The following is a 60,948-nucleotide window of genomic DNA, read 5'->3' on the forward strand; positions in this document are numbered from 1 at the left end:
AGTAAAATATCAACTAATGATATAAAGGCATGAATTCATAATGCAGATTTAAATAAGTGACATATTCAAACATTTTCTTTACAGACTTGATACCATTCTTTAGTATTTATAAAATATTGAACGTGTATAGAAACTAGAAGTCACATTGAGTCCCATTAATCATTTAAAGTTCTTCATTAGTAATATAAAACTACCTAATATATAACACATCAAGAAAAATATAAATTATCAGTAGTATGTATTTTAACATAAACTGATTTATTTAATTAGATGCAATTAATACAAGTTTAGGATTTTTAAATCTAGTCATAGTTGCTACTCAAAACTACTGTATAACTTTATTAAAATTTTCTTTCGGCAGTCTAAACAGAGACAGGCTGTAGTTCAGAGGTTAGACTTTCTTTAAAACTTTAGTGTTAATCATCTATGATGAAGAAATGCCTTTAAAATTTGCAGGAATTTTAGTTTATTTCAATTTAACTGCAAACCACTCAATAAATCATTGTTTCCCTTTTAACTTTCAATAAGCTCTAAAAACACTTAAATTCCAGTGTAAAAGCTTATATTTTCTTTATTTCGTTGTATGTATACTGCTCAAAATTAAGACTGACTGGTAAGAGGTGGAGTGGTGCAATGGCCCCGTGGCGTCTTTAGAAATTTGGGTAAGTAAAGTCCTGTTTGAGTGCCAGGTTTTGTAATATGCTCCAGAAGGTGTCTGAAGTTAGGAGACTACTTTGTCTCCTAAGTCTCCTAATGAATTGTACCTACTTTTTTGTTTGGTTTTAAGAACTCAATTGTGACAGGATCTGAACAGGATTTGGGAGTAACATGAAATAATTTTAATGAATTTTCCATGGTAAGTGGAAAGGTGTTTAAACACTCGTGGTGCACTCCAGGACAAGACATGGCAGCCAGGAAATTGCATTCTCACCATGCATCAACCAGCTATCCCTAGCAAGTCTCTGCAACAACTCTAGCCCCTAAGTGTAATCCATCTTTACACCTGCCCACATTTTCAGTGTGTTTTTCATGGTTCAGACTTGCCCCTTTGAAGATAATATTAAAACCATTCTGTACCACAGGCTGTTCCAGGTTCATCAAAATTAGCACTTCTACTAGCCAAATAACTCAATAGCTAGGCTACTTTGTTTTTCTAAGGTCAAATAAAAAGCAGGCAGAAAGAAGGGGTGAATTAAGGCCTTTTCCAACGGAATATGAAAGAATGGAAAAATACTACATGCCCATCAGAAAATACACCTGCATGAAGCACTTTCTATCAGCTGTGATTAGCTTCAAATATCCACAAAAGCAGCACACTAGCTATTGGATTTGCAGTACACTTGATGCCAGCACTTTCATCTGATCTAGGAGCAAGGTGTGAGTACAGTCTGTCAGAGAAACTTGACAAACCAAACTCTGCACTGAGCTCATTGCTATATTGACAGCTTGCCCCAGGTAAGAAGAGAAGTTTGATTAGACACTTTCATCCTTTTGCAGAGATATATAAATGCAAAAAAAAAAAAAAAAGGCCGGAAATGCTCTTGCTGAAGGCTAAGGAACACTTGGTCTGAATACAGAGAAGTGTCAGTGGGGAAATGGATTGGGAATGGATGGAAATTGCTCTTTCTGTGGCACAGAGGAGAGAGTAATGAGATGGCATAGAACTGATTGGTGCTGCAGTGGAATGCCACTGAGATGGGCAATTTTCATTTAGAATTTTAAGGTCTGAGGATATAAGCAAAGCAACCTCTTGGGTTAAATAAGGGATAAACATACTTTCTACCTAATGCAGACAAGGAATGTAAGAAAAAATCATCATGAGCTAGGGAGATTTAATGTTAATCACTATTGCCTTTACTAGTGGACATTTCTAAGATATCTCTGAAACCTAATGACAAGCTGTAATTTCACAACTGCTTTACAATGACAAAAAGCAGGCACAGCTGTCAAAAAACCCAGTCTATCTCCAGCCTGCAAGTGCTCACCCTCTGCCTCTATCGCCCCATATTGCTACTGGTACAACTTACATTCAGGGAGCTATATCCTGAAGCTCACAGAGAATCTGATTAAGGATATGCTGGTTTAAGGTGGCCATGAAACTCCCACTACAGTTTTGGCTGGGAGAGGACCTGGAAAGCAAATACTAAAATGAAAAGTATATGTGTCTGTAGAAAGTTCCTGCCCTTTCCGTGAGAAACCTGTAGCTGAGGCAGATGAAATTTTATGAGTGGTTTAATTAGAGAGATCCATCAAAAGAACATGATAGTTCACCTCTGAGCTCAAAATGTATTCCACTATAATTAGCATTAGCTTTTTAAACTGTACACAATAACAAATATTCTATTCAATCAAAACCGTATTATCTAACAATACTGTATCTAATAACAAATGCACCATTTCAGTCATTATTAAAATGCTGGTACCTTCCTTCTTCCTATAAATTACTGTAAATTGATATTAACAGTTTGGTAGTAAACAAAGTTGCTCATTTCCTTTCAAGAACCTGTCATTCTCACACAATAGAATAATGAAGAATGTTTGGTCGTAATAGCATCCTGGCAAGGAAAGAGAGAGAACAAGGAGCTCTGTCAAAACAAGAAAGTTTCAAATACCAAGACTTCAATATCAACAGTTTGGGAATGTACCAGATTCTCGTGTTTTTTTCACTAAGTTGATTTAAAAACTTGACATATCTGGCTAGAATTTTCTGTTATTTATTTTTATTTTTAAATTAGATCTGTAATGGTGCTTTTTTTCTTCTCCTACATGTTAACTGTCATGTTGCAAGGCAGTATCTGTAATCCTGGAGAGAGGCATGCAAACAGGCAATGCAAAAAAAGCACAGTATGCAAGTCACTTATTTAATTGAGGATGCAACATTTTGTCCCTTCATAGGTTGCCCACACAGCATTTGAAGTCACTTGGATTAGCATTAACATTAATCAAATATAAAATAACACAATCTTAGGTCATCCCAGGCATTACTTATGCAATTTATGGAAGACTTAATTATCACATAATTTAGATTTTTTTATGAATTGCCACAGCAAAGTTTCAATAATTTTAATGTGCAAACCATTAGAGCTTTAGCCACTGTTTTGCTTTGTTTTCTTTATTAGTTAAGTTACCATTGTCATTGGTAAAATTTGCAAAGAATTTTATTGCTGTGAGTTTTTGTGTTTTGAAGAGGCAATATTTCTGGTTTTTGCTTTCTATTAAGGCACTCCCTGGATGTGTGACTCTCATCCTTTACCTCTGGGCACCACTCAATCCCTCAGCACCATAGTTTGACCCCTGTTAGATGTGAATATACTACTGCAAATGTGTTGGAGTACACAATATGGAGTTGGTATGAGCTTGTATTTTTGTGTGTCTTTTACAGTTTGCAGAATGTTATCCAGCACAAACCTTTCTGGCAACAAGTTAAGTCAGCTTTTTCTGAAGCAGAGCTGAAAAATGTGTTCATGACATATCAGTGATTTGTACTCTGAGGCTGTGGACTTTATGATTTTGGGATTTTGAGCCTAGCAACAGATTTGGTCATTAGATATCTCATCAGCTGGCCCCATTTATATTTATTTTTTACAACATTCCAAATAGCTCATTCCAATTGCAACCAAAATTCCCAAGATAAAAAATATATATGTAGAGCAATAGAAACTCAAATCACTGCTGTTAAACAAGCACATTTGTAAATGTGTTTTTACATGATGTGTAGGTCATCATTGCAGATTAATATAATACATTATGAAACCAAAATTCTTATTCTTATCTGCACCAGAGTAGAAAAGGTAGCTACTTAGCAATCTACTGGCTCTTTAGAGTTCTAGCTCTATTAATAATCTTATGATTTTCCACCCAGATTGATAAAATATGAATGATTTATAATGCTGTCACATTAACCTTATTTAACGTTTATTGCTTCCTATGCTCCTGCTAAGAAACAAACAAAAACCTTGCAAAGATGATTAGGCAAATACTTTCTTCAGAACCATGCCCTTAGGCTGATCTACTGGGTAATTCTTAGTCTGGTATGTTGTGCAAAAACAGGCATAATTTTACAGTGTCCCTATATTTATGTGCTACGTGGAAAATACTACCTTATATGATATAGCACATTTTATTTGTCTATTACATGCTACATCTGGGAAATATTTTTGTCTTATGTATTCAAATCCCTAAAAAATATTTCTCAGCTCCTAGTAAACAATGAATATTTGGAAATTTTACATGGAATAAATGCACAATAATGTCTGTCTGAATACACTGGACTTACCTGCTCTGTCATCACTGCATGGGGTTTATATGGCATCCCTCCAGTTTTCCAGTCAGCTCTGTATCATTAGCACAAGTTAATTTCAGGCTCCACCTTCTGGTTAAAGTGTTGATGAGTTTGTGAATGAAAAAGCTGATTATCTATCTCAGGCTCCCCAGAGCATCCAGAGTCCTGCCTCTCCCTGCCCAAGCCTGGGGGCTGTCCTTATCTGCCCATAGCCCAGGACCCCATCTCATCCCCCCAGGGCTGTCAGCCCCTGCCCCAGGGATGCTGCACCAGGGCCAGTCTCCACCTGCCCACAGCCTGATCCTGCCTGGCCATGGACCCTGAGCCAGGATCAGCCAGACTCAGCTTGGCCCCGTCCCTACAGCCCTGCCTGGCCATGACTGATGCCAGAGCTGCTGCACAAGAGGGGTCTGCTCCTGGCAGGTAGCACCAAACAGGTCTCCTCGGGTTTCTCACACTTCTATCGTGTTTCTACTAACCCGAGGACCTTGGAGGAGCAGCACTTGCCACCATGGGAGAAATAAGGTGCCTTTGCAGGTGACCCAGGGAATGGCTTCAACAGAGGTCTTGTTTAAAGGAAAAAGTGAAAAAAGACAGACATTTTGAGATACATCTGACCCCAGTATTGTTTGGAACTGCTCTAATATTTATTTTCCATGGTTAACAGGCTATTATTTTAATCGTCTTCTCTGATTTTAGAGCTACTATAATTCGGGTCATAGGAGCCTTTGTATGCTTGCATTTGGCAGAGGAAAGGAAGAGTGAATTAAGATTAAACATACGATATTTGGGAAAGCAAAAATACATGTCAATTAGATTCAGGAAGGAATGGGTCTATTTAATTTAACTGTTAAGGGTTTCACAGAAATTATCAGAAAATAAATTTTTGGCATACAGGATTGTTAGAAATCCATGGATACATTTTCCTTAGCTCATATTTTCACCACAAAGATACTGTATTCTTCAAGTATTCTTTTCTCTACCCTAACCTAATAAATCCTGATCTCATTTTGTGTTTTCTCTTTACAAGTCCCCAGAATATTTCCCTCCAAAACATATTTTTAGGCATCTGACCCTCTAACTTGGTTGCTAAGCTCATAAACATTAGCAGCTAGCCTAGTAAGCCAATAAATAACTTTGCATTTGTTGAAAATACCAAATGACTTGTGGATGTATGAAATAACAGTTGTATTGCTAATCCTTTCCATTATTTCTTACCCAACATTCTTGAGTTTGATGGCCCTGATTTAAGAAGTGTATGGGAGAACACGTTGTTTCGCTCTGTAAGGACAGCATTAAGGACTCTGGAAACCTGCTTTTGGATTTCAGGAGCACCACTCCAGTAAAATTAACAAAATGTATTAGGAACACTGTTTAGGATGTGCTATGAGCTAAACTTGCACAGAAGAAAAAAAATCAAGGTATGTCAAAAATAATGGGACTGGCTTGCATCAGGTAATTGTAATCAGTCACTCACAGAAGTCCCCCTAAGCTGCTGCACCACAAGACACCATTCCAGCACCAGGCAGGTGAGATTGTGCAGGATCTCAATGACAGCTGGTACTGTCAGAGCTCTGTCTGCAGGAGCCTGGGAAGAAGGCAAGACACTCCTCATGAGTCTCTCAGAGGACAGCAGCCCCACGTCCCAATTACAAGTGTTGGATGATGTCAGGGAATGTCATATCCAACGGCGTGCAGGTCCTGGTCCAGTGGTGCTGGTCCATTACATTACTTACACCAACCATTTCCTTGTTGTTATTAATCCTATTGAAAGCAATCCAGAATGGTTTAAATCCTATTGAAAGCAATTACAGAATGGTTTGGGATGGAAGGGAGCTTTAGGGGTTATCTAGGTTGGACATCCCTGCAACGAGCATCTTCCACTTGATCAGGTTGCACAAAAGACCCGCCCAGCCCAAACTTGAATGTTTCCAGGGATGGAACACCCACCATTAGAAAGAATACTGTCCTTAACATCAACAAGAGCAAATTTTGACAAACAATGAACAGCTAAAATACAAAACAATAACAAAAGAAAAACCTCTGAGAAATCTATACCAAAATAAGATTTCAGAATGCAGCAGGCACTCACTTTCAGTGATTTAACCAAAGCAGACTTGCAGCTGCAGTCACAGAGCTCTTAGAGGCAAAACCTTGTAATACAATTAACTTCACGAAAAACCTCATTAGAAGCAGTGAGGGTTAGGCATGACCAAGCACAGTAAACAGATGCACAGAGCTACATCATGTTTTAGACACCTAGTCCAGCCTGCCTGCTCCTGCTTTAATGGAACAGAGTATCTCAGAGCTCCTAATGGGATGATAACGCTTGCACAATGAGATGTTCTGGCAACATCTGTTTGATGTCTCTGTAGAAACTTTATTTGCCTTAGGCTGGTCACTTAAATTTGGGTAAACTGGTCGTGTCTCTTGCTTACACAGTACTAGAGGTCATGACCACTTCAACAGAATTTAGGGGCAGGTGCAAGAAATTGTGGCTATTGCTAATAATGCATATAAGAGTATGCTTCTAATACAAAATAATTCTATCAGGCCTGTAAATGACTAGTTCTGTAGAATTGTGATTTTGATTTTTTAAATAAATTATGATTCATAGGGAAAGCAAAGTATGAAGAAGATACAAAGTAAATCTGAAGCAATACTAAGATAAAATACAGAAAACAGAAAATGAGAACATATGTCTTCTACTTTCTGCAGCTAGACCAAAAGTCTGATTAATATGTGTTGGCTGCCACTCTAAGGGGCTTTTTTATAATTCCTTAACTGAATGGCTTATGGCAACATCAAAGGGTGGGGTTTTTTGAGAAATCATTTTATCTGTTTTTTTTTTAATTTACTATTCTATATGCAGTGTATATTAAACAATGATATATAATGCTTATGAATCATCTAGATATTTCTGAATTGTTCCCCAAACCAGTGGCACATAAAAAAAGAGATTTTTATTTTCCTTTTTCTTTCTGCAGCAGAAGGGGTTCCATGGAGTTTCCAGGGATGAGCTTAAGCCCTCGATTTTGTATTATTTAAGAAATAGCAAATGGGGTCAAGTCACCCTGATAGACATTGCAGCTTTCCTGACATAAAGGTCAGATTTCATGACATTAAAGGCTTATCAGGAGACTCTCTTCTTCCTTAGAGAATACTTCATTTTCTGTCTTCACAAGAACACTGTGCTGTAGCATGGAGAAAGACTGCAGAAACAGCAATTTGAACACTATCTTGTAGTGGGAGAAAGTCAGATTTGATTTCCACCTGAATAATAACTTCCTGGGAAGTTAGATCAGATTAAAAAATAAAACCAAAATAAATTACAGATCATAAGAGAACTATGGCTGGTGGGAAGGCTAACTGACCTGCTAAATCATGTAGTGATCCATCCCCAAAATTTGCATGCTGGAGAACTTTCCAAATGCCCAATGGCAGCTGTCATCCCCAGTCTCCCAATTATTTCTTTCAAGATCTTTTACTGTTACATATTCATGGTTTTAGCTTTTGCTTTCCTTCAGTGAAGTCCAGCAGGTTAATTTAGCAGTCACGTTGTTTTTGCTCAAGTGGAGTACATGGAGAGTTACAATACAAGGAGAACGAAAACAGAAGAGACTTTGGGCAGTAGGAAGAGTTTCCATTGTTTCTCCTTTCTGCACAAAGGATGTACTCGACTCCCATCATCTACATAAAAATGGAGCAGTTATATATCAGTTTCACCCTTATTTGCACTTCCCTAACTTACCCTTTTGCCTCTTAAGACAATGTGTAATGAAGTTCTTGGCTTTAGAAATACAGTCTTACAAATATTCTCTCTCTTTCTCTCTCAAGCACTAATTATCACAAGGATAAAAGTAATTTAAAAGCAGTATATTTTTCAGTAACAGTGAGGGGTTTCTACAGATAAGAAATGCAGGACATGAATAGGCATTCAGTGCCATGAGCTTTAATTTGATTAGTACACACACTTTTTTAGAAATTTGAGTCACCAAGCAGATAACATGATTTGTTTCAATAATTTTAGTTAGACAGAATGAAATACAGCAAATAACATTCATACATAGGAAAAGGATTCCAATTACAAGGTCTAAGTCAAATTTTATAAACAAATCAAAGTACTAAACATATTTCCTCCTATAATTTCTTGTTTTATCAGCCATGAAGCAGCTATTTTATGACCAAGTTATTTTGCACCAATGGAAGAGATTACAAATTACAAGAAAATGAGTATTCACCAATGAAAAGTAGGAAAAGTCTCCAAATAATATATTTAGGAGTGGGAAATATGACAAGACACAGAGTAGAAGTAGGAAAGACTGTTTATTTCCATTTGTACCCAACTAACCCATTGATAATAGTGCTGTCTTGTATAAACTGGAAGAAACTCTTGCCCTCATAAATTAACTAAATTGACTGAAAAAATAATTTAAATACAAGGTTTTCATTTAATTAACACTATAGAAAGCTTGTGGATGTGGCAAAATTAGCAAAACACCAGAACCTCCACATTTTAATGAGGTGTCTGTGATTAAAAAGATCCTAAATATTCACCTATCATTTCATCCATAGCAAAATGATCATGAGCCCTTTTTATGAACAGTATTTTAATCCTTGATCATGGTGCAGTTCTGCATTACTTTTACACAAATAATTTTTCCAGCATGGGATCATAATGTAAGTATTCTTTGCAATCATGTTTCACACATTATTATCAGCTGTAATACTGCAGTGAAAATTAAGTCCATATTTGAACGTCCTTGCTGTGTCTCATTTTGTCCTGAGAATGATTTCAGCTGCCACTAGGCTATTTCTCTGGATATTTAGTAGTGATTTATACATAAATCGTGCCTTTTGGCCAGGTGTCTGCAGAACTGGAGGTAAAATAAACCCTTTTCTCATCATAGGAGTTAAAAAGAATATTTAAATCTTCATCCATATGAATGCAAGGAAATCTGAAAACACATCTCAGGGTAACACTGTAGAGCAACCAGGGACAACATAATAGAAATATGATCCTACAAGATTTATTACAGGCATGCAAAGATATTTATCTTTGTACATGAAAAACGTACATGAAAAAAAATTACATTACTCAAGCCCAGAGGATTCTGTGGTCCTTATAATAACAAACTGCCTACAAACTACTAAGCATTGCCTAGGTAGAGGTTGAAAGCTGGGACCATAAATAATTCCATTCATACACATGACTGTCTTCAACATTTACTCCCTCTCCTCCCGCCCTTCCTTCTTCACTGATGTCAATAATTAGACACCATTTCTCAATTAGTGCATCAGGCCATCCTTAAATCAGGATATCCTTAAATCCATAGCAACTCATTTTGTCTCCACAGATAAAGAGCTGTGGGAGTAGTTTATTTGTATAACTAGAACAAGATTAATTTCACTTAAGGTGGCAAATGACAGAAGATAAGGAGAAGGAAGCAAAGGTGTTTCCTGTGGCCGCTGTGATATGGCACTATCACAGATTTCAGGGTTGAAAGTACAGAAGAGGCTTTCTTTCAGTTCATGATCCAGTTAGGCTTACTTATGAAGGACAAACAAGTCTCTGCTCCTCATTTGAAGCACTGCTCTGTGTATATTTAGCAAGGAGAAGCAGAGCTCCGGAAAACAGCAAGGCCCACATTCACAACAGTCTTCCTACGTACAACTCTGTTGGAAGCCTGGCATGTAGGCAAGCTGGGAAGCAGCCATAAGTGGGATGAGGTGCTGGTCTGACCATGTAGCATCTTCCACAAAGGTTGACTGCTGACAGCAGGTTACGGAGCCACCCCTCTAAAGGGACAGGATGCCATGATCAGTGTTGTACAACTATTGCAAGTGAGCGGAATTCATGACAGCAGCAATTTTATAACTATTATTCCTAAAACTCACATAGGACACCCATAATTAGACAGGCTTATCTATCACACAACTTGTACAAATCTGCCCAAAATGTTGACTGCTTTATCAGAAACACCATGGCAAATTATATTTGTTCAATAAATATTAGCTTTTATAATGTTTCATATAAGCAAGGGGGAATTGAAGACTTTACTGTCAGAGGCTTTAGCTTGCAAAGATTTTACAATACTTTCACAACAGGTTGGTAAAAAACCTTGACACCAATTTATGAAGGGAAATGCAGGTGTTTGTAATGGGCTGGCAACCGTCAGCTCATAGTTCCCATGGAAACAATAAATTGCTATGCATGAGTGATGGAGAGTGATTACATTTAGAGTAATTATGGCAAAAAGTAATTAAGCAAGATGAGAAGAACATACAGCAACATTTGCCTTTTTCCTCTACCAATGGCAATCCACATGCCAGTTTTCAATCACATTTCTTAATCACCATAAGACCTTTCGAGGCTTTAGCCCACTTGTGGGGTCATTCTTTATGCATCTTTAGATGATCACTAATTGACTGAATAATAGCTGAGTTTTGTTGTGTTTTTGTCCCTCGTATCTGCATAGCTCTAATACTGTTAATTACAGGAATATGAGTGCAAACTGACTAAGGCCAGAAGGGCCACTGTGATCATAACTCTGTTACGTAAGATGCATTTTCTTCCTCACAGCAGTGCTATCACCTAGTCCGTATTTTGAAACTGAAATGCATTAAATCTTTCAAGAAATAGGTGTGATTTGAAGCAAGATGAATATATTACACTTGCTCATTAAGCATTCTAAGGTTGTTTGTACCCATGGCTTAATGTTAAGACTTTCTCTTAATTAAGATTCAACCGCTATAGCCTAATTTCCAATATGTGACCTTGTGAACTCACCCACTAGTTTCGGAGATGCAGAGCATCAGGCGTTTCTCTGTCTCTGTACAGAGCAATGCAAAGTCATCAGGGCACTTCTTAACAAGAGCCCCCTGCGCTGAGTTTCCGTCACTTGGCTTTGGTATCGGGGCAGCTGCAGGGGTGGCTGCAGGGAGAAGGTGCCAGAAGCTGTGTGACAGAGCCAGTGCCAGCCAGCTCCATGGAGGCCCTGCTGCTGGCCAGGGCCACGCGCACCAGTGACGATGGTACTGCCTCTGGCACAACACAGGTAAGGGGGCATGGGGTATGGAAACTGCACTGGGAGAAGGAAGTGAGGATATGTGAGAGAAACAGCCCTGAAGACACCAAGGTCAGTGCAGAATAAGGGGGAGCAGGTGCTCCAGATGCTGGAGCAGAGATTCCCCTGCAGCCTGTGGCGCAGACCGTGGAGAGGCAGCTGTGCCCCTGCAGCCCGTGGGAATCCATGGTGGAGCAGAGATCCACCTGCAGCCTCCAGAGAACCCAAGCTGCAGCAGGTGGGATCCTGAAGGAGTCTGGGAACCCATGGGAAGCCCATGCTGGAGCAGACTCCTGGCAGGATCTGTGGCCATGTTGAGAGAGGAACCCACATTGGAGCAGGTTTGCTGGAAGGACTTGTGACCCCATGGGAGCACCCATGCTGGAGCAGCCTGTTCCTGAGGGACTGCACCCCATGGGAGTGACTGACACTGGAGCAGTTTGTGAAGAACTGCAGCCTGTGGGAAGGACTCATACTTGAGAGGTTCATGGAGGATTCTCACTGGTGGGAGGGACTCCACACTGGAATAAGGGAAGAGTGTGAGGAGTCTACCCCCTGAGGAGGAAGGAGTGGCAGAGTGTGATGAACTGACTGCAGCCCCCATTCCCTGAGCCTCTGTGCTGGTCAGGGTGCAGAGGCAAAGAAAATAGGAGTAAAGTTGAGCCCAGGAAGAAGGGAAGGGTGGGGAGAGGATATTTTTGAAATTTGGGGTTATTTCTCATTATCCTATTCTGATTTGATTGGTAATGAATTAAACTAATTTCCCCAAGCTGAATCTCTTTTGTCCATGACAGTAACTGGGGAGTGATCTCTCCCTGTCCTTCCCTTGATCAATGAGCCTTTCCTTATATTTTCTCTACTGTGTCCGGTTAGGAGGGTGTGCTGAACTGCCTGCAGAGTTCAGCTGGGGTATTTTGGTATTTTTAAGGAGTTCTAGGAAATGTCTTTGTGAAAGCCTTTCCCTTGCAGTGGTGCTTCCCATGGCTCAACTCCAGTGCCAATATCCTCTGAATTCAGGATTCCAGGGGCTATGCAGGTCATTTCAGTTACACAGAGTTGACGCTCATGTTTAGTTTACTGGCAATATCATCATTTTCCAGTACAATAATCAATTCTTAAAGTTTGCCTCATGTTCTTAATTCCTAAATGTACAACTTCTCATTTTACTGTTTTAAAACTATCTGTTTGCTAGAGCTAAATTGTGAAATTTAGTGTAAAGGAACTGTCACACCTACAAGACATTAGCAGTAATTTTGTATTTTCTTTCAAAATCTTAATATTAAACTTTAACAAGTTGACAAATTCTTGACAGGTATTGCTATAAATGTCTATATGTCTCATATGATATATTATTAGAGGAGAGGTTTTATTTTTGTCAGCAAATTTGAGATGTGGCTAGATGTTTACAGAGGAATGGAAAGACCATGCAAAGGAAAATGTACAAAGTTTTCCAAGAAGAGAATGCTGCCATTAGGGAAATACTTCTAGAAAATGAGACCTCAGCCTTCATCCAGTAAATGTATCTGGCCAAGGTGCACCAGCATTTCTACAAATGTCATACACAAAGGATTCTTGAGTACTGCACAGTAAAATTGATAAAGTGCACAAAATTTTAAATCCATGTTGTAGCATTTACTTTTGGCTTAAAAGGTTTTCATTAGGTATAAAACTGATTATATTTTGGTTTCATGCTCAACCAGATATTTTTACTGTATTGAAATAGCCTTTGATCAATGTTAAAGCAAGTATACAGACAAATATGCACACACGTGACTGCTTTCTCTTTCAAAAGTGAGCCACACACTGGCTTTCATAAAATAGTTTTGGACTTCACATCATTGAAGTGCTCATAGTTTTTTCTCAAATTCAAATATATGAAACTGGCTCTATTTGTCTGTCTCTTAAACTATACATAAATTACAGAGATTTAAACTACACTTGATTAAGAAATATCAATATATTCCATAAATTTCAATAGACTTCTTACCAGCCTGAATGGAGGACCATGCCTCCTCCATGTAAGTACTTGAAAATCAAAGTATCAGTTAAATTTTCAACACCTAGTGACATCTAGCCATCATACTCTATTCAGTTTTATGTTTACACTGTTTTTTTCTGGACGTTTTCCCAAAGTTTTCCTGCTTATTTTTAATTATTATGTAAACATTTTTTTAAGGAAAGCAGTTTGTATCTCATATGACAGAGCCAAGTAGAGATGCTACAGACCTACTGGAACTATCCTTTGAAAATTCATGCAAAGTACAATATATCTCAGAACAAATGCACGCTACTTTACATGCACTATACATTGAAACAAACACAATTTTTAAATTTGTTGGTCTTTGACATTTGCCCATGTACTGAACACAACACCAACACAAGCTCTGTAAGATACAAGCTGTTCTTTCCTCTGCTGTTCTTTTCTCTGCTGTCCTTGTTTCTCAAAATACCACAAATATCATTAGTTTCAATGTGTCACATCACACTGGGAAGCAACCATGAAGATAACATAATAAAATAATGTATTCATAGAATTATTTTATAAAGAGATCCCTCTCCTTCCCTACAATGTGGGATTTAAAGCAAAACTTATTTCACTGCAACATTAAATATATAAAGCTTAATGTTTATCTCTTGGATATAGTGACGTTGTTTTTTGAAAATGGAGATCTAATAAATTATGAAAATAATAAAGTTAAGGTTTGAAGGAAGAGATGATGCATGCACTCAAAATAAAAGGCAATTCAAAGCTCAAAGGACCATAACTTAAACATTGTCATTTAAATGCCATATCTTGCCAAAAATTAAATTGTTTTAAAAATACTGTTTTTTCAATATTTAAATTTAGAAAAAAATATTTTAAAAGAATTTTTAAGTATTCACAGATCCAACTAATTTCATCATCCAAAATATTGAAAGAATATTAGGATTGCAGATGGGAACACTCAACTGCAAAATTTAAGTTTGCTCCTTATACAGTCACAATTTTTTTACATATAATTTCAGCCAGTTTAGGCATATTTTTGTAATCTATTACAGCATGAAATTTTGTTACCAACCCTAGACATACAAAAATTTGGAAGAAATTCTACATTTTTTGATACAAGAATTTTAGGCAATTATGAATGATTGCATTAATACATATGTTCAGTACACTCTGTGACTGAGAACAGTGTAGACTCAAAAGCAGCAATTAAGTGTCAGCTTCACTTGCAAATAATAAGATTCCTTTCTTCAAAATGAGTTAAGTGGGCAACACAATTACCTGTGAAGTAGTACAGCTGAACATAAAGTTACACCAGTTCCTTCATTTTACTGCATGTTTGCACATATTCAACAGTATGTTGGCCAAGTGCCATTTAATTGGGGTTTTTTGGCTATGGCTCCTAAATCTGATTTATATATAGCAGTGCACAGTGTGCATCTGGGTCCACACATGTCTTGGAATTGTATTTTAGTTTTTATTAGAGGAAGAAAAGCACTGCTGTAATCTTTTGTATTGTACCTCAAACACACTACTCACAATCTGGCAGGGCAAACATAGCACTAAGAACCCTAGTGGAATAATTTCTTTACCTCTTTTAATGAGATTTCTGTATCTTTTTAAGGCAAAAGTGGTGCAAAACAGAAAATGTAATGTATAAAACGCAAACTTTGTTAGAAACCTGCTGCAGTGCCTTAGTTTGAGAGGAATCTGAGTAAACACACCTGTTACTTATTTTGTTTTCTACAGCATAACATTTTCAAATTCCCAAAACAGGATGGAACTCAGTGAGATTTCCTCAGGCCTAGCCAGAGAAATACCTTTTTTTTTTCTTTCCTTTACTTCATGTACATTGAAATCAACCTTTCTGGTGAGAAAAAAAGTAATAAAAAAGCATACTAAGCCAGTCAATGATGTCAAACTTATGCTTTGCTTTCCACCAGAAACCTCAATCCCTGACAATAACCTCAGAACCTGGAAGCAAACAATCAGTTGCAGGGAATCTTAGCACCCATTTCCTGATTTTCTACCCAAATCAGCCATTTCTGTGGCAGGGTACCTTGCTGACCAAGGGTCCAGGTGCTCAGGGTTGGACACAGTTCACAGCACACATTAACACTGCTGCTACATTCGGAACCTTCGTGTCACTGCTGAGTATGATGAAGCCACACCAGAGACACAGACCAGCAAAGGCACCTTCCAGGCAGGAAAGTGAGCCTTAGAGTGTCAGCTGCCTCTTAAGGTTTGCCTGAAAAGTCAGGTGGAAGTTTTACTGAAACTCACCAGGAACAAGGTGGGACCTTTCTAACTAGTTGCTAAAGAAGTCCCTATCCTCCCACTCCCTCATCCTAAAAATTTCAGACAGATGTAGCTCCATTACTATCAAGCACCAAGGTTTAAAATTACATACAATGAAGGAAAAAATTCTTCTCCAGATGAAACAATAAAATCAGCTGGTTATTATATTTTTTATACAATTATATGTTCACATTCCAATTTTTATTCAAAATCATATAATAGCAATTTTTTAAAATTAAAAATATGATTTTCAAAACAGTGGAATTTCCTAAAATGTTGTAAATTCAGCTGAAGTTTGATAATGTTTTAATAATTTGAGTGTTTGAAGTGATGAGTATCTCAAAACTCAAGGGAACTTTTTTCTGGGCTGTTTCCAAACCTCAACCCCAGCCCAGGAAATGGTTTCCTGCATAGATAAACCCTTCTTTTCCAATTGAGGGTTTTTTAAAAGATATATTTGTATATACTTATATTTTTTGTTCCTAGAAATATCATCAGTCTCTTCACATGAAAGAATGGACACAAACACCATGCATGCAATAGCATGTCTTTGATATTATTTTACTGATTCCAAGCAGACAGTACTGACACATAAACATAGCTATTTTTATGTGAGCTAACTCTCCATAGTTGATGTTCCACCACTCAGAATTTTTTTTTTTTAAAGCAAGTCTGTAGAGAAAAAGGAATCTGAAAGAGCATCTGGCCAACACCACTTGGCATCTTTCAAGACCAGGAGAAGGTTTCAGGACTCTCTCAGCAATTTTGCACACAATACTGGACCTGGGAGAGTGGTGGGTATTCTGGAGAGCAGGCATAATCTTCAAAGGGCCCTTGGTAAGCTGGAAACATGGAAGAAACAGCTATCAAATGCATGAAGATCAAGAAAGCCCAAAGCCAAGTCCTGCACTTGGACTGGGACTCAATGCAAATCTGCAGAAAAGGACTCGAGGGCTTGTAGTTAAATTTAAGTCAGCAGTGTATCCTTGCAGCCATAAATTATGATAATATTGGGCTGTATTAGCAAGAACCATCCCAACGAGTCAAGAGAAGCAATTAGCCTGCTTGGTGCTTGTGAGGCCACATCTGGAACACACTCCTCAGTTTTGAACAGCTCAGGTCATGAGAGGGATGGATACACTGGAGGAAGGGCAGTGGAAGGCCAGTGACCCAGCCAGGCATCTGAGGACAGGCTGAGAGCAGCACATACTTCCAGTGGGGCAATTCAATGGCCGTCTTAAAATCACACATTAGTCAGTTAGAGAAAAGACTTCAGTGCACAGTGAAAGGGAAGAAAGCAATGGTCACAAGATACATCAGGGGAAATCCCAGCTGTGGATAAGGAAAAATATTTTAGTGAGGGTGATTAGGCACTAGCGCAGGTTGCTCCAAATATATTGTTGAATTGCCATCCTTAGAAATTTTCAGATTTTGCCTAGTCAAGGAAGTGACATAACTGAGGGTATCCCTGCCTTGAGAGGATGTCCAGAGGTTCTTTAATTTGATTTGCTCTATGAATCTGTGGGTCATTAATAAAAAAAGGTAAAATCATGTCTTACTCCATCTAAAAGAATGTTTTTAAAGGAGTAAGTGTTTTCCCATGGTTTCTTTAGCAATTTACCACCTAAAGATGTTATAAGTAAAGTTATAAAATTGTGGAAACAACTAATTTTATCTAAGAATTTCCAGAATTGTACAATTTGCCTTATGCAGTTTGCATTAATATAAATGCAACCTTCTTTATATTTCCAGTTTAAAACTACATGATATCAAGGTCCACCTACAACTTTTAAAGGAATGCTACCTTAAAATCCTTAAGCATTGCCTAGAGCTTCTTTATGAAACATAATAATTTAAAACTTATGTATACATTGCACTTTTAAAACCGGATCTCCATCTCAAAGCCTATGAAATTAAGAAAACACACATACACATGCTCATGCAGCACATGAAGGAAAGCTTCCCTCAGTTAGACACAAATCCTCATTTTGGTACAATTACACACAGGCCATAAAAAAACCCCTATATAGTGTACACAAAAGTTCTGTATATACAGTAAGGCAGCCATATGAAGTGGAAAACCAATCCATCCTTGCTCAGTAAGACATATTAAAACCAGCTAAACAGATAGAAATAGCATTTCCTCTCTAAAGCAATTGCCTCAAGGTGTACACAACTTATTCCAACTCCAAATCAGAGCCCAAATTTACTTTAAAAATAAAAAGGGCATTGTTAAAACAATCCAGAGAGAGAACAAAAGCTTTCGTCTTTGAAATCACAGTAGTCCACATTTATTAGCTGTAGGACAGGAAATGTATCCATTTTTCACTTTCATGGAGTAAGATGTCAGAAAGTTACCTGACCACATCAACATCTTCTTCTTGTACCTTTGCATGCTCAGTGAGTAAGAATACAGACATATCACCTCAACATTTTTTTCTCAAATATCTATGAAAGTCCAAGAGCTTATTTGACAAAGCTACCTAAAATGTAAAGGATCAGGTTACTTTCCTATGAGTTTCACAAACTTTGGTTACAAATGAAACTTTAGTACATTAAATACCAATTAGCTTTATCAAGATAAACCCAGGATAAAGCTCATTGTGCTTTTTCTTTTTCTTGGTGTTTAGTTTACATAAACTAAAGGAAGAGCTGACATACAGGGCTTCTCAACATTCACACGTGGGTACAATTGGTAGAGGGTGGTGTATCTATCCGACTTTTATTTTCCTTAGCATCATTCAGAAGTGACTCATTACCAATCTGGCATTTGAAGACTTGTTTGTAGGCCTTCCTAAAATTTTCAGATAGAAATGCATATATGATTGGGTTCACAGAAGAATTGCTGTAAGCCAGGCAGTGTGCAGTTACCCTGAAGAGAAAGGAGGCTTGAGTCAGTGGGAAAACTCCAAATTCAGCCCAGAGATGGATCACGTGATGAGGCAGCCAGGAGATGCCAAAAACCACTACCACCACCAACACAGTCTGTGCTGTCTGAGACAAGGAAAGGAAAACACATATGTCTGATGAGCACTCAAAGAATCAGCTTTAAACCTACTTCAAAACTCCTGTTTGGAGGGAAAAAAAAACAAACAAAAAGTATACTGAGAGGGAACACACTGCAATATTTGTTACTGATTTCACCCCATTACTTATATGGGCTTTATTTTGCATAATGAATTACTTCAAGGAGAACCCCAGCCTTGGAAAACGTCATAGTAAACAGCAAATGCACAACTTTCCTCAAAGGTGAAGAATGGTGGTCCTAACTCCCTACAAAAAAGCTTAGCCTTTTCTGAAGTGCACCTAAGTCTGTTGTAAAATAATGACAAGAGGGTTCTTTGGGAAATCTCATCCAGATCTAATGAATTTTAGTACAGTGCACAATAATTTCTGATTAAAATTTCAAGAGAGATCTATTATGCATGAAGGCAGCTGGTGGAAAAGCTTAGAGCTTGCTCAAGTGCTTACTAAGGCAAGCTTTTTGGAAGTGTCTCCCTTAAACACAGAATTTCCACAGAGTCATATAAAAACATTCTGGGATACAACTAGTGGAAAAAAAAAAAAAAAGTAAGAGCTTGGAATTTCTGATGACTGCACATTATCAAAACCAATCTGGAAGTTAAAGTTCACCAACAAACACTAAATCAAAAAATGGAACATAAAATATCCTCAGTGCTGCTTCCACACTCCACTTCTACTAATTATGAGAGGACCATCAATTTCACTGGATCCATTCTAAGCTCCAGAATCAGTTGGTAGGGACCCTTCATGTGCTGCAGGTGTTCTGTCAGGGCACAGTGGAATTTGACTGTCAATATTTTCTTTAGCTTTCATCTACTTCAGAAACAGCAGTTAGTGCTTTGCAGTGGCCTAAGTAATTAATATCTATTCCTCCACCAAGTACCTCTTTCAACTAAATAAGTGTCCAAATAAAAGTCTAATAATAATTCCAAAGCATATTATGTCATGAGCCATTATAATTTCTATATTAACACTTTATAACATACTTTTTTCTGATAACTTCTTCACATCCAAAACTAACCCAGGGTTCACGGAGTGATAAATATTGCAGCATAGAAAATAAGTAGATTTTTTCCCTAGTTTATTTAACTTGGCCTATACTTCTGGAACTGATTAATGCTCAGTGATAACTAAGACTGACCTAATTAATCAGAACATGAGTTAGCTTAGAAAAACTTACAGGAAAAACATTTTGATTTCTGTGGCAGCAGGCCAAAATAACTTATGACAGATGCTGTTGTTGGTCAGTATAATCTCACAACAGAAACCAAAGGACATTAAATCTGCGGTTAATATAACGTTTAGTCTAAAGCAAGCATCTGTTTTCAGGAGTCATTCCTCTACTTCGCCCTATGGAGTTTAAATCAGTTGCCACTTAAACAGCTACGGAAATATTTTCTTTTCCAGGTCTTTTCAGGAGATTGTGTTTTAACAAGACTGCATAAATTAAGAGCAGTTTATTCTCTGATTGGTGTGTTCAATGGGTTAATATTCCAAGCAAAAACAAATTTTCAGGATACCAGATGCACAATTACTTCAAAAGAGGCATTTACTTCAGTTTGTTCATAATTCTGAAAAAAATCAACCAGGAAAATCACTGACATTCAATAGGCTATTGATGCACCTGAAAGCAGAGGGTGACAATGTGTCTCTTGTAACTGTCACTAAAGGTATTTCACATCTGCAGAAGAAGTAATTTTGTGTCAGGAAATCTCACAACAGCTGCTTTATCCCATTGTTCCTCCTAAGCCTTCAGAGCTTACTTTTCCAAAATCATCACTTTGTCTTGCAAGCAAGGTATGACTAAAGAGCAGCTCTGTTTTACCTACTGGGAGCTTGCCTAGGGTTTCTTATTAGCAAACAAAACCCACCTGAAATATATTACATTAATATTGATGCTTTGCGACCAAAAAGCATGAAAAATAGAATTGAGGCAAATTAGTATTTTCGTTATTTTTTTCCAGCAAATTTATTTAAAGATTCTGCTACTAGAATGTTCATAAAGGCTTGAAAAAAGCTAAAAATGTATAATTACACCTGAAATGCATTCTTCACAAGACAGTAGAAAGAAAAGAAGAAAGATATGGTAACCAGAGAGAGCAGAGTCACTTTGAAAAATATGAATTATGCCTTAGGTTTAGAAACTTATCTTCTAAGGCAAAAAAAATCTGGACTGCTTTTTGGGATTTTTCCTCTTTAGCTACTGAACCCTGATACATTTAAGCAGTCTTGATCATATCCGTAATGCTTTATCCTAAGATATGAAAGTTAATTCCTAGTCAGATCTGCAATTTTTGAGAGTTAGTGGTTAGAGGAAATGCAGAGATATTTCCAGTTTGAGAAGAATTTAGATGAGAGATGGGAATGTACAAAATGTCTTCGAAAACTATACCTTTGGCCTTGACAACTTTTACATTAAATGTGAAAGTATATATTTTAAGTGTTTTACTGAGTTGGGGCCATAATGCTTTTAATTTTAGGAATCAAAATCTGTTGAATAGGATATTTTTCAAAAAAATAGAGAATGCATAAATGAGAGAGTACTTATTCCCTGTGAGTCCATGTATATCTCATTTACATTGCAGGCACTCTCCATGCCCATGAAAATAGTGATCAGATGAAATAAAGAGCTATAGCTCAAGGGGTTTTTCCTCCACATCCATAAAATGAGAAGATACTCAAATTATCACTGTGGTCAAATCTGCTCAAAAATCACAACCACATTATATTAACTGACAAATTCTCTGTTTAAATGCATCTTTCAAATATTGTTCTAAATCATAAAGCTTATGTTCTTCTTTCAAGACCTTTCATGATTCTATTTGTATCCAGTACGTAACTCGTCTTGAATGTAAGAAAAGAAAACATTTTGTGGAAAATCAATAGAAGAATTGGAGAATCACTAAAAGTCTCTTACTAGACTCCTATTGGGAAGCACAATAAATTTCATTTAAAGATCCCTCATACAACCTAGGAATTATTCACTAAAACATTACAAAATCAGCTAGTTAAAAAAAGAAAATTAAAAATCCCATTATTTACAAGTCAGGGGAAAATGTCAGTGAGAAAAAAAAAAGAAAAAATCTAACACAAAAGACAGGTTGTCTCCCTGTGCCTAAATTTCAGATGCTCTGGAGTTCCAAATATGAGGATCTGAGGTAACAGCTTGATGCAATGCGATGGAAAACCTGGATCAGAAAAGATTCTGATCTGCTAAGTTCAGAGGGACATTGAACATTTAATTAAATATTTCATTTTCATTTCTTCTCTCTGTTACATCTTTAGTAACAAGTACCAAATCAGCTTAGCCATAAAATTAAATACACACAAATGAGTAGTGAATGCAACATACCTTTTTCTTGGATGCTTCTGACTTCTTTGACATGTTTTTTAACTTCTTATGCAGATGATTAAGAACCTGAAAAGATTAATTTGCATATCTTTATCATATTTCCCCAATTTTTATTCAAACAAAATTCAAACCTGTGTATCTTAGAGTACTCTTGTGCCCTCCACTACTGTGTGATTCACCAAAAAGACATCACTGAACCAGCTTACACATTTCAAACATGCACAGTAGGAAAATCAAGAGATTTACATATGTGAGTCCATGTGAACCAACAAAAACAAAGCAGACCACAACTGAATTCTTACTGAAATCTTCACATGTATCACATAACAAATACATATCACAAATTAACTAGGAAATTGATGGAAATCTATCTGGTGCATATAATTAGCAATCTCTCTTCTTCCATAAAAAGTCAAAGACTTGGTTTAGAATGACCTTTAGTGTGTGTAACACAAGTGTATGTTTTGAGTCAGAGCTTTTCTGAGTCACCTGCATAATTTGCTTCCTTCAGATGGATGCTTGATTAGTATAATCAAGATGCTGGCACTATTTGATCTTTGAAAGAAGCTTAGGCTTTCAAGAATAATTTATACTAAAATGAGACATGACACACGAGGCTTGACACATGAGGCATGACCTTTCCCAACAATGTGATGATACCATGCATCTTCCACAACCCAATTTTTAAAAATACGTCACAAAAAGGCTCATTGTCCAAGAACAGGGTCCAAATTCTAACATGATTATTTACACATAAGGTTTTGGATAGAGGATGCAAAGAGATCTTGAGTTGGGGAAAAGGGTCCAAATTCAGATTCTTTCATATCATCTAGTGACATTTTCTCTGTGTTCTTTGGGTTGCACAGCTAACCACTATCAGGACAGACATCAGTCAAGATGATCTAGAGACTTTGGCATTTCAGTTTTATAGACACATGTATTGAATAAAAAGAAGTAAGATGGTTTTTGTGAATATCCAGAGCTCATTGGCAGGCTTAATTTTTTAGGTATCTACTCTTAGCTACCAGAGAAACACCAACAACAATTAAAAAAATAAATTATGTATAACCACTTAATATTGTAAGTGCAGTTCATTTGTGCTGTCTGTGTACTAGCCTGTGACTCACCCTGCATGCACTTCCTATTTGGAAACACTATCCAGGCCACTTCTTGGGGCTAACCTGAGCTAAGAAAAAGCAGGAGAAAAAAAATGGGCTTTTCCTGAGAAAGTCCCATTTTGACTTAATTTATTTCTTCTTCAGTATGAAGCAGACCCAAAGGAAAGGACAGAACCCCAGCAGAACAGGGAGATGACTGTCTAGCTCGCACACTTTTTATTCACCTCCCATCACCCTGTAGAGACCAGCTGAATTGTTGAGTCCCTCACTGAAAAACATAAAGCTAAAAAAAAGGGCATGGGAGGAATGCAATTAAGTTCATCTCTCACCACTGCTGCTTCATCTATCATACCCCCTTCACATAACTTACAGTGATGGGCTATTTCTACTGGACCTTTGCAAATCCCATCACGTGCCACCCAGTGACTGCACTGTTCTGTGATTCTCCCCCGCAGCCCAAAACCAAAGTCAGATAAACTCTTTGCAGAGATCAGAACTGCAAAATAGTTTTTAAAGTTACAGACATTTTTTTCCTCTGTTCTGAAGTTTTGCATTGTATCTCTCTCCAGTTCAGAGAAAGATGCAGGAGACAAAACAGGTAAATTGGATATTTGAGGGGGTTGGGAGGTGGTACAGGAAAGTTTTGTTGTCAATTTAGATTATAATCTTCAAATGAACCTTATCAGCTTCCCCTCTTTCAGATTACATACACATTTCATAAAGGAAGTATTTGCAGTGAAAACATATTGGCATAGTATTGTACCAGATGGCATGAAAAGTAGCAGCAAGAGAAATAGGCAAAATGAAATTACTTATCAACAGCAGTGGAACAGCTCTCAAAGACCTACAGAGACTGCCATGGAGTATTAAAAAAGAGCCATGTTTATGCACAAACACTACATGGCAAATCTAAGACACTCTCCCTACTACCCTGTTCAAATTGCCTCTTCTCTGGGCCAATGAATAATCAATTGTTCCTCTAACAGCCTGAATAAACAATAATTCTACAATGTGCCTCTAACAATTTTCAACTCCAGTTTTGTGTGCCTGATGTTCAGAGATCAGTTTCCCTCTTTTCTGAAGATGGAGGTGGGGTGCTGTGGTAAGAAAATTATTTTGTTGTGTAAGAGACTGTAAGGAGACTTGTAGGATCTAGTCTAGTACAGACTATAACCAAGACTACCACTCATGACATCTGGTAGGCCCTTGATCTCTTCTCTTTTCTTTTTCTCTTCTCTTCTCTTCTCTTCTCTTCTCTTCTCTTCTCTTCTCTTCTCTTCTCTTCTCTTCTTCTCTTCTGTTTTTTTTCCTTCCTTCCTTCCTTCCGCCACTTCCTTCCTTCCTTCCTTCCTTCCTTCCTTCCTTCCTTCCTTCCTTCCTTCCTTCCTTCCTTCCTTCCTTCCTTCCTTCCTTCCTTCCTTCCTTCCTTCCTTCCTTCCTTCCTTCCGCCACTTCCTTCCTTCCTTCCTTCCGCCACTTCCTTCCTTCCGCCACTTCCTTCCTTCCGCCACTTCCTTCCTTCCTTCCGCCACTTCCTTCCTTCCGCCACTTCCTTCCTTCCGCCACTTCCTTCCGCCACTTCCTTCCTTCCTTCCTTCCTTCCTTCCTTCCTTCCTTCCTTCCTTCCTTCCTTCCTTCCTTCCTTCCTTCCGCCACTTCCGCCACTTCCGCCACTTCCGCCACTTCCTTCCGCCACTTCCTTCCGCCACTTCCTTCCGCCACTTCCTTCCTTCCTTCCTTCCGCCACTTCCTTCCGCCACTTCCTTCCGCCACTTCCTTCCTTCCTTCCGCCACTTCCTTCCTTCCGCCACTTCCTTCCGCCACTTCCTTCCTTCCGCCACTTCCTTCCTTCCTTCCGCCACTTCCTTCCTTCCGCCACTTCCTTCCGCCACTTCCTTCCTTCCGCCACTTCCTTCCTTCCGCCACTTCCTTCTTTCCTTCCGCCACTTCCTTCCTTCCGCCACTTCCTTCCTTCCTTCCGCCACTTCCGCCACTTCCGCCACTTCCTTCCTTCCGCCACTTCCTTCCGCCACTTCCTTCCTTCCTTCCGCCACTTCCTTCCGCCACTTCCTTCCGCCACTTCCGCCACTTCCTTCCTTCCGCCACTTCCGCCACTTCTGCCACTTCCTTCCGCCACTTCCTTCCGCCACTTCCTTCCGCCACTTCCACCACTTCCTTCCTTCCACCACTTCCTTCCGCCACTTCCTTCCTTCTGCCACTTCCTTCCTTCTGCCACTTCCTTCCGCCACTTCCTTCCTTCTGCCCGCCACTTCTGCCACTTCCGCCCGCCACTTCCTTCCTTCCTTCCTTCCTTCCACCACTTCCTTCCTTCCACCACTTCCTTCCGCCACTTCCTTCCGCCACTTCCTCTCTTTCTCCCTTTCTCTCTTTTTTCTCTTTTTAAAGTATTTTTAAAATTATTCTTTCCCCCCATTGTTTCAGAGACTACATTCAAGATGGCTTGAGAGCCCTGACTGAGGACTTTGACCAAATCGAGAAAGAGATTTTTCTGGTACAGGAGTAAAGAAAAAAACTTCAACTACCTGTGCCTATTCACATAAGTCTACCAAACCTTATGAAAGTTTGAAGTCTACAGTGTTAAAAACCATGTTTGCTGTCTGGCACTTCACTGACCACACCTTCATTATCAGTCACTGAAAATCATGCAGAAGGAAAGCCTGCACAAGGTCACTGTCTAGTAGGAATGAACTTCTTGTTTTACAGATAATGTAAGCGTTACATTCTGAACCACCTTTGTAGTATGCACGTGATTGAAATTCAAGTGCTATTGCCTGCAATCCATGTTTTCAAGTAATGTCACTACTTCTATTGTCACAAGAGATCCTTCATCCTCTTTCAATTAAGTGTGTGACTAATGTGTCATAGCTTTTATTTCTCTCTTTCAGTGAAGTTTAATAAACTTTTCCCCTTGCTGCTCAGCAAAATTTAGGATATAATATCCAAAGCCAGATAAGCTTGTATTTTATGTTGAGGCTGTTACTTTTTATAGCTTCATTTTAACCAAGTCTGTAAATCATACATGACATGAACTCAGAATATTCAGAATGATAGATAATAATGGAAACATTCTTAAGGCAAGACATATTTGTTTTAAAGAAAGCTTTTAACATTATGCATCTATAAAAGGAAATGTTTGCTAAGAACTATAGGTGTCCAGCCTAAAGTTTTGATTGAAAGACGCCTGACTTTCAAGGAGTGAATCCTTGAAAAATGGAGGTACCCAAAATTAGTTGTAACATTGCACAACTCTGGCAGATACCAAAAGCTAGAAGCTGACTGGGAATCATTTATCACTTTACCCTTTAAGGACACATTAGTGAGCAAATGTGGTAGCACTGTTATGAAACACATACAAAAAGTCAGCATTACAAAAATATAGCAAGTAAAATGATAAGCAATAAAAGAGTCAGAACACAAGGTGTCTGTAAGTATGCAGTGCTGAGACTCAGCTGATCACTACATGATCACTGCTCCCCCCTCTGACGTAGGAACCTTCTTTCAAGAGTAGTTCTGTGAGGCAACAAAAGCTGGTTTCCTGTGGAATTGTAACTTTTTTACAGTGATCCCAAAAAGATATATCTTCTCTGTATGTTGGTAAGACCTCTTACCTTATGGCTTGCCTGGTGTTTAACAGCTGAATGCAAACTGACTCCTTAAAAGAGAGAGGATAATGGAGACTCTCCACCTTCTTCCTTGTCTAGTGTTTCCACAAAACTAGGAAAGTATCCTTAATTCTGATATTTTCACTCCTCTATCAAAAATTTGCATTGAAACTGAACTAATGTTACTTGTGGAAGAGAGAAAAGAGGTAGCTGTACACACAAGAGAGAGCATGATCTCATAAATCTCTGCCTGAAGAGCATGTATCACATGAGATATTTTGGGAGGACACTGCTGCCAAATACCTGGCACTACTTCAGCACTTCTGTACATTGTAACAGCATTGTTATCCATGGGAAAAATACTAATCTCTGTTAATACTATATAAATTTGAAGTGAGAGAGAAAAAGAATTTGGCTCCCTATTAGAGTGCCTAAAAATGAGACTTTCAAAGCTGAAAGTTCAATTGCAATTTGTTTATGAAAGAAAGAGTACTGCCTTAAAGGAGTCCGGAAAAGGCAATATATTCAAATAGAGAAATGAGTCGCCTTTGTCTTAATTTACTGCAGCAGAAGATTGCGTTATCTCGCTGATCCACAGTTCATGAAAACCAGTGAAGTCCATAAGAAACTAATGCAGAGGATAATGTCTCCTAATGTCTGCAGGCTGAGATACCTGGGGTTGCTCAGCCTGAGAAGGCTCTCCCTGTCCCAAAATATTGCGGTTGGAGGTTTGTCAGTGGCTCCTAAGGGGGGCAGGAGTGAGTCTTTAGCTGCAGGGTACAAATACCTTTGAGAGCTCTGTACAAGTCACGGCACTTTTCAGCCTGTAAACTGATGTGAATACCAGCTATCTCCTAGCTATCTTCTAAAATTCACCCCTTCAGGTCAGATCCTCCAGCTCCACCGTGGCAAGCAGAATCACACACAAGGCTCAAAACACATCACAAAGCCAGGGTGAGACCCTAGCATGGCAATAGTTTAAGCACACAATTTTATTGTAATTTCAAGTGGCCTTGATTTTACTAACTTGTTCTTGGGCATATTTTTTCACACATAGTTGCTGTTGTTGCCTTGGAGGGGTTTTTGTTGCTTTTTTTTTTTTTTAAACTACATATTAATACTAATATTGAGAGATTTACTTCTGTAGAGGTGCTTTGCAATGACAGGGTGTGTTTTATTTGCTATGCATATATTCTGGTTAAGCATATTTGCTTTTTTCATGCCTTCACTGTACAGGACTGTGCTAATTTTGAAACATTTCTTTTTAATCTTCTCTCATATATTTAGCCTTCAAAGGCCAGTACTTTATGTTGAAACTGAAGATGCTTTGGGTTTGATAAGGGGAAGAATTAGTAGCTGAAAGCCTCCTGTGCACACATTCTATAGTGTTCTCCCTGCAATGTGTAATACTTTCCTCAAACTGATGATCTATCGCTACAGCTCAGTCATATTCACCACAGTAGATGAAATAGCAGTGCACTCATTCAGGGAAAGAGGATTCAGTTTATTTATGAAAACTTGTGCTTCTTTTTCATTTGCCAGGTTGGATTTGTTCCACTATGAACAGCCATTTAGAAATGTTGTCCTTTGTGTTCTGCATGCCTTGGTTTCATCAGAGTTGGACAACATTACAGCCTCAATTTGCACATCACAATTAAGCTGATGTAATATATGTGAAGCTGAGCAGAACATAAAATTACTTGTTCAAATTAAATACTTCAGGCACATCTATTGAACTTGCCAGTTGAAGAACTGACTTAAGCAGTCTGTATTTGCAAGAGCAGTCCTATCCTCTCAAATGTAAATCACTGCCTAAGGAGAAATCCTGCAACTGAAGGCAGCTGGCACAGAAACAGCAAGATATCAGCAGGAAGCAACTGTTGGTACTCCGGATCCTGTTCAGCAGCAAGCAGAGGATCGTATGCTGAAGGCTGCAATTACTACTCCAGAAAAAGTGTGACACTTTGCTTAAGCAGAACAGTCCTTAAATACCCATATTCAGGCACCCTTAACTATTGCTTTTGCCTGCCTGGGTTCTCATGCCCTGCTCCCTGGAACCACCTGCCTTTGCCAAAGTCAGAGGTAACTCATCAAGTTCAACTGGAGCAAGACATGGCACCACAGGGACATTTTGCTCTTAACACCAAACAGATAATTTTTGTCACTTTCAAGAGCACTGTACATTTTAAACACAATAAACCACAATGCTTCATCTGAAGCCTGAACAACTTGTTGCTTTGTTGTACTTTATTGAGTCAAACTCCTCACACAGCACTGCAAGAAATTAAGAGTTACGGTGATGGACAAAGCAGTAGAGCACTGGGGCTTCTTAGCATTCTGCAACAAGGAAATCTGACAGGGAGACACCACTAATTGCCAGAACACCCCTCCCCACTAACCCCATGAAATCCCTGTTCTGACCTCTCTGTGCTATTGAACATAGGTTATCACCACTCAGACATCCCTCAGCTATAAAACCTGCCCTCTCCCTTTGTGGCACAAACTCACCCCTCCCTCCTCCTTTTTCTCCCAGCATTGCCAAGTCCCTCCACATGCCCAGAAATGGCCCTATGGCTCATGCACACCTTTTCCACCACCGTGTCCCTGACATCCTTTTACCCTTGCCCCACCTTGGCGTAGCAGAAGGAGATGAGCAGCAGTGGGAGCAGATACCCGAAGACGAATGTGCAAATCACGTAGACCTTCTTGTGGCGCGGGTTGGGCCAGAACTCCCAGCAGAAGGTCTGGTTGCTGGTCTCGCGGTGGAAGATGCGCTGGTGGTGAGCCACAGGCGAGGCCATGGCGAAGGAGAGCGCCCAGATGAGCCCCACGCCCAACAGCGCGTTGCGGGGAACACGCAAGGCTGAGGAGCGTCGGGAGTGCACGATGGCCACGTACCGGTCCACGGACATGGCTGAGAGCGTGAAGATGCTCACCAGCATGGAGATGGTGAAGAAGTAGTGGATGAACTTGCAGATGAAGGCTCCCAGCACCCAGGTGGGGAGCACGTAGACCGTGGACTGGAAGGGGATGCAGAAGAGCAAGTAGGCCAGGTCAGCGATGCTCAGATTGAGGATGAAAATGTTGGTGGTGCTTCGGCGCTTGCCTGGCTTGCTCCTCGCCAGCACCGTGATTACCAGGGTGTTGCCCAGCACCCCCAGGGTGAAGATTAAACCGAAGACGATCAGGGTGATGAAGTTCTCGATGCCGATGCCAAAGAGGGGCTTCCCCTCAGCCTCCGGCAGCCCGGACAGGTTGAACTCCCCGCGGGGCGTCTCTGCCGCGGCTCGGGACAGGTTGAGGGGCGCCGCCGCGGGCTCTCCTGGCTCCATCCTTCCCTTGCGCGCCGGGCAAAGTTTCCGCGGGCGGAACGCGGAGCCGCCGCTTCCCGGCGCTTCGAACCGCGGCGAGCCCGGGGCAGCCGCCCCACCGGCACCGGGCGGCGGCGAGGGAAGGGCGGAGGCGGCGCCGCGCTGGGCGCAGCTTGCGCCGCCGGGAGCGGAGCCGGCGCGGCAGCCCCGCCGCCCTCCGCAGCCGCGCTCCGCCCGCCTGGCCCCGCGCCCCCGCGCCCGGCAGGCGCTCCGGCCGCGCCCGCTCCGCCCGCGGAGCCTCCGCGCCTCCCGCGCTGCCTCGAGAGACTGAGGTCCCCGGGAACGTGTCCTCGGAGAAAGGGGAGGTGGGGTTTTCTTGCCCTCTTTATTTCCCCCCGCCTTTTTTTCCCACCCTTCAGCTTGGAGGTGCCTCCCCCGTCCCGGGCGGCGGCCGGAACCTCGGTCTTCTCCCCGGAAAACTTCTCTCCGCTCGGTGCCTCCGCTCCCGGGGAGGCTCGGGAGCCGTGTCTCCCAGCAGGGCTAGGCGGCGCTCGGCTGGTCCGGCGGGCATCAATGTACGCGCTTGGACAGACAGAAACAATGATGCAGCCGCGGGAACCCACCTCAACAGGTAGCCGGCAGCAGGAGTTTCTCCGGACCAAGCGCCGCCTGTGCTCACTCTTCTCGCCTCCTTCACAGGTTTCCTCCATTAATCACTGAGTATCTCAAATGACAAAAGGCGGCAGATATTGTCACGCCTTTTTATTAAAAAAAAAACCAAAAAACCCCAACAAAACCACACACACACACACACAGAGCAAAAGAAATGGAATCGGAAGTCTAGCTGCTTTTCGCTGCCAAATCCCGATGATGGAGAGCTCCGCCACGGCAGGAGCGCATCCGTGCCGAGGGCCCGCGGGCTCCTGGAGCCGGGCAGCCGCGGGCAGCGCTACACGGGGCCGAAACGGGAGCTCCTGGAAAGCCAGTCCTTTCACAACGGGGTTAAACACAAAACTTCCTCCAGCACACGGATGCGAGTTCATGAGAATATTCTCACCGGCGCATATAACTAGTGAATGAAACGGATTTGCCTGAGGTTTTACATCCATTTGTTTCCAAACTACCAGTCAGTGAGCTGCAGCTGGCAGCAGCAGTGACCAGCAGAACTGCCCAGATGTGCTGTTGGAGGCAGCGAGCTTTTGTTTACATATTTTTCAGTCTGCAGTTTGACGGGGCTTTTTTCTACCTTTCTTTTTGCTGCTTATATTGAAGCGTCTCAGCAGCTGCACATCAGCTGACTGCAAAGCCATCGACTTCTGCAGATCTAGATTTTAACTAACCTAATGTATGGTCTGCTTGATTACGTCCGAAGGAACACATCATGGGAGAGAACAATTCAGTTTATATAGATCTAAGAAACTTTTATTTGGATTGAGCTGGTTTCTACATCTGTTGTAACTCATTTAAGTATTTATAAATATATCCAGCAAAAATAAACTAGTAGAGATTCCTCAAAGACTTGGGTTTGGAATTTTTTCTAATGTGCATTCTTTACAGTTTTGTTGACATGTTTGATTACCATGCAAATCTACTAGTCTCTACTTCTGCAAGGGATGTGAGAAAGAACACTGTTAAACATTTCTAGGATATATCAGATATCACACACTCTTTGGAAAGTCTCTGAATATATTGTGAAAATGAGCAGAAGTTTATAGATTTTCCTAGTGTTGCTGATGCCTGTGTTGGCCTAGGAATTCCTTCATGTGGTGAGAGAGATGCAAGAAAGGTTTTGAATATGACTGATGGTTTGCTTTTGAATCATGTCATGTTGCCAGACACCACTCATTTTTCAGGGTGTCTGGAGTGCAGCCCTGGTTTTTATGAAACTAATGCAATCCTCTATCTGATATGCTGCTGGTCCTCACCACTCACATTTCTGTTTTCTCACAAAATAATGTTTTGTACAGAATAGCCTGAAAGGTTAGAACAAAGGATATTAGACTTAACAGAAAAGTAAGCAGGAAAAGTGGGTATAGAAATGAAATCAATTTTAGTGGGAGTCAACCTGAAAATCACATTAGTGATTTGGATGGGTGAGTTGACTATTGGTTTCCTTTAATATTGGTTTCCTTTGGATATTTCATTGGCAGTTCTGTGGCTCAAGCTTTGCTTTTCTGCTATGTAGCGATTGTAAAGTTCCTTACACAGTTCCTATAAGACTGTCCTGAGCATTAGGGAAAAAAAAAAAAACCAAGAATACAACTGTACTGTAGCTTTTCTGTCAGACCTTCAGGTATCCGCTTTTACATGAGTGAATGAAAGCTCCCACACTGAAAACACTCATGATTGCTGTTGAGATTGTCATAACCAAACAGGTATTGACATGTTAAACCACTGTTCTTATCTAGACTGAGTAAAATTTTCATGCAAAAGAAGTTGAAATGGAAAAGCTGTTATGAATTCAGTACAAATAAATATATAGTTAAATGCTGGAATTAGTTGAAAAACTACAAGAAAAAAAACAGTAAAAATATTGCATTGCACTTTAAGAAAATAAATTTCATGTATTTGCAAAAGAGATCTTGTGCCTCACACATTTCCTTGAATCTAGTTTTATTTTATTGTTTTCTGAACACTTTTTGACATGAAAAGATCTACTAAAACTAAAATAGCCTAGGAACTTCAGAAAGAGCAAGAAACTGCATGCAGTGTTCTTTTGTCCTTGACTAGAACCCACAGTCCTCTTTATCAGACAACTCACCTCCAAAAATTTGTTTGGCTCCAAAATTTTCCGTAGAAATCAATGGAGAAAATAGTAGAAATATCTAAAAGGGATGGGAACCTACGTACCCTGCTAAGTCTAGGCCTTCATATTTACTCCTCAGTGGATTAATCCAGAAGAGATTACTGTAAATACATACAAGGATGTCCTTCTTTTTGCTCTCTCCAATGGATCGTTATGTTATTTTTATGTTGTTCCAATAAAAAAATTTTTGACTTACACAGGTAAAATTTTATATCAGGAATGAGGATTCCAGTGCATTGATTTAAAATCTTAATTACTACTAAGCTCTTTGTTCCTATTTAATGCATGTATATAGGCATAATAAACATATAGTCAATGTAATGTCAGTAAAATGCATTTATATTTAAAATGAACATTTAATTAGCACCTCAGAAACAATAAATAATGCAGTTTTTAGCTCCTGTCCCCCTTTTGATTACATTGAATAACTGAGGCACAAAAATCAGCATCTGATTATACAAATACGTACAGAGATGTCTGTATGCATTTTATGGTTCCACAAGAATAAAATAATAAGATACACAACTTCTTCAGAGAAGAGTTTTAGTAAAATCCTGTACAAATACTTTTGGGGCCTTTGGGAGTGTTTTCAGGCTTTTTTCCATAGTGAAGTTGAAGCTGGAGTCGAGTTTCAGGGCTCTCAACTGCACCCCAGTGTCAATAAAGAGAAACCATTTAAAGTGTATTTATACTAAAGCATATGAGTAACCCTCAGCTTTAGAAACCTTTTGATAGCTCAGTCCTTAGCTGATTGGCCATTTTTCTTTGCTGCAAAAAAGATTTTCCAGATTTGGTCATGTTTTGTTTATAAAACACCAGACTGAAAACAGGTCTGTTTTGAAGACTGACTCTTTAAATTTATTTGTGAAACAAGATCAGACGCAACAGTCACATCAATCATACCCCATAATTTTTCTTTGTGACAAGTTCCTGGAGTAGAAATTTACATTTTAGAGGCGGATGTGAATGTCAGGTAAAATTCAAAAGCCAAATAAAAAAGTCCATGATTCATAAGCAACCTTTGATTCGCCTTCTATAAAGTTAGTAGTATATAAAAGTCAAGCATCTATAAGCATTAATTGCTCTTCTCTCTATATTCTTGGGAATAATGTAACCCTCAGGTCACAGCTGCCACTGCATTCAGATTTCCATAGCAGAGAAGTGTCACGAATAAATTGAAGTTTATTGCTTCTTGCTGACATTTAAAAAGAAGTAAACAGCTGCCCATATATATATGAGAGCCATTGTTATTCCATCCCTGAGTCTGTGCTGATTTTTTTTTCCTGCCTAATTCTCTATTCCAGTTCTTAAAAAATCAGTTCTTAAAAGGCATTAAAATGCAGACAATCAAAAGTAAATTTGAAGCTAAGTTTCCAAAATCCCATTCCATATTTAGAGCTTTCAAGTAATATATTTTAGGCTCAAAAATTGTACACAAAAACATGTATCCATTCTTTATTCAATGCCCAGAAATTTTCTCTCTAAAAAATGCCAAAAGCTAAACACCATGGTCTAACAACTTGAACTTGCTTTACAGTTGTTGAAGAGAGTTGCTTGTTTCATTTTCCTTGATTTGTGACAATTACCCCATGGGATGCTTTTTAATGTTGTCTGCAGAAGCAACTCGCTTGTGCATAAAAACACAGCTGTGTTTTGTCTAAAACAGAATCAAGTGTATTTTGATGAACAATTGTAATACAATATAACACAATAGATCAGGTCTTACTAAACTCAGGAGAATGCAGCAGGTATCCAGGTCATGGGCACAGCAGCTGCAGAAATCTTTCAAATGGACAATTATTCCTCCTTCAAACTGCTTCGTAAAATGTACAACTGACTGTAGTGAGGTCGTAGGGCTTATGAAAGGCTTAAGTTCTGTAAAATGAGCATCATGTTTCTATGTAGGAGAAGCAGAAATATGGGCTCAAGAAGCTACCTTAACCATGATGTTGGCAAACATCAAAATTATTAAGGCTGAAAGAGGTAGTAGTAGAAAGAAGTAACTTGGAAAGCATTATTCCAGCCGAAGCAGGTGTGTGCTGCTGGCAAAGCAGCCAGGAGTTTGCAGGTTGCTTGGTCTGGGGTCAGCACCAGGCACAGGCAGAGGCAGTGAACATCTGATGGAAGGGAAAAGGCCAGGACTTTGCTGTCCAGCCCTGGAGACCTTGGTCACCAGGGCATTTCTTTGGGCAAAGGGAGAAAACGGGTGGGCAGTGCACAGTGGATAGACACAATGGACACCTTTCCCAGCAGTTACTGCTGCCTCTACACTCTCCTCCATCCTGGCAGCAGCAGTAGCAGCAACCTTGGCTCCTTCAGGCTCTCAACAGCACTCTTTCCACAAGAAAGGGCTTGTGTGTCAGCAGCACCCTGCACTTGGCTTGACACCAGTCTTCCTCATTCAAGAGAAACAAAATCCCATTTATACACCTTGCCAAGGAGCATGGAGATGGCTCCAAGTACAGCTATGAAGGAAAAAAATGTGAGTGGGTTGGCATTTTCCTGGAGGCAATATGTCCAAAAAAAAAAAGTGTAAATTATAATTTTGATTTTTCTTGGAATATTGACTTTTTTAATATGGATACCTATGTAAGCAGAGATTTAGTGTGTAGGAAAATGGTAAAATATACCTCTATAGCTGTGCAAAGGCCTTGCAAAGATGTGGTGAAGAAAACCAGGATTTTTGTCGACAAAAACTGCTACTTCACCATTTCTTTTAATTTTGTATGTCAGACTGTCATCATACCAATTGTGAGTCAGGAAACAAAAACCCTAATGCAGATTTAATAGATTTCATTAGAACTACTATTAGAATTACTATCAGATCCTGTCTGCTTTACAAAATATATCTTCTATCTTCTAGACAAATAGCCTGACAAAATTATTTCCAGTTACAATGTTCTGGGGCTGATAAAAAGATTATTTTCTTTAAAGTTTTGTATGCTGCACATCACTTTACTGCTGTTAGGACTTTGACTGCATCAGAATTCAAGGAGAGGGAATTAACATATAGAGATCAAAACAACAAATTCAGCATAGCAAATTCATTCCATAGTTGCCATAGGTCTCAGCTTCAGGTCTTGCAGAAGCCAGTTTCAGCTGCCAGCTCTCTGGGCTTCAGTGAATCCTTCCCCGAGCTCTTGTGATTTTTTTTCTGACAGAACAGAGACCAGTTTTACTTTCAGGTAATTACTGAAACACTTTATTGTAGTGGGTGGAGGTAGCTTGCGCTTGGTTTGAGCCAGAATTTTCTTCTTTATTGGTTTTAGTAACTGCCTGGGTTAGGGCTTATGGATTCAGGCTCAGTTGTGCAGTGTTTTAATTTGCTCTGGGAGAGGGCTTCATTCAGAGTCCAGATCATTAACATGATCCTACTTTTCATTTTTCTGACATTTCACGGGAGATGTTATTACTCAGGGTTTATTTGAAGTTCTCTGAAATTACAGATGCCGTTGCCTTCCCATCCCTCATCTCTCAAGACTCACTGGGCATGTGCAGAGCTCCATGGAAGAGGATTCTGCTGGAGGAGTTCCTAATCCATCTGCCTCCCATCTCCAAAGGCAAACAGAAATCAGAAAGAAGAACAATTAATTATGTGTAACCAATCTTCATAAATACCTATTTATCATACAATAACAGCACTGATGGAACCCCCCCCACCTATTGGTTTCTCAAGGTCAGGATTGAAGGCACTTGAGATGGCAGTTCATGTTCAGACTCAGGTGTTTATTATTTCTCATCAGTAAAACAGTCTCACAACCATGAGTTCTGCAGCCTTTCATTAGCAAGGCACAAAATGGCTAACTATCTCTTGTTACAAGGTCTTTTAAGACTAAACTATCCAATTAAGAAAGGACACCTAGATCATTTTCCCTTTTAACCCAATAACTGATCCCTGGAAGCCCGCAATGCAGACTTTTCTGTCCAATTACAAAACATCACCCAGACCCATGAAGAAGAAGGATGAAGAAGGTGAAGAAGAAGGTAAAGAAGAACAACCTGCCTCTGCCCTAAAACCTCCATCTTCGTATTTATTTCTATATTCTAAAACCCCAACCTTTAAGTTTTCCACCCTGTGATATTACACACTTCTAACCAACTACACACCCATAATCCCAGTGCTGTTAATTAATTTTGGAAGCCTGTTCTATGGCCTCAGGTCAAATGCAGTGCTCTCTTGTGGGTCTGTGCCTTTAAGTACATAAAGTTTAAAATTCTCAGCATCCAGGATTCCAGCACCCACCTTTGTAGGCACTTCTAGTGCTCATCTATCATTTGCAACCAGAAATCTCTGTTATTGTTTACTTACATTCCTCGTTCATGAATTTCAGTAAATTTGTCTCTTATCTATGAATATGAAAAATGGTGTATTCTTTCTGCTTTTGCAGACTTTTCAATATCTGAAGACAAGCAGCCCTTGCTGGAGACAGTTCAGATTCACACGTGCCCACCTGGTGGAGGAATGTCAGGTAAAACTTTGATCCAACATACAAAGATTCCTTGGCTTTTCCTCCTGGAAGGAAAACAGCCTTGGTGTACAATGATCACTTTTAGTGAATCCAGAGGATTGCATAAACTACCCTGAAGAAGCGTTGCAAGTAGACTTGATGGCAGAGCATCCATACTTTGTGCCCTTGCATATCCAACTTTTCCTGTCAGTCCCGCATGCAGCCCAGTCCTTTGTGTCAACCGCTCAGCCTGAGAAATTGTGCTTGCTTTTGGTCATCAAATGCCCTCATGACATTATTTTTGAGGTGTTTCACCCCAAGGAAGCCTGGTGTAACCTGTGTAAATCAACATGCAAATAGGGTGGTTTCATATTTAATACAGTGACAAACTGAGTGTCAGAAGAGAAATTATTCCTGACTTTGATATTTTTAAGAAATTGATTTTTAGTTTTAGTTTGGATTTGATGTGGAAAAGAAAACACGCTAACTCATTTTATCTCGATTAGATTCTTGCTATACCTTTTCTTTTTTCCCCTTTTAAAATAACTTCAGAAACCACCTTTTGAAACTTCTACTTTTTAATAAAAAGTAAATTTTTTGAGTTCTAATTGTGTTTGTCTTCCACTGATATGCCTTGAGTAATTTTCCACAAATAAATCAATCACAGCATAAATTTAGCAGATTATAGAATTGGCACAACTTTGTGAATCTGTTTCCATTAAAAAAAATAAGGTTAGAGTGAACTCTGAGGTTCACTGAGTTTGAAATCTATCACTGATGAAATTTGGCTCAGCTGGAACCTTGTCAGTTTGTACCAATTTTCTACTGGGTTTTGACATTTTATAAAAAGTTATTTACTAAAGAAATCCTCAGCCTATATTCACATAGTCGTTTAAGAATTTAATATGGTAACATAAGTTAAAATGCAAGCTTTTTAGGCCTGTGTTTGATTTAAATTTTTAAGGAAAAACTGAAACACTGAAGGAAAAAAGTATGACCACAGAAACTAAGGAGTAAAACCACTTTTCAATTACTTTAGTCATATTTCTCAGATTAATTTTTTGTACAGTTCTATTAAAGACTTTTAAAAGAAAAATATTCAAAAGAGACATCTGGAGCGAATCAATAGCTCATTTTATCTATCTGAGTATTTTCAGTAAACTGTTTCAGTTGTGAAAGGATGACTTTATTCATTAATATGATCTTTTGCTATTCTTACCCAAAAATATAATGTCAAGAACACTGTCCATCAGTTGTATCTATCAGTTGTTTCCTGGAGATGGAATTAGCTCCTCAGATTTTTTCCAAGTAGGAAAAATAATCAATAGATAAAACATTTCTTCTGAGATGCAGAGAACCCAAAGTAGTGTTGTTAAATTCTCAGCAGAGCTTACCCAAATTGAATTTAATGAAATTGAAGTACTTCAGGGATTTTGTTTCATGAGCTTGGTGCCTTTCTTCCTAGTATTTTATACTGTGATCTTTTCTAAGAGCACGATGTTTGCAATTACACAATTTCTTTGCAACACCATGAGAAAACCTATGTGTCAAAGAGAGGGACAATATTACACAGCAATGGTTGAAGGGAATGGGTTTGTGTTTAAATTGTCTGAGGACAATTCTATGCTGGGCTCCTGTAGTACGCATTTCCTTATAAAAATTCTGAAGGAAAATTTCAATGCTTGAAATTTTTGCTGCATTAGGTTACAGAAGACAAGCCAGCAAATATTCTTTAAAACACTTCAGAAAACCTAATGTAGACAAATTTGAATCAACCAATACCAAACTAACTCATGGCCACTTGCATATGAGTTAAGCTATTTATAACATTTATAAGCTATATAAATCACTTATTTTTGTATTTAATAGTCATCACTAAAATAGAAAGCTTTCATGTCAAAATTTTTGTAATAAATTACATATTTTCTTCAGCAGTTTGGCTATATTGATGCAAAGTAGTGCACATTGCCAAGGACTTAAAGCTGAAATTCTCTCAAGGCATTCTATATAGCCATTGTGTCAGATGTCATTTGTAAGCTCCTCTTGGTAAAACACAGCTTTGTGTCCATACTCACAACCTTGACTGACGATCATAAACTTCATGAAGGGAGACTTCCTCCAGCAGATCTTATCCCTGGACAGAGGTGCACCATTAGAAGTCATGTGTTGAGCCACCTAAAGCTGTTCCACAGGTTTGCTCCAACAGTCAAAATTTACCTGAGGCCATTCTTTTCTGGATACATTGAAGAGCAGGTAGCTGCTTAGTGTTGAAGGCATGATCATAAAAATATGTATTTATCACTCAGTATCTGTTTCTCATTATCTCTGTACTTAGCTGTTTCTTGGAAATGAAATACAGGTATTTAAACCATAAGAAGTTCTGAAAAGGCAATAATTGTTAGAAGCTTGGCCAAAATGAAAAATTAGTCTTAATTCTGCTCACCTGCAAAGGCAATCCAGGTAAAATTGACTTTTTGAGCATATGATCTGTGATCTGGGGCTGCCTCCTGCAAATCTTCCTGTGTTTCTTTCAATTTCAAATAATTCTGATTTAATACAAAGAATTACTTATAAAATTATTTTAAAAACCCAAAAACCACCACCAACAAAAACCAGCTTCTTTATCTTGAGTCTTTAGAGGAGACTTTTCATTATACTGATTGTGGAAATATTTTAGGAATTTATAGCAATGTTATAACCGGCTGGATATCTGCTCAAAAGAGAGCTGTATCTACTGGGATTTGATCTAGAAATTCTCCCATGCTAGCTTGCAATATCCTGGAGATCAAGAGAAAATGCACATCCACACCTGAGTTAGGAGAAAAGAATGTCAGCTAAGAGAAAGCATGACACATCCAGATTATTTGAGAATCTTGCCTGAGTAAATAGAGATATTAAAAGCTGCTTACCTGAAGTTTTGTATTTAGGTGTTTTATTTGGATTATCAGCATGGGTATTATGGGATATTAATCTACTGATTAGTTGCATCTTCTACTTCTCACTTTTCAAACCCCGAAAGAAATAGAGGGGGAAAGGAATCATTGTAGATTTTTCAAGTATTTTTTAGCTCGGGAAGCATAATATGATCTAGATTACACACGTAGACTACACGAGGCTTTATACTTTAATAAATGGATGTTTTCTTCATTATTACTGGAGCATGAGATGCTGACGAGATCAGCCTCGTGGGTTTTGTTGCGCGGCCGCCCGGGAGGCAGCGCCTGTGCCCGGTACCCACCAGAGGGAGCCCAGAAGCTGCGCGGACAAACCATGTAGAAAAGGGACAAAAGCAGAAATGGAGCTGGGGACAAAAAAAAACTGACAAAGAAAAACTGATCTTGCCTTTTTGTCCCTATGCTCGAAGCTTTTACACGAGGTGATGTTTCCATCTATTTCAGTAATGAAATCTGTGTGGCTGAATGATTTCCTGGCTGAAATCTTGCAAGAGGACAATGAAGACTAAATGATGCATTTATTTCTTTAAACCACATCTAGAGATTATTTTTTTTAATTAAGTAGTTAGTGGGGATTTGTGTACACAGCAGCTGAAGTGCTTTTTCTTAAAAAAAAAAAAAAAGTTAAATTGCCTTAACTTCTCCTAAGAGCTGTCTTTAATTCAACAAACTAAACAAAGTAAAGGCATTAAATTTGAAGACTCAGAAATGTGTTTTCTTCTTTCAGGACTGATAATAACTCTCTGATATCACTGTGGTAACAGGAAAAGCTGAGGTATCACAGCCGTATAAATGGAATTAGAACATTCATATTCTTTCTGAATATAGTTTTCAGGGCTAACAATGGTTCAGTGTCAAAACCAACTCATGTACCGAATGGGATAACTGCAAAAAGTTTTAGTTCAGACATGTCTTTCTCAGTAATTTCATTAGTTACTTGAATTGTGGAATAAAGACTACACTCAGTACATTTGCAGACACTGCTGTTGTCAACACATTCAAGCGCAAGCTTAGAAATCAAAAAGATCTGAGAAAAACTGAACACCAATGCCCTTTGTGGCAGAATAAGATCTACTCTCATTCAGTGAGGATCACCAGGTGAGGCAGAGGTGTAGAAAAAGATCTCAGGATCATAGTGGATTTTAGGCTGCAGTGTGGCTGAACAACATGATGTTATTACAAAAAAAGGCAAATACACACTGTAAAATAAAAATTAAAAATTCCCTGAAATTCTTGGCTCAAATAATAACAACAAAAAGTTATTTAATTTACAGTGCACTTTGTAAACTACTGAAAATCTAGTTGCTAGGAGTTAATTACTGGAAGCCTACTCATTGGTTGATTTAATGGGAAGCAGAAGCTGCTTTATACTGCTGGGGTCACATATATTTAGAATAAAGTTTGGGTAACCAGTTTTAAGTGGCTGCTAATAGTGAAATATTTACCTGAACAAAGAGAAAAATAATGTGGCTTTTGAAAGCACCTAAATAAAACAGCTGTACTACATTTGGAATCTGAAGCCTGAAGTTTTCATCAGTGTTTGTGGGTGTCTGTTTTGAAAAGTTAGGAACTGAATGTGCTTAATGGGATATACATTTCTAAATGTAAATGGCAGTGAACCACTGTATTATCTTAGCCTTTTCTCCTAGCAATAGATGGAATATGGGATTGTAATTGGAATGAATGTTCCTTATAGGAGGTGATTTCTTAAGGTGATGGTCTAAAGAGTTCAGCAATGTCATGGACAGGTCCAGATTCCTCTGTGGAGGGGCATGGGTTCACTTTCCAGCAAGATGAGTTTTAGCACCCCTTTGTAAAATTATTGCTCTTCTTTTATTACTCATAAAAATATGGCTCTTTCTGTATTTTTAAACAGTATAAAGTGATTCAAGTTTTTAAACTTCAAATATTTGTGAGGAAATATGAGAATTCTTTAATTTTCTGACCATACTTTCACTAATTGTGGAATTTGTACAGGAACATTTTTGTTTTTCTTGTTTCAATCATCTATGGTTGCACTGTGGATGTGGTATTAAATATTCTTTTATTTGCATGGAAGCTCATGCAATAAAATCAGTATTCAAGACGATTGAAGAATTTGAATAGAATATGATTTAACATCAGATAAAGTACTGTTTAATTGTAGATGTAGTTAATTCAGGGAAATTACCCCACAAAAGGATCCAATGATTAATGAATGGATGTGCTGGCCTTTTGATTGCTGCTTGTTAGCTGGACTTCAGAATACTTACATTATATGGGATAATTATCAACAGAATGGTACTTGCTTCCTCTCAGAGGTAAAAGTTGGCTTTTTTGTGATACTTTGTCCTCAATCCCAAACATCTCATTGAATGTTCACACCTCATCCTCTGAAATGCACAGTAAAGGTACATTTACCTTACAAACAGTCTAACCTGTGTGGTAGGGTATTTTGGCAATTTCTCTGAGTGATAGCGGGTATTGAATAATGAGTAGCATGCTGAAACAAGCCTCAAAAATTGTGGGCAGGAACCCAGCTTCTGTTTGCTAAGCCTCCCACTCTCTGTGTTATGGTACAGACTCTCTGATTCACGAGTTGTTTCACAATGTGACAAGATCCAGTCATGAAGGATGGCAGATTGTCACTGGAGCAGAAGGGAATGAATGTTTCTCTGTGGTTGGAGTTTCTACACTTCCACTAAAAAAATAGGAGAAAATGGTAGAAATTCTCTTTGTTTGAGGTTGCTGCTCCTGACTAGATTTTTAAACTGGACAGAAAAAAAAAAAAAAAAAGTTACATGTTATATTTTAGCTCTATAGATTGATTCTCCAGCTTCAATTATATTTGGACCCCCCCCCCCAAAAGAAACCAGCAATCTCTGTGAAAAGCTTACAGATGGAAGACTGGGTCTCGGATCTGTAGACACAGTTCTTTCCATGGTCATTTTTAATGCTATATATTTAATGCAAGCAATAAGATTTAATTTTCCCCCCTCCTTTGTCATTAGTAAATTCCCAGGGAGTTTTTCAATTGCTCAGGTACATTACTGGCCAGAGATGTACGAATACCTAATGAGAAACCAGTCTCAGTATAATTTTCCTGTCTGGACCTGATGGCCACAGGTGAAGTGAACTGTGTATCCCTTTGCTTATGTTTGTGTCTTATCATTTCTCTAAAAAACCACCCAGCAACAAGAATAGTTTCCTTATCTGTTCCCACAAAGTGAAAGTGAGTCAATTACTGATAAGAATAGAATCCCTGGGCTCCAATTCAGACATGCAGCTGTTTGATCTTCCTAAACAACAACCTCTAAATAGCTGTTCAGAAAATTCTTCTGGGTTTTATTTGTCCTAAACCAGTAAAAACCCTTCAGCTTTTAATTAATGTTAATATTCCTAACATTTTGACAGGACATGGCATTTTGACATGATCAAACACTATATAATGATTTCATATTTATATTTGAAGGAAATGCAAAAACTTGATTGCTGCTGAGACAACCATATGGAAAATACCTGTAAGCAGCTGTCTGGCTTCCACAGGTAGGAGCATCATAGGAGACCTTAGTGATTTTTTTTAGGACTAGCAGAATAGCTAATCATGTGCTTAAGTGGTAGTACCACCAAAACCTTGAATGCATTAAAGCATTCCCAGACCTAAAGCCAGATAACCAGTTCTTAAGATCAAAAGCTCTTAATTCCCTTTTTCCTTCCCTTCCTCACAATTTACTATAAATAGGTTGTTACTGCTACCATAAAAGAGAAAAAAATTCCTTTCAATCAGTACACTTTTATCACTAATGACAGTTAAAGTGGAACTGGATTTTTTGTCTGCTTGTGAAGATTTATAAAAGAGCACTTACTACTTTCCATGATTGGAAAAGCAAGAGCATTACATCCCACTTCACCGATGAAGACTGGGCTGAGGTCAATTCTTATAGCAGAGAGCATTAGTTCCCTGCATTGCATATAACATTATGACCTGTCAGAGATGAAAAAAAAAAAGAAAAGAAAAGAGAAAAAAAGAAAAAGAAATAGGAACAAGCAGAACACAGAAATGTGATTAGAAGTGGGAGAGACCAGGGGACAACTCTGTGATGATGGCTGAGCATCCACTGCCAGAAATCTTTCAGCCTAGGGAAAGTTCAGGGTTGAATTACATATTTAGTACAATATAAATCCTTTTAATTAAGGATTTGCCATGAAATGGCAGTAAAATAAACTTGGTTTAAGTTTTAATTCAAGGATCATACAAATAATAGAAAATTAGAAAAAAAAATATTTCAGGCCTATAGTAGAAAATTAGAAAAATAGAAAAATGGGCTTGTAAGGAAAGAACTAGCATCTCATAAGTAATTTTCAAGGAAATTGGACAAAACTTCATTAATTAAGTGTTCTTCAATTTATCAATTATCTTGAACCTTTTTGAAAGGTCCTTATCCTGCAAATAAGCCTAAATGGTACTGGACAGTGATGAAGTTTGGTAGGACTGGTAAAGCTGATAGTTTTTTTTGCAAGTGATTTTTATACTTGGGCAACCAACTTCATGCTCAAAATCATGATATGCTTATCAAGAAAAACATAGTGTAATAAGATGTAGTTTCCTGAGAAAATTCTAAGTTTAGGGTAATTTTTCTGTAAATATCTGCTTCTTTAGGGATTTCTTTCACTGGTATAAATAAAATTGATATGCTGCTTTTCTGGGATAAAGTTTTTCCAATCACTTATTACTCAAAGGAGATTATGTTTATATTGGAAAAGAAGCATCATCTGTTATGATTTCAAAGGCAATATTAAATCTTATGAAAAAGCATCAAGAACTCTAAAAAGATGAAGGAAAATGCTTAATGTTATTTAACCTATAATGATATTAAGCACTTCACTGGTTTTAATGACTTGGTGTAATGCAGGGGTGTGTGGAGAGGCAGGAGTAAGATCTGTGACAGCAGCAGATGAAATGAGGCCGTGAGCTGCAACACCAGATACATGAGAAGCTGAGTTTAGAGGCATTGAGCACTCTCAGTGACATCCCCCTCTTTGGATTCTTCACATTAATTTGATCTTCAGGATCAAATCCCTCTGCTTTCAGGACAAGATCCTTCCCATCTGAAGAGTCCACCTGCTTCCACATCAGTGACTGGCTGAGTTGTGGTGCTGGTTCAAAAAGATCTAAACTGTGCTTTGCCTGTGGGCTGTGTGTGCAGCAGTTCACACCAGGGCCTCAGGACCTGCCCTGTCCTGTGGGTTATTCCAGCAGACACCTGTTGTTTCAAGGGTAGCATCCCTAGGCCTTGATTAGCCCTTTAATATTTTGTATCTCATCAAGACTGGGCACAAAATGCACAGAAATGCAAGGCATCATGGAAAGTACCATCATACTAATGCAAAAGTTGACAGTATCTCCTATAGTTTTGAGTCAGATTCTTCTTTCAGAGTAGTGCCAGCCTGCTGAACTACATGCCAAACTGGTCATTAAAACTTGTGTTAGAAACACTCATTCTTATCACAAGCTGTGCTGAGTATAATCTTACTAACTTTTTTATTAATAAAATTTATTAGATTTAACATTAGGAGTCTAAGAATACCCCACAATTAATGTGTCTTGCTTTGGCTGTCTCCTGTTTGTGCATTTTCGTTTAAGAACTAGATTCAGGTTTTGGATAAAGCTCAGCTAAATGATACTGAACTCTGTCAGGTTCAGGTCAGTGCAGAAATAGTTGAAGGAGAAAATGACCTTTCTTGATTAATCATCTTTAACTGAAAAGGGGGAAGGTCTGTTATTTTTCACCATGAATTAAAAGACAGATGATCACTGAAGGTGATGCTGTTTTTAAATGTTGTTTTAAGCACCAAATATTCCCTACTTTTCATGCTGATTATACTATAGAACAATATTTTGTTCAAAGATATCTGAATTCAAATTTGCTTTCTAGATTCAGATTTCAAATTTTTCTCTCACACACCAAGAAATAAATAATCATTGACTTGAATTAGAAGTTCAGATCCATACAGAACTGTTAAATCCCTGCAAATAAACTGGCTTTGTATTTATTTTAAAGGCTGATAGTCCCTTGAATAACAACGAGGAGCTCATCTGCTGGAAGGGCAAAACAGTGAGTTTAAATATAATAAGAAACTGGTTAAAGGATTATGGACAAAGAACAATCCCTGTATTAGTGGAAAGTACTGTATCCAAACAGCTTTGCATAAGGTCACTTCCCCTGAAGTTACTGCTGCTGTTCAGCCACAGATTTAAGTCTGCATAAATTAGGCTCTGGAGATTTATTCCAAATAAATCTTCACTAAATTCTTGTCAAGGACAGAAGTGAAGGACATAGAAAACCCATTAATTAAGGCTGAATGCAAGGCAACTCAGGGGTTCACTTAGGCTATATCTACATTAGCATGTTAATTTTGTTCAGGAGTGTGTTTCTGAAACAAATCCCCAGCTGACACTGGTTCCTGTAATTCTTCCCACTCAGGCTCACCTGGAGGCTGCCTTACAGCCGAAGCTGAGCTGGGGATACGACATACCTCAGAGTACACATCGTGTGCTGCAGCAGCAGGTGGATGTCCAGTGCCTCAACCAGACTGAGTGGGGTTAGGGTAAAACTGCTGGAAGTATGTTTATTATGGAGTTTGGGTCCCCAGAATTAACTCTGTGGTTTGACCAACCAGCTTCTCTCGTGCAGTGCTACTTGGTCCCATAATACAGCAAAAATGCAGCTCTTGCCGGAAGGCAGGAGGAAAATCATCTTTTTAGAGCAGTAATCACAGGTTAAATAATTTGTTTAATTTGGGCCAAAGTTAGGTCCCTTACTGTAAATGTGGGGACATTTTATACCAAGTAGAATAAATGGAAGAGGTTTTGTTGCTGTGCTAGGTGTGAACAAGTCAGTCACTCAAGCAGTAGCTGTTTACAGCTGACATTTCAGTGGCCTGAGTATCCCTTCTCACTGGTTTGCATGGGGTAATGAGTGTTACATTTGGCAGTGGATCTGCCCTAGTACCTCCTTTACTGAGATTAATGACAAATAAGGAAAAAACATTTGAAAAATAAAGAAGTATTTGCACAAAGAATTTGTAACTTCGTTATTCAGTTGACCACACTATTATTTGACGTGAAAAATTATGGGTAGCCACCTCAGCTCATTCTAGTCTTTCAAAATAAATGGGGTTGCATAATAGCTATCTTAGAGATTTGAAGTGGTGTTTAGAAAGGAATTCATAAGAACAACAGATTTGAACAGGTCTTAACTGACTCCTTTGATTAATCATCCCCAAAATTTGCTTAAGAGCTTGTGCTAAAGAAATACAGCTCAATGGGAAAAAATGGTGTTTAACTTCTTGCTTTGCTAGACTCCCTTTTACTCAAAAGATGTTACAAGTCTGAGCATTTTACACTGAACTCTATTAATCACCTAAAATATAATATATTAATAAACACAGACGCTGGTGTTGTCTGGGATAGGGTTCATTTTCTTCTTAGTCAGTGGTACAGTGCTGTGTCCTGGGTCTAGTGTAATAATAATGTTGATAACACACTCATGTTTTGGTTGTTGCTATGTGGTGTTTACCCTGAGTCAAGGACTTTTCAGTGTCCCATGCTCTGCCAGTGAGCAGGTGCACAAGAAGCAGGGGGAGCATGGCCAGGACAGCTGATCCAAACTGGGCAAAGAACCACAGAATGTTATTTTCAGTCAATAAACTGGGGGAAGCTGATCAGGTCCTGCTAATAGCTGCTCAGGAATGGGCAAGGTGTTGGTCAGTGGGTGGTGAGAAATTAAATCATGCATCACTTGTTTCTCTTGGGTTTTGTTATTTTCTCACTTTCCTTTTAAATAAAAAAAAGATATGATTATTGTTATTATTCAAATTAGTATTATTAGTATATTTGGGTTTGTTTCAGTCATTAAACTGTTCTTATCTCATCCCATGAGGATTGTTTTTTTCCCCCAATTCTTCTCCCCATCATGGGTGGGGGAGTACTTAGTTGCTGGCTGGGGTTGAATCACAGAAAGATTATTTACTTCAATCTCATAATAGCTCGCAATAAGCTTTGTTCTCTAAAAATTAATAATCAGCTGAAGCTGTGGGTTTGCTTGTTAAAAAATGCCCAGTATTTTTCCTCTTTCTTTCACAAGAAACACACAAATAAAGATATTTAGAAATAGCAAATAGAATTGGAAATTATTCAAATTAATTTCTTTGTCAGCTACATAAAGAAATACAGGTCCAGAAAGGACCTTCTAGGTCAGTTTATTGCAGGCAATCACTGTAGAAAGATAAGGTACAGTCCCCTCAGCGTCATGGAGCAGCAGGAATTTCATCATTATTATTGAAACATTGCTTCCTTGAAAATGTCTAATTTTATTTGCCTTTTGATAAGTCTATTGTCCTAAGAGAATGGTGACTAAAAACAACCCAACATACTTTTAATCTTGGAGAACACCTAAAGAATCTAAATAGAAGGTAATAAATCAGTTCTGTGATTCTCTACCTAGACTTTGACATTTGTGGTTTGATACAGTTATTTTCATTATTGGTATTTTGTAGGTGGAGGGAGAGCTGTTTCTATGTATTTTTGTGCGTGGGCACCCATGCATGCCCTTATTCTTCAGTCCAGGAAAACAGTAAGGTTTTAGATCAAATTTGGAACTATGACAAAAATATGTTAATAAATTTCTAGACAGTATAAAATCAAATTCATGTTCAAAAAAAACCTTTAAAAAAATCTGAGCAACCAATAACAACAGAAGTCTGGCTGAATTTCCAAGATTCTTATCTAGAACTCAATCCCTAAGTTAAAAGTTCACTGAGTACTTAACCTTACTTGACAGCTGCTCACCAGGCTAGACATCACCTGTGTAATTTCCCTATTAAATAAGAAAGAAGTTCTGTATTTTTATGACTTTAGTTTTAAAAACATGAGACTGGAGAATCAAAATTTGATCAGCTCAGGCACCAAATCTGCTAATTGCAAAGTTCTCTTTCATACGATTCTTTCAAATTCTCACATCATGTTGACTTTCCTTCTCAAGGAATTGAAATACTGACCCATGATGAGCATTCTTTGGATCTGCACAAAGGGCACAAATCAGCAGCAAAGGATGCTGTTCTTTATATACCACCTCATTACTCATATGAGTCAATCTAACAGGTAAAATGGCTGAAAAAACCCAAACACTTTCAAGACACTTATTTAAAAGAACTTTCCAGTAATTTGTATGAAAGGGGGTGTTCTCTTAAAGTACATTCACTTGTACAAGACTATGTTCATGCTCATTCTAATAATTTTATAGGAATCAATCATTAAAAATAAGGCCACCAGATAAAGCTACTTTAAAGCTCTTACTCATTTGCTCACCTTGGTGGAAAAAGAATAGAAGCAAATTCTGATCAAGCTCTGCACTTACTTATGAGATCGATATACACTATTGAAATGTTAATGGTGAGGCATTTTTTAATGCTCGGAAATGACCTGATTTATGTGATTTATGTGCCTTCTCTCAGGAATCTAAGCTCCATAAGTAAACAACAATGATGAATTCAAGTGCTCTAAAATGGCCTCCAGAGGTCAACTCTCTCTGCTGACTACCAAGGAAAACTAGACTACTCACCCATCTCGGAGCTCTACAGCACCTGACGGTATGCCACTGTACTGAGAAGTAAAAACATAAATAGAAATACGACCCTCTCAAGATCCCATAGGTTAAAATCCCTGATCAACCCAATTGCTCTCCCATATATCAAAAGTCAGTGACAGTTTCTTGTAAACACTCAGTCTATTGGAAAGATGACACACAAGTTATAATTAGAGCGTGTTACATGGATGGATTCCAGACTACGTACCTACTCCCTGTGCTTGCCTCCTGTAATGTGATGTCTGAAAATTAATGGAGCTGTCTTCCAGATCAGTCTTTTCAGGTTATTTACCAGCAAAATAAATTTCTGGGGGACAGCTCCAGAATGATTCACTTTTATAACTGTGAGAACTCCCTTTTCCTGTCAGTGTATTTATGAAAGGAATTGTCTTTTCATTTTTCAGTGTGCCCTAGCAGAGTTATGCCAAGGTATGCATATTTTTTATTTCACAAAATCTCCAGTGAAGTGTCTGGAGCACTGTAACAAAACCAGTAGAAATATCCTCCTCAATAAAATTTTTTATTAGCTCATATTTTTCTTTTATTTGTTGTTTTTTTTTGTTCTTAATTATGAATTTTCTGTTTTATTCAAGCAAAACATTTGTGTGTGTAAACATTGCTGAACGCATGTCTAACTCCAGTGTTTGCTTGTGGTGCCAGTTCACCAACTGATGCCTTGTGAGCAAGTGTGTGACTGCTGCTCACGTGTTCAGTGGTTTCAGTAGCAGTTTGCAGAAGACACTGGACTTCTTTCTTCTTCATATCAGTGCTGCCTTCTGGCACCACTGGTTTAGCTGCCTTTCACCTACCCAGCTGAAAGCAAAATTGGACCAAAGGTGGTATTTTGATGATGTTCTTCCACATCACATCATCTTCCCAAGTTGTAAAGGGTTACACTCTTTAAGGACTCATACCTAATTTTTCTCTGCAGCTTCCAGTTTCTGCGGTAACACACCACTTTCAGCTTGACCTCATCTTGATAATTATTTTGCTCACCCTGTTTTATTTGTTGGGATATAATAATTGTATTACTATTATGCTGATGCCGATCCTTTGTGCTGCTTAATAAAAGTCAAAGTATTCCCCTCAGAGTCGAAAAGACAAATTTCTTATCTGAAATTCAAATACAATGATCATGTGGTTTAGGTGCACTTCAGCAAACTGAAGCACCAGGAAGGTAATTCATCACAGAAGCTGCAAAAGCAGGAGTAGTTGTGCTCAGAACACTCATTCTTCTTGAAGTTTTGTCTCCATTTGTTAAACTTAAGTAATACCTCAGCTGAGACAATGGTCATTGCTGGTTTTTGGTTTTGGGGTTCTTTTTATTAAGCTTCTCCTTGCGTAGAAGGGCTCACGGGGTTTGCAGGTGTTGCTCAGTGTAAAAAATGCCAGCAGTCCAGCAGAGGATTGTAGATTATGGAGCCTAATAATACGTGTTAATTCCAATGGTAAATTCAAAAGAAGTTGAAAATCCAATAGATCTATGATGACTGAAGTTTTGTGAATCTGTTTTAATCAAAGCACTTGTGGCTACCTTCTTGCTAGAAGTGGTCTGTCAAGATCTGTCAAGACAGCTCTTGATACGTTTGCATGGTAGAGAGAGTGATTTGAGAATCACACAATTGGAAAGGATATTTTTTGAAGATGTTCTTGACTTTCTTTTATAATCTTTGAAGAGGGCACTCAAGACAAATGCATAACCACTGAGGAAATACTAATTACACCTAGGAATACCTATGTACTTTAGAAACTTGGCTCCTTTTAAATTCTGCCGACCTCCAAGTAAGTGATTGCACTGACTATAGTGGGCTCTCGGATCAGTTATCTAAGCAAGCATCTTCCCCTTCCCTCTCTGTGTCATAATACAGCAATCAGCAGACCTGCTCCCAGAGAGCTGCTTACACAGAGCCACTTGTTTTAGCAAGCAGGGTGCTATTGGCAGTACATTCCAACTAGGAGTACTTGAATTTGCTGGAAGTCATTTTCTCTGAGAGTTTCTTGATCTCTTAATTTGACTTCTCTGGTGAGAGAAGTCTCCCTTCTGCATGGGGGAGCATGGGAGGTATCCTTAAAACAATTTTACTGAGCCTGTTGTAAAAAAGGTACTTTATGGAACAGGAGGAGAAGGGGGATGTGGAAAGAGGAAGAGGAAAGGAAAAGGAAAGGAAAAGGAAGGTTGGAGAGACAGCTTGTAAGGATCAGTTTACTGCATTTAAAGGTGGTCACTGTGAGCCATGTCCTTAATCTTACTCCCTGTGGAGAGGATATGATTTGATTGATCTGTTAAGCTCATATTTAGGAAATATGAGCTCATATTTGTTAAGCTCATATTTAGGAAATATGAGCTCATATATGTTAAGCTCATATTTAGGAAATGCTCACTATGTGACTTACTTCTGCTCTGGGTCATAGATACCAGAAATGTCCCTTTCTGCCTGTGCTTTTCAAAGTGTGAGGCTTTCTACAGTGATTCATTTAATTAAATTTCTTTGCATTTCTAAAGAAGGAAGTTGAAAAGACATAGCTTATATATCCTGCCACCAGTTTTAGAGTTCTGCACATTTTAGTTATCTGCTAGAGACATGAAAAAGACATGATAGCATTTTTTTTGTTATTTACTTAGTTGAATGTTCTTGCATACCATGATCAAAAATTGTGCAGCACTTTTGAAGAAGTTTTGTACAATTATTCATAGGAGATAAGGTCATTATCTTCATAGCCACCTGAAAAAAAGTGATAATGCATTTCTTCTTTATTAATGATCCATTTCTCTAAAATCTGCCAGATGGTAAAAAACACTTTTGTATGATTTAGTTTAAAAAGGCCTACTGAGCAAATCTCACCCTCTGGTCTGACTGAAAAATGTGTTTGATATTCCATATTGACTCAATTTCTTTGGAAAAGTATCTGGTCTAACAATGCAACAACTCCCAGTGAAGTTCCGTTGTTATGCAGGGGAGCAGAGCAAAGATTTTTTCTGGTATTTGACAGCTCAACATTTGGTCTCCCTGGGGCTTGGGTGAGGGAAGGGAGAGGCTAAGCTATAAAGCCCGAAAACTATTTTCCCCCACACCTGAGTATTGGGCTCCATGTTAACTGGTACCACAAATGTGTTGTCCTCCTTGGCTAGATGTGTGCAAGAGGGGTACGCAGAAATGAGAAAACAGGGATGTGTAGATAGAGAGGCAGAAGCAGCCTAGCTTCTAGAGACAGAAGACTAGCTACTAGTGATTTTCCTTGTGAGGCTTTCTAAGATCTTCTTCAGGACCAGCAGAAGCATTCCTAGTGAGTAGGAGAGGGAGAGTGAAGTCCTTGCACGAATGTAGTGATGACCACTTTTCGAGCATGAGAGTGAAAGGGATTAAATGAATTAAGTGAATTTCAGGGGGTTTTGTCAGGTTTCTTTCTAGAAATTCAAGAAAGTAATTTTTATTGATACTGTTTAATTGGCAGAACAATTACAACGTAGTTTATTTTTAACAAAATACAGTTTCCTTGTTTACACATTCACACAAATGCTGGGCTTTTGTCTACACTGAACCATTCTCTGAGCCCTTGCAACAAATGACAAAGCATACAATTATATATGCCATGGGGTTTTTTAATCCTTATATACTGACAGGAGCAAGGTGTCAGAATCAAATAATCTTCAATCAGCATTTCAGAAAAGGTCCCCAAACCAATTTGATATCAGTGTGTTCTTCACCTAATTTCAGATGTACCTCGGTTTTACAACATGATAAAGGAATGCTGTTACAGATGTGGTTTTCTACAGCTAGATCACTTTGGAGTCAATTCTGGTTTTCATCTCAGAATTCCCAGGGCCATAGGCCTGCTTTATTTTCTCTTGAAGTCAGAGCTGGCTCAAGTGTTAACTACAGATCAATGGGCTATGTGAACAGGTCAGATAGACAGACAGACAGATAGATAGATAGATAGATAGATAGATAGATAGATAGATAGATAGATGATAGATAGATAGAGGACTTGTATATCGAACATATAGCCTAATAAAGTATCCTGTGTCTTCAAAAGGCATGGAGACAGAAAAGACTGTAGTTCCTCCTACTGTTTTGCCTATCTCAGTTTGAAACCTGACTCATTTTTTGGCTCTGTGAGATTCTTCAAACATCCTTTAATATACATACATTATGTGAGTCAAGATCAAGACAACGACTGTCAATGCTCACAGACAAAGCATTTCTTTCTGAAAATGAATTCCTGCTATAGTTTAGCAGTAAACATTTTGCTGTCACCTTCAAAAACAGATGGGATCCAGAATGCTTGTTTTCTACCAAGCAGCAAATATAAATGAAGACTAGATGGCAATGATACCAAAATTACAGAAATAATTATATATATGAAATATATATATAATATATATGCATATATAAGCAAGATATTGCTTAAAGGACTTTGCACTAAAACTTACCCATGGGCATCAAGGGAGGATTTTACCCTTTTTTTGCTGCTTAGTGCAAATTTACCTCATATTGGATCTTTTTTCCTTTCTCTGTCATCATTTGTCATCATAAAAACGTGGCTGAAAAGTAATTCCTAAATCATATGCCTGATAAAGTTTTCATTATTTCTCTTGGTGGGTTCTGCCTACTGCAGATCAAATCAGGAAGAAAAGTAGTCCCACCCATACTATTTAACCGAGTGCACATAGTGGCTGTTTCTCTGGTAGCATTGGCTCAGTCTTGTCTTCAGCAGTGGAAATCTTTGTATAAAAAGAGTACTTTGAAAAGATCTTTACAATATGTAACCAATTAATATGCAATTGGTTAATTGCAGCACTGTGAAAGCTGAAGTGCAGGGATAATGCTGTTTTCTACAGAGGTTCATGGAAAGAAATTGGCTTTTGTAGAGGAACTGGTTTTATAAGGAGCAGCAGGATTCTAATGCAAAATTGGAACAATCTCATATGACTTACAGCTTTTAGTTTAGTCTAGTTTATAACTCAAAATACCTGCAGCAATCTGCTTTGTGTTCCCCCAGAGCTTTAAATCTTCGGGGTTTTAAACTTTTGTTCATTGAAGAGAACATTCTGGAAAAAGTTAGGGGGTTTGTTAAACTCCCAAGTACATTAGAAGACTACACACTCATTCAAAGCAGCTATAATAAAAACATTTCCTCTGAAGTCTTGATGGGAATTGCAGTAAAAGAAATATTTTCTTTCTTTAGTTTCAGAGCTCTTACAAGGAAGTCAATAATATATGATGGGGGACATTTAAAAGAAATGTTAAAAAACCTGGGATAATGGAAAGCATTCATCATGCTGACACAATTTTTTACAAAAATGTTCCAACAGAAATAATAATTTTCACACAAACCAGCAGTCCATGAATGTCTTTTGTGTACATATACAAATGTGGACTGTCTTTTCTTTAGGAAGAATAATTTTTTCTCTAAGAATAATACTTGATGCTAGATGTAAACTCTTACAGCTAAAGCAAGCATCAATTAGTGTTATTGCTATAAATTTGAGAGCCACCAACGTATCATATCAATGTATAATCTGGGATCCTCATTTTTTCCTGAGCTATGTACACCAAATTTCTTTTTTTGGGGGGGAAATCAGAGGGATTGCTTATGCTTGTTTAATAAAAAACCGTTTCCCATATTTTAGTTTTCCTTGCTTTCAAATCAGGGTAATAGTTTTAACAAAATATTGTAAGTCTTAATTTGGATTTTCTAAATTGTTATTCATGAATGCTCTGTTTTTAAGGATTACTTGTTATCAGTTAAAACATGGACTCTTTATGTCAATAATTTTTTTCATATTGTCAAAATTTTTTTGTAACTGGAAGCAAAGCCAGTTTTTAAAACATCTTTTTTTACAGAAAGGATAACATACTTTCACCTAACAGGTAATTTAAAAAAAAATTAAAGAAGGAAGCATTTTCCTTTAGATGTACTTCTTTTATTACAATATTTCATACCATATTATGGTACAGGGGAAGTGCCTGGTGCAGCACAGCAGGTACAGAGTAGGGCAGGGCCCTGCATGCCTGCTGACAGCAGGGCTCTGTCCCCTCGTTTGTCAAGTACACAGCAAATGCTATCATTTATGGTGCCAAAGTATTTAATTTATTGTTCTTATGCGTCTTTTGCTACACTGTGTTTCTATTTGTTTAGCATGTTGGCACCATGGTGCAATGTCAAGTAAAAGTTGCTATCGCAATTTAGCCTGTTTCCAAGCAAAGATGACAAGCTTTTTCCACATACTGAGCTTTGTTTGAAAGAAGTGAATTCACACGTTCTCTCAGCACCAAGTGCAACATCCATCTCCAGAGTACATCATCACAGAGAACAGCATGTTCTCTGTTCAATGTGAATCTACTGCTTGTACTAGAACATAAAACACTACGAATTTCTTTGGAGGGGAAGCTCTTTTAAAAGCATCCTGAAGATAGCTCATATAATTTTATTCATGTACTTGATGCCTAACAAAAGTCATTTAAGCTCTGCTGTGATGAAGACTGTTTTTACATGGTTTAAAATAGCCTGTACCAGTTGCAAATGAGTCTTATCCAGCTCCGTGGTTGTCACAGAAGGTGGATCAAGCCCTGTATCACTTGAGAGGGAAAACATCAAAAAGGTGGGATAAGCACTCAGCATCTGACATGACAAATGCATGCAGGTTTATTTTGCAGAGTAGTCACGAGCATATACCGGAGATAAAGACAAATGGTGATGATTAGTTTCTCTTCCAATAGAAAATAATTTTCCAGTGATTTTCCTAGAATGTTCACAAGACAGTTCATTTGCAGCACCAGCTTCATAGATCTATTTTACTCCCATATAGGACTTTATCTAATGAAAAGAAATCTCCTCTGGCTATGTTGAAGTGAGTATTCACCCAGTGTGTATTCCTGGGTACTCTGCAACCATAGCTAATAACCCTGGCACGACCCACATCCTGGGGTTTCTTACGCAGAACTCTTTTATCAGAGAACTTTTGGCCTATTCTTTATAAAAGGGCAATTTCTTCTTGCCAGCTGCAAAATAATGCTCATTCACAGGGTGATATAAGCAGTGTCTCTTGGTATGTCTCCTTCAGTAACTGAAAAAAAAAAGATTGGTAGAACATGAACTTCCCATTATTGCTCCTATTGCTGTCACAGTCCCTGCGCTGCTTCTCAAATAAACCCCATGTGCAGTACAACTGCACTAATTCTTCTGCCTGAGAAATCCAATATCCCATGAATATGTGAAGGATGATATTGGTATCAGTCAATAGAAAGGTTTTTAATATTCCAGGGTTTTCTGAGCAAAAACCTCCCTGTCCCCTTCCATTTTTTAAAGAAAACGTTTTGCAGGAGTGTTTTAGATAAAGTCAAGAAGAACACGCATCAAAGTGTGAATTTTATATCTAAACTGTTAGAATCACAATTATTTCTGATTCATATGCTGACCCTGTGCCAAGTCATCATGAATGTTTATGTGTGGATATGCACAAACATACACTAGCTCTAAATCTTTGTGGGTTTTGCTTTATGGTAATCATAAAGGCATGCTCAGGCCAGGAAGGAACTAGAGCATGTTCATGAATCATTGATCAGTCTCAGTGCAGACACAGATTTTTTTTATTTTGCTATTATGCCCAGATGGGCTATTACTGTTATAGGGAAGTGATTTAGAGAAGGAGAATATTGCTGAGCAAGCCAAAGAGAACAGAAGCAGCTCTTGCCTTGGGACTAGTGGGGTCCATCCCATCAAAATCTCATACTTCTTACTAGATGTCTTTTTTTTGTCATTCTACCTTAATGGTAACATGTGCATAGCACAATACAAGTTGTAAGTAGGAGGCAACATGCCACAGTAAATGCAACGTCAGATGTTTCAGCGTGTCCAACATGCACTTTCCATATATATATGTATGTATGTATCAATGTATATGTATATGTCTATGTATACATATATGTATATGTGGGTTTTTTAATGGTGTTTTAGTGCATCATAAATTTCTCATACATTTATCCACCTGCACAGTATCTCTATTCCAGAAATTTTCTGGCTATCCTCAAGCTTTCAGAGATGAGCCTGCGGCATTCAGTCAGTGCGAAAACGTTGCAGAAGAAAATTACAAGGCCTTTTACAAGGTTATGGCTCTTTTCTCTGGTTTCCAAAACAGAAGAGTTTAACACTGAAGGTTTTTGTCTTCTTGTTGTATTACTGTTAGGAATAGCACACACTGTTCTTGCTTTGTGCTCTGCTGCTCTCTGAAATATCAGTTGTGTTACACTTGCACAGATTTGCAGTAGTGCACAAATCCACTCTTGTGTTTTCTGCCGAGACCTTCACCATTCATTCTGACTAGCTTCTAGTGAAACAACATTCTTTTCTTATGTTGAGGAGGCTGATAGGTGTTTTATAGCTTTATGGAAAGACTGTCTTAATTCTCTATGTCTACTATTCACATCTAATAAGGAAAGAAAATGAGACAACTTGAGGGCTGGTTACTACATCCAGTTCCCTCCTCTAGTGTACTTAGCAATTTCACACATCCTTTCATTGCCATCATGTGTGGGATGTGAGAGCAAGGGCAGGAAGCATTCTTTTGGCAGAGGTATAATGAAGAACCCAAATATAGAGGATATTGTCCAGTTTCCAATGCACCTACAAGGAAACCACAAGGGACAATGAAAACCAAATCAGAAACCCAGAGGAAAGGAAATAGAACCAGGAGCATCTCACCTGGTGAATGCTACTTTGTGTGTTTTTAGTGGTTGCTATCCTCAGAGGCATTAAAGTGATTTAGACAAACTTACATGGTGTCCTGTCAAAGGGAGGCTGCATTTCAGCAGTTTGTCTCTCTGGAAAGGGAAACGACTGCAGCTGTATAGTCACAGTGCAGCTGCCTTGAATTGCACAATTCCCCCAGCAAAGATAGAAGTCCAACCTGTGTAATGGTCTATAAAAAACACCAAGAGTCTCCTTGATTTCTGTGAAATTAGGGAACAGAGTTAGACAGAATCAGCAGTATCATAAATAGGCAGATGGTTCAGTAAGCTGCAGAGAGGGAGTGTTGCTGTACTCCTTTCCTAATTTAGTATGAATAGTGAGGGGTTTGTCTGTACTTTTACATAGATCCACCTGCATTCCCTGAATTGAAAGAAATATGCTCAGTCTCTTGATTTAAATTTCTACTACATAGAATTATTTTGTGCAGTTGCTCTCTAAAGTTCAGCAAACCTCCTTTTAAACTGAGATAAGAATGTCATGTTAATGTTAGATTCCTCTTGCCTCCAGAAGGGAAGCCACAGAGCACCTCTTCACTAGCATTACCCCTAACAATGCACAAATCCAAAGGGTTCAAAAATCAGTCAGCTAACACAGTTGGAAAATAAAACAATTAAGGAAGTTTTAAAGATCTTACATGCCTAATTATTTGAAACCATATCCTGTTCGTAGGCTGATATTAGAGGAAGTTAACTCAAGTTAATTAGCAGGTATTTAGGTATTCTGCTCAGTTTAATTCTATTGCTATATCCTGCAAGGTCAGAGCATACAGAGGTTAGTAATGAAAAAGATTTGGAAAATTCTGTCTTGACTGAGTGGCTATCATGGGAAATTTTTCTTATACCATTGCTGTACATATTATTTTACAAGCTACCTGACCAGACTTTGCTGTCAGAGATGCAAGTGGTCACTCAGCCACACTGCTAAGGCGGGGAAATAGGAGGAACATTTTTTTATTATTTGATTACTTAGAGAAAACAACAATAAAGCCACAGCCTTTGAGCGGTATTTTGTTACCTGACTTACCTCAGCCTCTTAAATTGAGGAGGAAGAGGTGCTTGCAGTGACACAATAGCCATCAGGAGATGGCCAGGATCTGTGCTTCCAGGTAGAATAATGCTGCAGAAATACTGGCTTATCAAGCCAAGGGGATGACTTCTCAGGGAAAATGGAGAGATTAAAGTGTGTACACTATACATATACAGTCCCTGGAGCAGATAGTATGTCTGATAAAAAGAGGTATGACAACTGTAAATACAAAGGAACATCTTTTTTGAAAATGAAATCTCTCTTTTGGGTACTCCGTAGAAGGCTGGTGCTAGATTCCTGAATGAGTTCACAGCAGTCTCCCATGTCAAAAAGACTGAGGCACCAGCTATGTTTCGTTCATCCATATTTCAGCTTTGCAGAAACACCAGAAGCAAATGATGTAGAGTTGTGCTTTCATCAGGCATCTAAATTTATGCAGTGGGACAACCCTGCTAGAGAGCAAGTCCCCACAGCCACGTGGGTCTTACCAGATCCCTCTCTAACTTCCCATTGCAGGAATTCCCAGAGAGCAGGAATCAGTCATTCTGTGACAGCAGTCTCTGGACAAGTCCTTCACTCACATGTTCTGTGTAAAGACATGTTACAACTCATTAAGCTCCTTCAATAACCTGCTTGATAAAGAACTATGCTCTTTACTGGGGATAGGTGGATAGGAACATGGTTTTATATCTCAGCCAAAAGACAAATCCAATTTGCTTTGGCTGGTAGGACAATCTCTCCCACAGGATCAGCTGCTCGAAGGACAGTAGTCATCCCCTCACTCAGTGGTTATTCCTTCTCCTAATCCAACCTGCTTCCATCTCTCTCTTGCCTAATAACTCACAGGATGCAAAATGAAAGCCAAAATATCATGCAGAAGGAAAAATTAATGCAAAAATCCCTGACTGGCAGTGCAATTTCATTCCCTGATAACATCGCATTAAATTCCAAATCTAGGGTAGAACAAATGATTTTTGCAGGATGACACATCCAGTACAGGAAACATTATAGCAGCTCCAGTCTCCAACTCCATCAGCCTGACTTCTTCACTAATACCACATTTCATGGTTGACCATGCATCTGACTACTTCATGGGCTCCAGCAGAGCTGCATTTCTTTTTCCAAGGTAATACCCTGTCCTCTGTACATTCCTTTATTTTGTTGTGCGTTGGAAGAACCTCCTGCACTGGAGGAAGTGGACTCTGTTCCAACCAGACCTTCAGAAATCTCACTAAAAATCTTCTTTGTTATTCTGTGTTAATTGATGTTGACATGCAA

The 60,948-nt window shown here is 38.6% G+C and overlaps 1 protein-coding gene and 1 long non-coding RNA gene across 2 annotated transcripts; both read right to left on the reverse strand.

Moving 5' to 3' along the window:
* Positions 1–9,488: 9,488 nt before the first annotated feature.
* GALR1 (galanin receptor 1) lies at positions 9,489–30,288 on the reverse strand. Its single transcript, XM_038129831.1, has 3 exons — positions 29,379–30,288; positions 22,008–22,073; positions 9,489–18,625 (listed from the first exon to the last, which is right to left on the reverse strand). Exons 1-3 carry the CDS (start codon positions 30,078–30,080, stop codon positions 18,308–18,310), a joined length of 1,086 nt encoding a protein of 361 aa, XP_037985759.1. The 5' UTR covers positions 30,081–30,288; the 3' UTR covers positions 9,489–18,307.
* A 3,457-nt stretch (positions 30,289–33,745) lies between these two features.
* LOC119698190 lies at positions 33,746–49,896 on the reverse strand. Its single transcript, XR_005256086.1, has 4 exons — positions 49,870–49,896; positions 44,113–44,231; positions 37,175–37,316; positions 33,746–36,417 (listed from the first exon to the last, which is right to left on the reverse strand). It is a non-coding gene; the product is annotated as an uncharacterized LOC119698190 (long non-coding RNA).
* Positions 49,897–60,948: the final 11,052 nt, after the last annotated feature.

The sequence above is a fragment of the Motacilla alba genome, chromosome 2 (assembly GCF_015832195.1).
Source record: "Motacilla alba alba isolate MOTALB_02 chromosome 2, Motacilla_alba_V1.0_pri, whole genome shotgun sequence".
Taxonomy (NCBI): Eukaryota; Metazoa; Chordata; class Aves; order Passeriformes; family Motacillidae; genus Motacilla; species Motacilla alba.

Bases quoted from the DNA above. Each gene is read 5' to 3' on its own strand.
- GALR1 (XM_038129831.1), bottom strand. From the start codon at position 30,080: ATGGAGCCAGGAGAGCCCGCGGCGGCGCCCCTCAACCTGTCCCGAGCC. The intron at 22,074-29,378 runs GTGGGGCAAGGG...TAATCTTTTCAG, and splicing joins TCTCCTTCTGCTACGCCAAG to GTTCTTAATCATCTGCATAA. The intron at 18,626-22,007 runs GTATGTTGCATT...TCCTTGTCTCAG, and splicing joins CAGAAGCATCCAAGAAAAAG to ACAGCACAGACTGTGTTGGT.